Source organism: Vigna unguiculata, chromosome 1 (genome assembly GCF_037176805.1).
Source record: "Vigna unguiculata cultivar grain cowpea cultivar isolate G323 ecotype 2 chromosome 1, ASM3717680v1, whole genome shotgun sequence".
In the NCBI taxonomy this organism is placed as follows: Eukaryota; Viridiplantae; Streptophyta; class Magnoliopsida; order Fabales; family Fabaceae; genus Vigna; species Vigna unguiculata.
This window is the reverse complement of record NC_140792.1, coordinates 48443048-48512098: the sequence shown is the minus strand read 5'-3', so window position 1 is coordinate 48512098 and position 69051 is coordinate 48443048. Positions and strand designations below refer to the sequence as shown.

The 69051-nt window shown below is 29.9% G+C and overlaps 9 protein-coding genes and 1 non-coding gene across 22 annotated transcripts in view; 7 read left to right on the top strand and 3 right to left on the bottom strand.

Moving 5' to 3' along the window:
* Positions 1 to 9719: 9719 nt before the first annotated feature.
* LOC114183491 (serine/threonine protein phosphatase 2A 57 kDa regulatory subunit B' theta isoform-like) lies at positions 9720 to 14688 on the top strand. The gene is made up of 3 exons (XM_028070526.2): positions 9720 to 10105; positions 10212 to 11464; positions 14030 to 14688. The coding sequence occupies exons 2-3, from the start codon at positions 10259 to 10261 to the stop codon at positions 14384 to 14386; spliced, it is 1563 nt and encodes a 520-aa protein (XP_027926327.1). The 5' UTR covers positions 9720 to 10105; positions 10212 to 10258; the 3' UTR covers positions 14387 to 14688.
* Positions 14689 to 16296: 1608 nt separating this feature from the next.
* Positions 16297 to 18950, top strand: LOC114170348 (multidrug resistance protein). 2 transcript variants are annotated; one of them, XM_028055854.1, is made up of 6 exons: positions 16297 to 16620; positions 16708 to 16845; positions 17525 to 17611; positions 17752 to 17799; positions 18087 to 18229; positions 18469 to 18950. In XM_028055854.1, exons 1-6 carry the CDS (start codon positions 16339 to 16341, stop codon positions 18479 to 18481), a joined length of 711 nt encoding a protein of 236 aa, XP_027911655.1. In that variant the 5' UTR covers positions 16297 to 16338; the 3' UTR covers positions 18482 to 18950. The 2 variants fall into 2 exon arrangements, with proteins under 2 accessions (XP_027911655.1, XP_085531893.1); XM_085675767.1 differs by lacking the exon at positions 18469 to 18950 and having other exon boundaries at positions 18087 to 18233.
* Positions 16940 to 17011, bottom strand: TRNAP-AGG (transfer RNA proline (anticodon AGG)). Its single transcript has one exon. It is a non-coding gene; the product is annotated as a tRNA-Pro (tRNA).
* A 1147-nt stretch (positions 18951 to 20097) lies between the features above and the next one.
* LOC114178014 (small heat shock protein, chloroplastic-like) lies at positions 20098 to 22092 on the top strand. 2 transcript variants are annotated; one of them, XM_028063690.2, is made up of 2 exons: positions 20098 to 20661; positions 21460 to 22092. In XM_028063690.2, the coding sequence occupies exons 1-2, from the start codon at positions 20457 to 20459 to the stop codon at positions 21948 to 21950; spliced, it is 696 nt and encodes a 231-aa protein (XP_027919491.1). In that variant the 5' UTR covers positions 20098 to 20456; the 3' UTR covers positions 21951 to 22092. The 2 variants fall into 2 exon arrangements, with proteins under 2 accessions (XP_027919491.1, XP_027919481.1); XM_028063680.2 differs by having other exon boundaries at positions 20128 to 20661; positions 21457 to 22092.
* Positions 22093 to 27627: 5535 nt separating this feature from the next.
* Positions 27628 to 32082, top strand: LOC114174065 (TPX2 (targeting protein for Xklp2) protein family). 3 transcript variants are annotated; one of them, XM_085675749.1, is made up of 10 exons: positions 27628 to 27957; positions 28298 to 28351; positions 28493 to 29074; positions 29182 to 29826; positions 29941 to 29996; positions 30123 to 30200; positions 30405 to 30507; positions 30596 to 30664; positions 30986 to 31096; positions 31467 to 32082. In XM_085675749.1, the coding sequence occupies exons 1-10, from the start codon at positions 27895 to 27897 to the stop codon at positions 31680 to 31682; spliced, it is 1977 nt and encodes a 658-aa protein (XP_085531875.1). In that variant the 5' UTR covers positions 27628 to 27894; the 3' UTR covers positions 31683 to 32082. The 3 variants fall into 3 exon arrangements, with proteins under 3 accessions (XP_085531875.1, XP_027914620.2, XP_027914611.2); XM_028058819.2 differs by lacking the exon at positions 28298 to 28351 and having other exon boundaries at positions 27629 to 27957; XM_028058810.2 differs by lacking the exon at positions 27628 to 27957 and having other exon boundaries at positions 28241 to 28351.
* A 599-nt stretch (positions 32083 to 32681) lies between these two features.
* ARR11 (response regulator 11) lies at positions 32682 to 37036 on the bottom strand. 4 transcript variants are annotated; one of them, XM_028084137.2, is made up of 6 exons: positions 36424 to 37036; positions 34973 to 35125; positions 34474 to 34854; positions 34198 to 34274; positions 33422 to 33896; positions 32682 to 33265 (listed from the first exon to the last, which is right to left on the bottom strand). In XM_028084137.2, exons 1-6 carry the CDS (start codon positions 36548 to 36550, stop codon positions 32904 to 32906), a joined length of 1575 nt encoding a protein of 524 aa, XP_027939938.1. In that variant the 5' UTR covers positions 36551 to 37036; the 3' UTR covers positions 32682 to 32903. The 4 variants fall into 4 exon arrangements, with proteins under 4 accessions (XP_027939938.1, XP_027939931.1, XP_027939921.1 ...); XM_028084130.2 differs by having other exon boundaries at positions 32682 to 33896; positions 36424 to 36586; positions 36730 to 37035; XM_028084120.2 differs by having other exon boundaries at positions 32682 to 33896; positions 36424 to 36586; positions 36726 to 37034.
* A 5250-nt stretch (positions 37037 to 42286) lies between these two features.
* Positions 42287 to 45530, bottom strand: LOC114165072 (E3 ubiquitin-protein ligase AIRP2-like). Its single transcript, XM_028049729.2, has 5 exons — positions 44821 to 45530; positions 44097 to 44259; positions 43537 to 43603; positions 43216 to 43426; positions 42287 to 42854 (listed from the first exon to the last, which is right to left on the bottom strand). Exons 1-5 carry the CDS (start codon positions 44901 to 44903, stop codon positions 42644 to 42646), a joined length of 735 nt encoding a protein of 244 aa, XP_027905530.1. The 5' UTR covers positions 44904 to 45530; the 3' UTR covers positions 42287 to 42643.
* Positions 45531 to 48895: 3365 nt separating this feature from the next.
* Positions 48896 to 53948, top strand: LOC114193256 (Leucine-rich repeat protein kinase family protein). 2 transcript variants are annotated; one of them, XR_014996638.1, is made up of 13 exons: positions 48896 to 49191; positions 49545 to 50594; positions 50743 to 50872; positions 51185 to 51256; positions 51338 to 51406; positions 51522 to 51593; positions 51720 to 51788; positions 51949 to 52115; positions 52187 to 52440; positions 52635 to 52761; positions 52843 to 53075; positions 53188 to 53320; positions 53489 to 53862. XR_014996638.1 is itself a non-coding variant. In XM_028082988.2 (13 exons), exons 1-13 carry the CDS (start codon positions 49119 to 49121, stop codon positions 53810 to 53812), a joined length of 2793 nt encoding a protein of 930 aa, XP_027938789.1. In that variant the 5' UTR covers positions 48896 to 49118; the 3' UTR covers positions 53813 to 53948. The 2 variants fall into 2 exon arrangements, 1 of the variants encoding a protein (XP_027938789.1); XM_028082988.2 differs by having other exon boundaries at positions 52843 to 53095; positions 53489 to 53948.
* A 3623-nt stretch (positions 53949 to 57571) lies between these two features.
* On the top strand, positions 57572 to 59569 carry LOC114183469 (E3 ubiquitin-protein ligase AIRP2-like). Of its 3 annotated transcripts, none has more exons than XM_028070531.2 (5): positions 57572 to 57903; positions 58224 to 58386; positions 58542 to 58608; positions 58754 to 58994; positions 59113 to 59569. In XM_028070531.2, exons 1-5 carry the CDS (start codon positions 57815 to 57817, stop codon positions 59321 to 59323), a joined length of 771 nt encoding a protein of 256 aa, XP_027926332.1. In that variant the 5' UTR covers positions 57572 to 57814; the 3' UTR covers positions 59324 to 59569. The 3 variants fall into 3 exon arrangements, with proteins under 3 accessions (XP_027926332.1, XP_027926412.1, XP_085531865.1); XM_028070611.2 differs by having other exon boundaries at positions 57670 to 57903; positions 58340 to 58386; XM_085675739.1 differs by lacking the exon at positions 57572 to 57903 and having other exon boundaries at positions 57963 to 58386.
* A 3861-nt stretch (positions 59570 to 63430) lies between these two features.
* The window catches only part of TNO1 (TGN-related, localized SYP41 interacting protein), a 9014-nt gene continuing 3393 nt past the window's right edge, over positions 63431 to 69051 (top strand). The window contains exons 1-5 of one of the 3 annotated variants that reach the window (XM_028080896.2): positions 63431 to 63641; positions 63836 to 64018; positions 64111 to 64389; positions 64483 to 68595; positions 68925 to 69051. The exon at positions 68925 to 69051 is cut by the window's right edge and continues 696 nt beyond it. In XM_028080896.2, the coding sequence (XP_027936697.1) occupies positions 63899 to 64018; positions 64111 to 64389; positions 64483 to 68595; positions 68925 to 69051 (4639 nt within the window). In that variant the 5' untranslated portion in view covers positions 63431 to 63641; positions 63836 to 63898. Of the gene's footprint in view, positions 63642 to 63701; positions 64019 to 64107; positions 64390 to 64482; positions 68596 to 68924 lie in introns of those variants that run through there. The other 2 variants (XM_028080876.2, XM_085675735.1) reach the window with 2 other exon arrangements.

Below are 69051 nucleotides of genomic sequence, written 5' to 3'. Positions count from 1 at the left end.
AAGAATTAAAATTAAGCGAAATTATATAAGAGTTTCTATAAATAAGTGTATATAAATTAATTTTAACAATAAGTGTTTTTTATAAGGTATTTCAAAATAAACAAAAATTAAAAGTTAAATAGTGTGAAATTATTAAAATGAAAAGTGACATTGAAATTTATACGTAAGTTATAAAAAAGTCAATACAGAAAATGATTATAAAAACACTTTTTTTTTTCTTAATATATAATGTTATAATCATACCAAAAAAAATTATGGATCTTTAATATTCATTGCTGGTAATTTATTTTTCAAATAATAAAATTAGTTATATTAAAAAAAATAGAATTAATGATAAAATGTCTAAAGAATACGACTACAGATAAAGAGTATAAATTCATTGTTAATTTTTATAAACAAAATAGTCTAAAGTAAAATTAACATAACTTTTTATGACCTTGTTAATAAGGGTAATTCAATTTCTAACTGAATCAATCCCGATGTGTGTCAAATAAAAACTTGCACTGGTAGAATAATCAAATCTATGCGACTCTGACTTCTACTCTCTAATTCAAACGATGTGCAAAACAGAAGCCCTAATTGCCATTAGATTCAGCCGCCGGTACTCTCCAATCGCCGCCCAACTGGACCACCGTGAGCCAGATCGTTGTTGCAACTGCCTTCGGACACGTAGTGAGGGTTTTAAGGTTAATCGTATGGGCTGGGCCCAATACTGTTTCACGGGCCAGGTCAAGAAGAAGGCAGTTCCATAAATTTTTCCTGTACCTATATAAAACAAAAATCCATTTTTTTTTGTCTTGAAAGTCATTTTCAGAAACTAAAATTGACTTTTGAATTCAAAAGTCATCTTTTCTCCTAAATAAAACTTTTGAGTTGCATAATATAAAAATAGAAAATAGATTTCAGAAATTAAATAACTTTTAAATTATATATCCAAAATTTTCTTGTTTTTTTTTTAAATATACAGTTTAAAAATTATGAATTCTACTAAAATATATAATTCAAATAAAATAAAAAATAATTTTTTTTAGGTGGAATTCGGTGAAAATTATGGAAGTGCAGGAAGAAGTAGTTGGTAAGAAAATAGAGGTCTTAAAACTAAAGTTTCATTCATTTTTTGGTTGGTAATGTCTTTTAAAGTTGAAGACAAAAAATTACGATTATGAGACATTAGTCATAGTTAATTTTCAATAGTAACAAATTTGTTTACATGAAAATATAATCTAATGTTCCGCGTATTACAATAAATAGTTAATATAAATTTTATATTAAGAGGTTTAATTTAAATTAAACAAGAATTAAAAGTTTATAAATAAATTTATGACCAACTTGTATTTTTTATTTTAATTAAGGTTGAGCACTTTGGAATATTTTTTTTAACTTTTTTGGGCTTACAAATTTTCTATTTTGAAATATTTAAAGAAAACAACAAAAATTTGTAGTATTGAGACCTGTTTCTTATTATAAACTATTTTTCCATGTTTTTGAATTCTGATAGTATTGACGAGTTTAATAGTAAGTCACTGAATAAAGTAATTGTGTATATTTTAAATAACAATCTTATTAAAATGGTTTTTCACAATAAATGTGAACTTCCAGTACTCAAACTGTGATCGTGCGCAAAATATAATTGAAATTCATTTATTTATACCTTAAAATTTGGTATCGACATCAATTTTAGGAATATTTTATTTTAGGATTAAATATATTTATTGTTCTAAACTTTAACAAAGTAAAATCGATTTAGTCTTCTACATTTTAATTTTAAAATTTTAAAATTGGATGAGTGTAGTTTTTAACAAAATTTGTGCTAATGTTAGTTTTTTTAATTCAACCGTTGATTTTATTTTTATGAAAATTATATTTATTTATTTTTTAAATTTATAAATTAATTTATATTAAAATTAGAATATTGATAATTTTTAATTTTATATTAAAGTTTAAAAATAAAAACATATTTAAATCTTTTAATTTATTACAAAAATGAAGAATATATAGATGTTTAATATTTATGGATTGTGTATATAAGATCTATGTATTATACATCAATAAGAAATATAACACATGTAACCCCTTAAGCAATTACAATAAAAGGTAAGGGATTCATCAAACATGATAATTATAATTTATAATTTGAAAATCGTGTAAAATGTTTACATTAGGAGTACATTTAAATCAAATAAATATATATATATATATATATATATATATATATATATTATATGAAAGTATATCTTGTAAAAATTTTATATATAAATATTATTATGTGAATTTTAAGAGAGTAAAACCTTGGAATTGAAATTTTTAAAATTGGAAAGTTTTTATTGGTTATTCTGGCACACTTAAACCTAACCCTCGTGTCGTGTTTGAACGCGCTTTTGGTTGGTAAGAGTGTATTTTTAACTTCTAGTAATGTACTCTGAACTTCCCATGATTCTTCCCATTTTCTATTCAAACTTCAAAGCAATATCATTGTTTCTTAAGTTCAATAATTTTATATGTTTATAAATATTGTTAGGGGAAACAAGATAAAATTAATAAAATAAATATTTTAATTTAAAAAATATTATTTGATGAATAAAATTAAAAAACAAACGTGATTAAAAAAAATATACTTTATATATAGTTTATATATTGGTATAGATATAAATAATAATAATTGAATATCTGATATATGTATTGATATCCTATCCATTTAGAGGAGAAAGACTATTTTTATTTTTATTTTTAGTAAAAAAGTATCATAAATGTAATTATGTAACAAATTCAAAAATTCACCAAATCATCAAATTTTCCAATTTTATTCTATCCCAACATCATGTTTCATAATGTCATAATCATTATATTTGCATTGAAAGTCATAATTATATTATGGAATCAAACATGATTCCATTAACATCAATACATTACACACTTTAAGATTAAGATGCAATCTTATTCCAAATTCATTCAATTTATAATTAATTTAAAGATTAAATATGTTTTTTTCCCTTAATTTTTAGTGAATTTTAAAATTAATTTATTTTGAAATTTTGGACCAATTTAATCCTTCATCTTTCGAAATGTGTGGATTTAGTCATTTTAATCAAATTTTGTTAAATTTATTTGACATTTCAAACGCGTTTTATAATGGTATCTAACTTAACATTAAAGCAAAAATGTATCAAACAGTATAAACAACTCGGATACAACTCTGAAATGCGTACGAAACATCAAATAAACCTAACAAAATTTGATTAAAATGACTAAATCTACGTATTTCGAAAGATGAATGACTAAATTTGTCCAAAGTTTTGAAATTGACTAATTCCAAAATTCACTGAAAGTTAAGAGACCAAAAACATATTTAACCCTTAATTTAATTAAAATTTTTATTCTAAGAATTTTTACAACATTAAAATACAACTACTTCAAATACACACGACATTTGAAAATTTTCAAAACAAGTGATTAATTTAAACTTCATTTTCAAACACTTAACAATGGACTGTTGTCTCAATTAATATTGACATCCACTTTAACTCGATACTCAATACCTATATTAAAATATTACATTAACTTAAATAAAACAATTTATAAACATTTTTGTTATTTAATCGTTCATTATTTTTTAAGTTGTAGGCATCCTATAAAAAAAATGAAATTGCTATTAAAAACTCTTATCACCTGGAAATTTCAAAACATTAAAATCAAGGATATTCCAATGTGAACATTTGCAAAATCATATAAGAAAAACTAGAAAATAGTTTATATAGGATAATCAAACTTACTTTATAAAAAATAAATCATGATAGATTGAGTATAAATGATTCTTACTTTACCATTGTCGCATAAATATCCACATTAAGCTATTAAAAGCGGAATTAATGTTTTTCAAAAATTAAGAAAATACATAATTATCATTTCACTAAAAAATAAAAGGATTTTAAATTAGAGGAGTGTGGATATCACTTAATATAATATAAAACATATGAATATATTTTTTTCTTTTATTGTTTAAACATAAGAAAATGTGTACCACTAAAGGTAAACGTAAATATTTTTTTTTTCAGATTTATAAAATTAAAAATAGCAAAAAAGTTCTGCTAAATTTAGTGATAGGTTAAATCTGTTGAAATATTCAATATAATAATAGTAACTAGAATAATTAATGATTAGAATAATTTATGATCATTTATGAAGAAGACTTTAAGATAAGAGGAGATTGATGTGTTAAGAAAGCTAAAGAGTAAATAAAGTGTGTAAAAGGTCTAAGCTTTAGCTTTCTATCATAAAATTTAAACTCAAAAGTGGAAATCGTGAAAAGACAAGCGGAATTTCCCGTCAAATACTGTTACATGTTCCGATTTATTACGAACATTATACGTATAAGAAATGTTTGAATAATTTTATTCCTTAAAAACACTTTAAGATAAATAAATTATGAAATAATTCATACTTTGAATTTCGTCTTTACTTTTATACATATGTTTGTTTATTTTTAATTGAGCTCTTAATTTAATACATTAAATAAAAGTATTGTTAAGAAACTAAAATTGTAGTTTTAAGAAATTGAAAAAAAAATATATAGAGTAGTAGATATAATTTTTAAAAGATAACGTTACATCATTTTATTATTAAAAGGTTAAACTATAAATATTTTTCCAATAATCAATTTTTATTTTATAAAACAAAGTATATTTTTAAAAACTTTGTTTAGAACTTCCTTTACATTTTATTTAGATTTTTGACTTAATTATTCATTTGATTGACTATAAAGAACTACAAGTAGAGTCATAACAAATAAATCTTTATATTTATTCGATTAAAATTGAAAACTGGACAATTTACTTTTACTTTAATTTTATAGGCTTTTTAGTGTTTTAATGTGCAACTTATTGCGAGAATAATGTAGTTGTCTTAAATCAAGTCAAAGTGAATTTACGTTGAATTGTGATATTTGTAATGTGCTTAATTATTTGATATGATGTTTATGTATGTAATTAGAATATTCTATGTGTTATAAGATACATTAAAAGAAGCTAGTTTTTAATTTAATTATACTATTGAGTGATGGGTGTGATTTTATTGATAATGTTTTATGATGAAATTGTTATGTGAAATTTGGTTTGAGATAATGTTTTTATATATGTGAATTAGTAAGTTGATGTTTGATGTGTGAATCTAAGTTAATTGTGATATTTATGATTTTGTTATATGAAATGATTATGTATCTTTAAAATTGTTATGTGGGTATAACTTTATATGCTTTTAACTTAAAATGAATGAAAAATTCAGAAAGTTAACTATAGATGCAACCATTATAGAATTGATTTACAAAATCATGCAAACTCGTTAGACGAGCATATGATTATATCTGAACATAATGCAAGAGCTGCAAGTTAGAGAGTTTCACTTAATTCATTGAACGAGTTATTTCTTGTTGGAAGCACACAGTCGTTCAAATACATGTACATACAAACACATGCATACACATATCCACTAACGTAAGCTCGTATTAACTTAACTTGTAATTTTGGTTTTTGTTTTTTTATTTTTGATCTACAATTTTAATAATTTTCATTTTCATTTTTTTTAATGAAATTTCGTTATTATCATATTTTGTTTTTATTTTCTTTCCTTTTATTTCAATAAAATTTCAGTGATAAATAATTGTTGGGCTTTAGTTATATACCATGAACTTTTTCAAATTTTCAATTTTAGTCAACATATTTTTTTCATGCATTTTAATTTTTATGTTTAGGAAAATAAAAAGTCAATTTTAACTAAATCTTCATGTGAATACATGCACTTTTAATATTTTTATTTGGCGATAAAAAAAACATACATTCTAATTGATATATTTTTTCACGATACTTTAACAAGGTATATTCAATCTAGGGTTTAACTAGTTCAAAATAAAACGGACGCACGTGAAATTAATTACTAAGTATAACAAAATATTTTGTAAATATAAGAACTAAGTCTACCAAAAAATAAAATAAAACAAAACAGCCAAAATTACATATTAGAAATTCAATTATAAACTAAGGTTACAGCCAAAGTTTTCATCCTAATTGCAAATTTTTGTCCTAAACATTTTCTTTAATTCATTATTAATTTTCTATATTATTATTAACATAAAGGTTTATGAGAATATGGTGTGGGTTGATTTGACAAGTTCTTGGTTGAAGCAGACTTGAAATGAAAAATTAGTCCAAAATCAAACACACTTTCATCATTCATTCTACAAATTTGACTTTTTCAGTTCTGAAATTATAATGAATATGAAAGATTATTATTAGTATTATCATAATTAAATTAAAAGCAGAAAATTCGTAGGTCAACAAACAACCACCACCAAGACAGCAAAACCGTGTTTGCTTCGTGTAATGTCTTTTCACAACATTTCATATTATAATACCAAATAATATATAGTTAAAGGTTTTGCAGCCACTCAACTCATTCAAGATTTTTTCACTTTTAATTTATTAATTAATGCCTTTGAAACCCCACCTAACATTTCATTTTTTCTAATCACTATCTTTATACTATTAAGTTTTTTTTAATTATATATTTTTAATTAATTTTTTAAAGTATTTTATCTACTAAATACCCAATTTTTCACATTTATTTTTTTCATACTTGCTTTTTTGGTTAATTGATAATATGATTATATTGTTTCGTCATTTTATTTTATATTAAATACATATCTCACATTTTGAATATATGAAAACAGATAACCAAAATGAATAGTCAAATTATCCAATAAAAAAATCTAACTAAAATATATAAAAAATTAATAAAATTCAATATATATATATATATATATATATATATATATATATATATATATATATATAAACTTAAAACGTGATGAAACTTAAATATTTTTAATACCAAATATTTTCAACATTACTTATTATTGTCCTTTTTTAATTTGGTTTTTGGATAAAAGTTTTTAATGTTCCGAATTAATTACAAATAGTTTTAAATATGACTTTTAGAATAATGAAAAAGGTAAAAAGAAGTCAAATAGTTATTAATGAAGTTATTATTAATCTTTTAGGTAAAAAAGTATTACCTATTTGTATATAATTTCATATGCTATTTTTTTTATATGGACGATTCAACATAGTTTTTTTTTATAATTATAATTTGATTGCAAATTATTCTAAATATGATATTTAAAATAAGTGTTATATATTTTAAATATTAGATAATCTATTATTGTATTGCGATATAATATATCTTTATTTTATAAAGTCTTCCTAATAATATTTTGACTTTACTGACGTGTGCCCTCTCAAAATTTGACAATATCGCCCATTTTGTCCTCTCAGATTATTTTCTTTGCGAATTTTTCTCTTAATTTTTATAGGATAGCAATTTGTTGTGATAGTTGGAGTTTAATGCAGTGTTCTTTTGTGTAGATTGTATAAATTCTTGCGCGGATGAATTTATAAAATTTTTATGTTCGTTTCTGATGATTTAAAAGCATGTGCACCGATGGATTTGTGAGATTTCACAAAATTTTTATCCTTCCAAAATGCGAAGATTTGTAACGATAATAGACACTTTGACAATTTTAACCAGTTTCAAAACTTTTTCTTCTCACAATATTTTAAATATTTATAATTATAAAATATATTATTCTTAAATTATAATTTACATATATATTATTAATAATTATATATGATTATTTTTATTATACATATAAGATGTAACCGGTTATATATATATATATATATATATATATATATATATATATATATATATTTATTTGTGTAATAATTATTATAATTAATAATATAGATTTATAATAATTAATAATATAAGATATATAATAATAAATAATATATAGTGATTAACAATAATAATAAATAATTTATATTGAATGATAATAATCTTTTAAAAATAATTATAATAATATAATAATTGATTTTTTATTAATTTTTATTAAAGTTTATTAAGTGATAGTTTTAAAAATTTTATATTTTAACTAATTTAAAATTTATTTAATGTTTTTTATCAAGGGTATTTTAGTAATTACAAAATTTTATCTATTATAATTTTTTACTTTATCTATCACATCAATTAAATCTTTCACTAACTTTCATAAAAAATATATCCAAATCCATTCACTTTACTCTCTAAATCCACTCAAAAAAATACAAATATCAATCGATCTAAATCTACACAAATTCATCTTCACACTCTCTCCCATATCCATCTACACAAAGGAACACACCCTAAAAGAAAGTCACCCCCAATTTGTCTTCATTTTTTTTTCAATAGGTCAAAATTTATAACTTATTGCACAATGAGCATTTAATATTTTAAATAATTTTTCAATAATTATCTAAAAAATAAAAAAGTTATAAAGAACGTATTAAAAGTTAAAATGTATTGTCTGAACATGACACGATCTTCCATGAGAGAGTTACGTTAAGAATACTGGTATTTTGAAACTATAATTTTTTTTACTACCAACTATATTTCTTTTACTACCATTTGACATTATACTTCATTTTTATTCAATTTCTCTTTCCTTTAAAGATATAGAAATTAACTTTTGTTAGAACTATTTTATCTCCGTAAGAGTTTTCAAAAACCTTTTCCCTTACAACAAGTGTGATAGAATAATTATAATGAACCTTTTTTAGTATCTTTAAAATTGAAATTTAAAATTAAAATTAAAGTCAATGGTTAAATTACAATAAATTCCCGTTTGGTGCTAGGAATTAAAACATTTTAAAGCGATTACTATGAAATCAATATCAACAAATTTATTAAAATTTAAAATGTATGATCTGTACGTAAATGTTATAAATATTATCTATAATCATATATAAAAGAAATACATTTTTATATTCACATTTCAATATTTTTATTTTATTTGTAATTATTATTTTAAAATTAATTATTATTATTATTTTTTTAATCGTTATGTTCAAATTTTTTTTATACATATTTTATTTTTAAAATTTTATATATATATATTTTATTTATTTTAACTCAAATTTTTATAAAAATTAAGAAATGTGAACATATACATATATATTCGCTAATAATTATAAATTATAAATGTAATACATTTCCATGTTATAATTTAATTTGTGTTTTTGATGAATTATTTTTTCCTATAATTTGAGCTTTTTTTATTTATTTCTAACAATAAATACAACTCAAATTTGAGTACTTATCTTTTATTCTCAAACATCAGTATCGGTATTCTATTATTATTATTATTATTATTATTATTATTATTATTTGTTATTTGTTATTTTATTGTTACGATTAAATCATACCTCAACTGTTAACGAATTTGATTTATCTTTTGTTGACTAAAAATCTCATTTAGATTCAAAAATCACTTTTTAAATGATGAAACACCAATGTTTTGAGTTACTTATACAAAAAAGAAAAAGAAAAAGAAAAAAACTTTTTTATAAATACCCTCTTAACAAAAAAATTGTGTTTATTTCATTGATGATAATTTCACTGAAGTTGGTCCAACTAAATAAATTGTATAATTATTGTTTTCTTTGTTATTTTTCTCGTTATTATCAATTAATTCACAGTAGGTATATGCTTGCCCTGCATGTGCTTCATTCGACTTTTTCTTCATTTCAGAATTATTTTTAATTTTATATTATCTGCAGAGCACAAATGGTCAGAAGTTGAAATTCTCGTTTATTTATTTTTTAACTGAAAGCGAATAAATATATACATTCGCTCAAAAAACATGAAAATAAACGAAAAAGGGAAATCTGCGGAACATTCTTCGTCTCTTGCTCTCGCTTTTCAAGCCCAACAACGCCCAAGATTGTGTCTCCGATAATTTGAATTCTGAAGAATTCTCAAACACTCTGTTTCTGATCATCGACGCTGATCTCTGTTTCCCTTCATCACTGTTTCTGATCGCAAAGGTCGAAGGTTTTCCGCATCAAAATCTAACTTTGTTCGCTCCATCATCACTATGGGTAGAATCACGAAACTGGGTTTTCTTCTGTTACCCAGATAAGTCAAAGGCTTTATTCTTTCTCTTATCTTTCGCTGCTATCGCCAACGCATCATCGTATCAATTTTCGGACAAGTGCACAAACAACAACATTCGTATCTGGTCGCTTCTCGTTCCAATTGCGTGTTTCTTGTTCAGATTCTGAAGTTAACAAAGTTTAGGAATCTGTTTGTTTGTTTACAATTTTTATTTTATTTTGTCTTTTCAGGTTAGAAGAAAAAGGGTAAGGGTTGTTCCGTGTTTGTTTGATGAATTATGTTCAATAAGATATTCAGTAAACTCCCTCGGAAGTCATCGAGAGGTCCCGAACACGGTGGAAGTGGAAAAGGCCATCATGGGGTTACCACTTCTTCGAAGAACAGTGATTCTGTTAGTGTTTCCCCAGGTGGTTCCAGACAGGGGAATTCTTCCGTTGCGGGACAGAATCATGGTAACAGAGTTCCATTACCGAAGGTTGTGAATGAGAACAATATTCACAACGCCAATAACGGGAATTTGGGTTCCTATGAGGCATTGCCTGCATTCAGGGATGTTCCCTCTTCTGAGAAGACAACTTTGTTTGTCAAGAAGCTTAGAATGTGTTGTGTGGTGTTTGACTTCACTGACCCCGCCAAACACGTCAAGGAGAAGGAGGTTAAGAGACAGACCTTGGTGGAACTCTTGGATTATGTGACTTCTGCGAATGCTAAGTTCGCGGAGAATGTGATGCAGGAGGTTGTGAAAATGGTGTCTGCAAACATATTCAGGACACTCAGTCCTCAGCCACGCGAGAATAAGATCGTTGATGGTGTTGATGTGGAGGAGGAGGAGCCTTCGATGGATCCTGCTTGGCCTCATTTGCAGATTGTGTATGAGCTTTTTCTGCGGTTTGTGGCCTCACCTGAGCTGGATCCGAAGTTGGCCAAGAGATACATTGACCAGTCCTTCATTTTGAAGCTGCTGGATTTGTTTGACTCCGAGGATCCGAGGGAGCGGGAGTACTTGAAGATGACTCTGCACCGTATCTATGGCAAATTCATGGCGCATCGCCCTTTCATCAGGAAGGCCATCAACAATGTGTTTTTTAATTTTATTTTTGAGACTGAGAAGCATAATGGGATTGCTGAGTTCTTGGAAATTCTTGGGAGCATCATCAATGGTTTTGCATTGCCATTGAAGGAAGAGCATAAACTGTTTCTTGTTCGTATCCTAATTCCTCTGCACAAGCCAAAGTGCTTGGCAATGTATCATCAACAGTTGTCGTATTGCATTACTCAGTTTGTGGAAAAAGACTGCAAACTTGCCGATACAATTATCAGGGGGCTGTTGAAGTACTGGCCCATAACAAATAGTTCTAAGGAAGTTATGTTCCTGGGTGAGTTAGAAGAAGTCTTGGAAGCAACTCAACCCCCAGAATTCCAGCGTTGTATGGTGCCATTGTTTCGTCGGATTGCCCGTTGTTTGAATAGCCCTCATTTTCAGGTATGAACTTTCTTCCAGGGGTTTCCCCTTGCTCCTTCTTTTTGTTTCCCCATTCTTAATTTCACGAGGAAATTGCACATGACTTTCAAATTAATTCTCTCTTGCAACTTCCTTGACCGATTACTGAACTTTATTTTAGTTCATTTCTCTTGTTGAGAAGCTGTTATAACTGGCAAGAAAAGTAGAAACCTTGTTTCACCTTCCCATTGCTTAATGCATATTTTGTTTTGCAGTTTTGAACTTGAAACGTAACACAAGTATAAAAATAAGAAACTCAATTCCTTTGTTTCGTTATGTCTTCTTAAAAAACACGGAATCAACATTTCAAATTGCAATTGTGGTCAGTTTTTTGTCCCATCTATTATTGTGGGAAATTGCAGCCAATATGGCCACGATTGGGATTGTGGTCACTTAAAAAACCTTGGTGTTGCAGCCAAAAACCATGGTCATTGACCGTTTTCTTAAACATTGCACGGAGTGATGGAAATCATTCATATCTATGCCCTCTAGTGACTTGGGCTTTTGAAGTAAATAATCGTAGTCCCCCATTGCAAGTATGTGATTCTATTCTCCCAAGGTTCTTATCAATTGGCTTTAGAGCTTTCTACCATGTCTATTAGCACAAAATGTGCAAGGCCAGTGGTGACATTAGCGTTGTAGTGTTTAAACTTTCTCATATTCCCTCTTACGTAAAAGCTAAGCATGGAAGAAACGTATGGAAAACCTTATATTGAAAATAATTTTAATTAAGAGAATTGGGGGGGGAGAGGGTAGCAAGGAATTAAACTCTTAACTAGTTGATTGAACACAATGTTGAGTAGCTAAAATATCTTGAAAGGATGCGGTGTTGAATGTTGGATCAAAAATTGGTTTTTATATTTTTATGTCTAACTGGTTGAGTAAGGTTCATATTGTCTGTAGTAAATAAATATACAAGACTGGCCTTTCCCTCTGAAGAAGGGATTGATTTGTCTTATGTGTCAACCCCTTTCTTTTTCATTCTTTTAAACTTTTGCTCGCTGGCCATTCGTTATGGGCATATCTTGACTCGAATGAGGACAGATTTGTATTTTTTTATAATTTCACACTTAGAAAATCTATTTGTGACTATAAATAATTCGGTGGACTGCGTTGTACATGCATATTATCTACCACTTACTTTATATCTTAGTTTTGAATGTTCATGATTTTATATAATCTTCTTCAATCAATTTTCCAGTATCTCGTGATAGATGCAATTAGTAAGGTACTGATAGGCAACATCATGGTCAAAGATTATAACATGGTGCTTGTACATTGTTATTACTTCTCTACGGTACTCCACTTTGAAAATTTAAGTTGAAATCCAGTGTAATTGTTTCTATCCAATTTGACTTCCATTATGTTCAAATTTAGACTCTTATAACTTGCTGTGATTATTACGCATTGTGCTGTCAGCAAGATGAGATAATTCTTATTAGATGAGCATTACTGTGTGATTGTTGTACAGAGAGCTGGCCTCAGCTCAGCAGTCTCTTTTTATATAATTTTAAGTGGTTACAGAGATAGTTAAAGGTGTCATTCTGTTTAACAGTATGATAATGATAGCTGTCATCGAGTAAGTTGACAGTTTGGAGATTATATGTCATTCTTTGACTGGATTAACTAAGTCTTTGAGCAATTTCTCAGATAGCTTAGATACAATTTGACTTCCATTATGTTTAAGGGAAAGGGCATCCAAAGCCCTTTTTGTAGTCCTAAAGCTCCGCATAATAGGAATATCCTCTCTCTTTCAAATGACAAGAGAGAGTGTTTAAAATGTTTAGATGATGCTCATTTCATTGTATAAGTATTTGCATGAATAGGAAATGCTCTATAGCTTTCTCAGAATATTTTTATGAATGGATTTTTTGTTACATTAACCGAGTCATGTGACTAACCTGGAGAAATAAGGCTGTTGTTGATATTGCTGTTTGTTAGGACTGTATTTTTGAACTGCTGATACATTCTGTACTGGAATTTGCAAGAGTTAGTCTACGCTTTGCGCTGCATGATGCTTCAATTTCTCATGTGATGTTTATAAATGATCTGTTTACAAAACTGAACAATGATCTGTTTAGTTTTTCTTGTCATGTTGACAAAACTTGGATGTTTTATGGTGATGATCACAAATCATAGTTAAGAGTTTGATCCTGTTAAATTTAACACTGACCTTTTGTATGCATGCGAAAATCCAATTTTAATTGAAAAAATAAACAATACCACAATATACATAAATTAATGATCCTTAGTGTTGCCTTTTTGTCCTAGAGTTCAGATTTTTTACTGTTTTTTTGTGATGTTCTTTAATGAGTATTAAAAATACATTGACGATGATATTTTAATTTTTTTTTTAATATATTTTAAAACTTCAAAATCAGTATCTATAAGTATATTGTAAAAACACAGTAGAGGATCAACATTTAAAACTGAGCAAAGAATCCAAGTTCCTTTTTGTCTTGCCCTGAATTAGTAGGGTTGTAGTGACAATATTCTATTTTCCCTTGAAGATCCACAAACATGTATCTTGTCTTTTTTTTTCCTCAGGTGGCAGAAAGAGCTTTGTTCTTGTGGAACAATGATCATATCGTGAACTTAATCAAGCAAAACAGAAAAGTGATACTACCCATCATCTTCCCTGCATTGGAGAGAAATGCTAGAAGTCATTGGAACCAAGCTGTCCATAGTTTGACCTTAAATGTGCGGAAGATTTTTAATGATGTCGACGCTGATTTATCCAAAGAATGTTTACAAAAGTTTGAGGAAGACGAGTCAAAGGTAGATGAAGTCAAAGCAGGGCGTGAAGCCACGTGGAAACGCTTGGAAGAGCTTGCCATGAAGAAAGCTGCAAGTGGGGAAGCCGTGCTTATTGGTAAAGCACCAACTCGCCCCTCTGCAGGTTAGATAGAACTGGAATATGTGTATTCTGCTCCAATAGCTTCATTTTTTCAAAAAGAAAAGATTTTTATAGTATTTTTTTTTTTTTGCATGTGATGGGTTGGCCAAGAGGGGCAATTTCTTGAATACTTTCTTATTCACTTCTTATAGAAAGCTATGATTAGTAGCAAATATCTCATGCAAAGCAACATCCAAAGGTTAATTATTAGTATATATATATATATAGCTTATACTCTTGTGCCCAATGTTGCCACAAAGCACGTTTAGGGCACTTCCCTTTGCAATGAATTTTTCGTTTCAAGACTCTAGATTTCAGTTTGCAATAGTTAAGGAAAAACTCAGAAACAAGAGAGAGACAAAGCACTTTTCTAACGTAGACTTTGTCTTCATTTGACCTGTTTTGGTCCACAATCCAATGTATGGGTTGAATTTGAATTGCATGTTGGTCTTGTCCACTGGGCGATTGTGGTTCTGTGCTGTTCCCACGTCTTGGATAGCATTTTTCCAAAGGGAGAAACCCTTCAACAATTTTTAAATTTTTTTTCTTTTTTCATTTAAATTGTTATGAGGAATGAATGATGTGCTAACAACCAATCCAAGACATTAAAAGTCTTCTGCCTCAAATTTTTTAGATTGGAGTGATTATTATTATTTTTTTAAACTTAATAGTATGTAAATTCATCAGAAATATATTAAATACAATTTTAATCTAATTCATCAAAATACATGTCTGTACAATTTCAATTAATTAACAATCTATCAGAGAATGTAATTTTCTCAAAAATTAAGGGTGTGGTTAATTTAATGTGTAAAGTTTATATAATGTTTTGAACAGTTAAATTAAAGGACATTAACGTAGGGATAGAACAAATTAAACACGTATGTAGAGTTTTACAAAATTTGAGTAGAGTACATTACTGTTTCAAAGTAAATAAAAAATATAAATAATCGTTAATGATGAAGAAAATTTCAGTGAAAAGATGAATTATCCGTAATATAATAATTTCTCACAAGAGAGAAATGCAATTTATCTATGCGAAGCGATGAGAATGATTTACTAATTTTACAAAAAATATTTTATACACATTAGTAAAATTAAAATAAAACGTTTAAATTAAAATATACACTAGAATTTAACCAAATTAAAGCCCAATTACATTTTCTGGCGCGATAAAAAAATTGAAACCCAACAATAAAGGCCGCATCATAGGTTTATTCATTTCTGAACCTGTTTTCACAATTTAAGGTCGTAACATTATTTTAAGCCCAAAACATATAAAGCGAAGAGGTGTAAAGTTATTTGTTCTTTCCAGTAGTCTGAAGTAAACATTTTTAAAATTAATGAATAATAAATTCACTTTTTGTACTTTTACTTTCACATGTTCCTTTATTTTAACTTTTGAAGTGTTAAAAGATTTAATTCTGCATAAAGAAAAATTTTACAGATCAGTATAGACGTGTTGGTTTTTGTCTACGTTAAATCACTTTATCTTATGTTACTATAGTATCATTTTATATTAACAAAAAATTACTCCATTTCATACCATCACGAATGTAAGATAAATATTAAATAAAATATTAATCACACTATTCAAATGATAAACGAAATTAAATAATACAAATTTAATTAAAAAATCTAAAGTATTTAATAAAAACTTGATTGAAAATAACGTATTTAAAAAAAAAAACTCAAAACTTAATTACACTTTTTTTTTTATATAAAAAAGAAATTTTCTTTTTCAAAAATTAGATAACGGATGAGTTATATATATTTAACAAGAAATAAGAAGAATTTTAAGGAGGAGAATTTTTAACATTTTTGTTATATTATATGGTGTGTGCCTCTCCATCCGCCACGTGTATGGCTATTTTCCTCGCAATTATTAATTCAATTAAAAAAAATAAAAAAATGATAGAGATAAGAAAAACTCACTCACTCGTTCACTTTCTCTGTATCAATGGAAGTAGGAATGTCTCTGAACGCGCTCCTTCGTCTTCCTCCGACGAATTCACGCTTCCTCCACAACGACGACGTTTCGGTGAGGCACTCTCTGGTTTCGAACCGGAGGCAGCACCGGAGCTTGAAGGCACCGCAGCGTCACGGTCACGTGTTTGTGGTTGAAGCCAAGGGCAAAAAGGGAATGATGGCTCGTCAGTTTCAGCGTTCAGCTCCTCCTCCTTTACCCAAAATTGAAGACGATGGCAATCCCAAATTCGTCATCTTCATTCGCATGGCCAACGTAATCATTCCTTTAATCAGCTATTAGTGTTAATTAAATTCAATGTTTAAGTTTCTTATTCCATTTTTGCCCTTAATTGCATTGCAGGTATACCTTTGGTACCCTCTTAGCATTGTAACAGGTGGCACCACCGCTAAAATCATGGTTGCTGCTAAAGATAATTTTCTCGGCAAGTATATCTACAAAGACACCCTTGACAGAAATCTCGCTGCTGTTATCTACAAAGTAAGTTTTTTTTTTTTTTTTTTTCTTTCAGATTTCGTAAATTATTTTTGCTGATGAAAAAAGTGTTGTTGTGACAAAAAAATATATATTAAAAGGGGCATTCCGAGAATTGAACTCGGGACCTCTCGCACCCTAAGCGAGAATCATACCACTAGACCAAATGCCCTTTTTGAAAAGACTTAATTTTTATAGCAATCTGAATAATGCTGGTATTGGAATATGTTCTGTCTCAATAGAATAAACCGTTGTCATTTTAAAAATGAATAGTGCTTGGATTGTCTATGTGAGATGGAAAAAAATTGAGTGTGGTGAGATCAATGTAATGTGTTCTTAAACAACTGATGTTTATTGAGTTCTTTATAGCCACGTTTGGGTATCTATTCAACAAGGATTTATCATTCATAGGCTGATAAGCATGATCCTGAAGCTTGCTAGTGCTAAAATTAGCTAAACAGAGTTTATTTTGTTAAATTTCACTGTAAATCCCATTGAAATAAATTATAAAGTGTTCATAGTTTAGGTCATAAGCTACTTTCATATGTCCAAATAAGCTCTTTGTTAGTTCTCACGAACACAGTGGAGATCTTGGGTAACCGTTAATTACTATACTGGACTGTGCTTTTTTAATTTCTCGTTGTTCTGATTTTGCTGCTGATTGCTTTTCTTCAATTCTTCAAAGGATGAGAAGGAAGTACAGAAATCTGCATTCAAACAATACCGTGTATTGCGTTCAGCTACTGATTTCAGATACGGCTACAAACTTGTTGTAATGCTCTTACACTTTCTTTTATAAATAAATGTTTTAACCCCAATTTCACTCTTTCCAACATTAAAATTGATGCATTGCGGAAGTTAGAAGACCATTCCCACATTCTGTTTAAAGTTTTTTGTATGATGAATTTGCAGGAGAATACCAACATAAGAGCTGCCCTTTCTACCACCGATGTTATTGAGGTAACATTCTTGACATGTTGTGCTTTGTTGTCATCATAATGATTTTGAAGTTTCACACCGAACTTTAAACCCCACGGCATTAGATATGTGTGTTTTACAAATACATCAAGAAATTCTGATTTTGCAGGAAAATAGCAATTTTCTTAATCTTTGAACATTTTAAATTATTTTGAAGCTTTACAATAGTCCATATCATAAATTATATATTTATTTATCCGGGCATTACAAAAAAATATTTGTGATATTTTCCCACTAATATATTGTTGTTTTTCATATCCAAATTGAAGCTTCCTACACCAGATAAACTAAAAACCGTCCTGGATAAAGTGAAAGACTTTTTCGGAGACGCGAAGGAATCTTTTGGAAAGATAACATCATTGGGCACTACTACAGCGGAGGAGTCAGAGGAAGACACAAAAGAAAAAACCAAGTGAGTTTTACATCTTATTGCCTGAAGAAAAACTCTGAATTTTTTATTATTAGGGAATTTCATCATTTTTTCCTATTTTCTTCAACATCGACCTGCACTTCATGTTACCATATGGATATTCAATGGAGTTTATCTGATCCTATACATTTCTATGAATATTATTCAACTAACATGGACATGGTAGTGTTTTATTTTTTGCAAATTTGTGATGGTTTAGATTATTTTTTTGCCAATGCCAGGGTTAAAGGATGAAACTATAGCTGGAAATGATTTGCTTAAAGTGTTATGAGTAGCCCGTGACCTTTTGAGCTCAGAATGCTCAATTATGTTTATGGATTGGTTGGAGAGGAAACTTCTGTGCACAACAATGCTACTCCAGGTTTTGTTCTTAGATCTGTAACCATCAAAAAATTACTTCATGTTTTGCAGAGTGAATACAACCATTGCGATACTGATCACTCATGTATGCTATAATCCATGATGCTTTGGAATAGATAACATGTAGGATGAGTATGTGATGGTACCGTTATCAGTTCGAGAGATTCCTGGAACTGTTGTACAAATTAGGGTTTGTAATATCTTTGCATTTTGACGGAAATTCTTTAAATTTCTCTCAGACTACACTGTCAGCTTCTGATGAAAAAACAATATTGCATTGTCAATACTGGAATTGTAATTCTGGAAACTCGATGCAGATATAATGAACGTGCCTTTTTGTTTATGGCTATAGTATTACCCATCTGTGTATGCAAATTAAATTTGCATGTAAAAAAGGTTCAGGTTAAGTACTATAATATTCACGCGCGATTAACCTTAAATTTAAAAAACGAGTCATTTACATGAGATTATTTTGCCTTTTTCGTTGGTTAAAAGGATGGTGAAATCATGTATTTGATGCCTGCTGCTAAATAATGAGGTGAGATTTAAGGATATAAATCAAGTTAAAGAGGTAAGATTTAAATTAAGGAAAATTTTATGAAAATAAGTTAAAAGTTATTTAAAGCGAAACATACAATACATGTACATGTATAAGTTAAAAATGGTATATTAAGATTGCAGTTTTAAAAAATAATTTAAATTTAGAAAAGCAATTACTGATAAATTGCGTAAATTAGTAAAATAAAAAATTATAGAAGCATTTTGTTAAAGATTTATTTATCTATATTATTATATAAAGAGATAAATTTTTTAAATAAAAATAATTATTTTATCATTTTATTCTTTTAAATCGTTATTTCTTTAAATTTAGTGTTTTTTAAAATTAAATTAGTAGTCTACAATAAAAATATGACACAAATGAACGTCTGTTTTCACTAATAATTATAATATGGATTAATTTATTGTGAAATAAACCTTCTGAATCTTACAAAGGAATAATGTAAGAAATGAATCCTCGTAAATCTGATTCTGATGGCTATTGGAAATTTATACTACAAAAGAGAAAGGACTTTTATTCAGCCATTGCAGTTTGTGGTCTAAAATATGTGAATTCGATTAAGTCACTTGAAATTGAAGTACCTCATTTATGGATAAATCTTATGTGGCACTCCACGATTTAACTCTTTAAAGGGATGAATCAGATGAAGTTTAATCAGGACATTATGTTTTATATTTTTTCTCCATTTCGGTTATTTAAAAAAAGAAGTTTTAATATCTTGAAAATGATTCATTCAGAGAAATAAGAGAATCTCATGTTTCTGTATATTAATAATCAGAATTTCTTAATCTCATCTTTGAATAACCACCACTACATATTATACGAGTCTCACTAATTTTCTCACTGAATATTTCGATTCATAATTGTGAATTTCAGTTAAGACAGTGACTCTGAGGAGCTATCTCCATTCGAATGTAACCAGACACGTAAGAAATCCGCGATTAAGATTGGACTTGGAACATGAAGGGCTCTCATTTACCAGAAAACGTGGTCAAAAGCTTATCCAACAAGTTCGAATCTTGAAAGGTTCCATCCTCTGTAACATGTCTGGTTCTGGAAAATTCTGGAAAACGAAAGGATGTTCCGATTCAGTACTCATCTCTCACGACCCCACCCACCCATGATGATGTCGTGTTTTCCAGAATTCTCCAAACCTCCTTCTTCAAACTTATATTCTATATATTTCACAGAAACCCTACCTTCTCCACATTCACACGCTACACTCCCACCACTTCATCAAATTAACAACCTTAATTTTTCTCAATACACAGAACACAACACTCTTCACAAATGGCACACGCTTTGTCTTCTAATCTGACTCTTAACGTTCCCACATCGAGGTATCTTCTTCACTCCAGACCAACCCAGTTGAAGCCAGTGAAGTTCATGGTGATGGGGGACGCAAGAGAAAAGCTTGACCACATCCCAAAACCCAACAAGAACCACCACCACCATCCTCTTCCCAAAAAGAAAGTTTCCCCTACTGCACCCATAGGTATTCTTGCTCGATCCCTATTCTTATAAGTTACTTGAAGTTCGATCTGATTATTCTTATAAGTTACTTGAAGTTCGATAGTTCGATCTGAATTGAATTGAGTTAGATTAAAAATTTATTTATTACTTTGATACGAATCGTGAGTTTTAAACCTAATTTAACTTTGAAAAATCGATTGTATTGTTGATGTGAAACTTTTAACACATTTCCTTACGCATGTTGAGGTATATTTATTTTGTGCATGGGATTAAAAATTAGTGGATGGTCCGTTTCCGATAGCGAGTGGAACAAAATGTTTAAGAAAGTTCGTTAGAATAGGTTTTAACTTGGTTCTGATATCATGTTAGAAGTGGATTTTAAACTTAATTTAACTTCACAAAACCGACTTGTAAAATGAGGTTTGAATTTCACTTATATATTATGAAATTGACTTATCTATAGTTGATGTGGAACTTCCAACACATCCCCTTTACATACGCCGAGGTATATTTATTTCGTACGTGAAACTAAAAATTAGTGGGTGGTCTGATAACGGCCTGATAGCGAGTGAAATAGAATATCTAAAAAAGTTCGCTAGAATAACTCTAATTTGACTCTAATATCATGTTAAAAATGCGTTTTAAATTTAATTTAACTTTACAAGACTAGTTTGTAAGGTAAAAAATTGTCTTTTCTAATCGATGGATGTGAACTTCCACCATAATCAGAATTGTTGTTTTTCTTGTGTTTCTGTAGCTAGCACTGATTTTTGTGACCATGTACATGTTGAATGAACATGTGAAATTGCACAAAAAGCAGGGTTGTGGGACAGGTTTCCGACGGCGAGGACAATGCAAGAGATGATGGAGACGATGGAGAGGATGGTGGAGGACCCTTTTGCATTCAGCACACTTGAGTGGCCATCGTCACCGTTACCGAGTGAGGGTGTGGGAGGGTACAGAAGAAGAGGAAGGGCACCATGGGAAGTGAAAGAGGGAGAGAGTGAGTACAAGATGAGGTTGGACATGCCCGGGATGAAGAAAGAGGATGTGAAAGTGTGGGTGGAGGAAAAGATGCTTGTGGTTAAAGCAGAAAAGGAAGCGAAGAAGAAAGAGATGGTGGAAGAACAGGAAGAGGAAGAAGAAGAGGGATGGTCTGCAAAGAGTTATGGGAGGTATAGCAGTAGGATTGCTCTGCCGGAGAATGTGCAGTTTGAGAATATCAAGGCTGAGGTTAAGGATGGTGTTCTCTACATCGCCATTCCCAAAGCTACCACTTATTCCAACATCCTAGATATCCAAGTTCAATGATTCATGTTTTTGTTTTTGTTTTCTTTTGCACATTTCATACAGAGATTCTGGTTTCAACAACAGTTAATTGTGTAGATATATCTACGTTAGTTATTCTAATTTTGCCACTCTATCCTCTCAATACACCTTAACTTTTATTCTAGATCGTAATTAGTCTTTTTTTTTTTTTTCAACTTTAATCAAATTCGGTCTTCATAATTTGATTGACTAACCGCTATAAATTTATTTTTTATAATTAAATTTTATTAAATTTATTTTATGTTTAATATTTGAATTTAGTTATCATTTTTTATTTTAATATTAATATTAGTCGATAAATATTTTTAAAATCTAAAATAAACTTAAAAAATTAAATTTGATTTAAATATTTAAATTTATAAGGATTAATTTGGTTTATAATTTTGAAAACTATTAATTTAGGAACCAAAATTATATTTAATTTTTTTTTTCTTTCTTTTCTTACAATCTTTTCTGAGTCATAAATTTTTATAGTCGAAGACAAATTATTTATTTTTAATTTTATTTTATTTGTTATAATAACTGATAGTTATTTATTTTTTATTCTATTTTTTATGATAATCAATAGTTTTTAATATTTTATTAACTTATATTTAAATTTATCATTATATTTAATTGAATTAATTTATTAATTAACTCTAACCATATATTTTTTAAAAGGATAGTATTTAGAGGCATTTCTCCTTTAAATAATTTTTTATTGAATAGGAACACAATAATGTAAACTATGGAATAATTTTGATCATTAGTTTAGTTAATTTAGTTGCGCTGATAAATAAGTATGACAAAATTTGTAAAATTATTTATTTATTGTTATGATTGGTCAACCAAAATTAATTTAAGTCGACTTATTAAAGATAATATATTATATAATTTTTAAAATTGATGATCCAGGTTGATTCATTATAGACCGATTATTTAGCGAAAAATAACTCTTTTTTTTCTTTTGTTTCTAGAATATTAAATTTTAATTATGAGTAAAATATAAATAAACTTTAATATAATTCAAATACAATTTAAAATAATGTTCAACTCCAAATACAAACTAAAATCACAAAAATATTATGTTTTTATTTGTTAATCTAATATGTTGGTTAAAAAAGCAACAATCAAACACAATCCAAATACAAAAAATTTGTCTGACTTTTTTATTTGCGGGTGGGTTGATGAGCCAACCCAATTCACTACAGGTTCAACAAAGATGAGTCAGATTTTTAATGGGCCAAGACAAAAATTAATTTATATTGAACTTTGTAAAAAAAAAATCATCCAACTCAGCCCGAACTTGTAGTAGGCCGGGTTAAGTCATGAGTTATGATTCACTTTGACATATTTAATATAGTACGTTCCCGTGTGTAGTTTTTGTAGAGTGTTTTTTTTTTCTTTCTAATTTTCTTAAAAATTTTATCATTGACTTTAATATATTTATTAATTATATCTGATTTTATTTTTAATTCTCTTAATTTTTTTCTAGTTTTCACGTATAATTTTCAAGTGAAGTTTACAAATATTAGAACGATCATAAAATAATAAAAAATAGATATTTGTTTAAGAATTTTGATATTATTATTAATCTAGTCTGTGCTAAATTTATTTAATATTTTGAATACTTAAAAGTTTTATATTTATTAATTGAATACTTAAAATTGTTTCTTTCATATTATTTAAGTTATATAAAAACTCAATTAATAAATATAAAATCATAAATACTCAATATATCAAAAATATCTAATAAAAACTTAATCAATATACTCAAACTTTTTATATAATTAAAATTTAATTAAGCTAGTTTTATATTTCTAATTGTTATTAGACACAAAAAATAACTACAAACTTAATAATTGATCTATTTTTATTGGTTAATTAATTTTTTTTCTTTTATTATCTTTCTTTCTTATCGTTTTCTTGAATTTTCAAATTACTGAACTTTTAAAGTTTTCCTAAACTCCTAAATATAAAAAGAGTTGTATATTATCTTACACCTAGAGATGGCAAATAAACCCGTCCTCGTGGGTATTGCCCGAACCCGTCCCCGTTTTGACTGGGTATAGGTATGGGTATGGGAAATCCCCGACTTTTTCAGTTGGGTATGGGGATGGGTATGGGGATGTACATATACCCGCCATAATACCCGTCCCCGCCATATCTTCATTCTCGTTTAAATTATTAAAATATTCACAATTAATCAACTAACCCCTATATATATATATTTTTTTTTTCTTTTAATTATTTCATTTGTCATTATACTCATTCTCATCTCCAATATATTTTTTATCTTATCATAACCTTTATGTAATTATGTTAAAATGATGTATGTTAATAAAAAAAAATTATGCCTCACATTTGAATATTTATATTATTTTTTAATATTTTTATTTATTATAAATTTTCCTTTCACATGAGAATGTTTATACTCTCAATTTAAGGTAATATAAAAAAAATTCTTTACTTATTATTATTATTAATTTTTGTTTAATTTGAAGAACTCTTTTGTTTCATTAAAATAATTTTCGTTATTTTTCAACCATTAAGTATATATGTTGATATTTGAAAAGTTTTCTTAGTTCTCTAAGATATTTTTTGTCTTATCATACCTTAGTTATACATTTGATTTCCTTTGTGTGATTTTTTTCGATAGTCTCTCAAATTATTTCTAAAACACACATTTGTTAGTTTTTTAATATTTTTATTTATTATTTTTATTTTCATCATGTGGAATAATATTTCGATATATTCTATATTATTTTTTATTTTATAACTCATTATTAATCATAATGTAATTTTTTCACTTTAAATTCTGTTTGAAGTGGTTACAATTATATATATATATATATATATATATATATATATATATATATAATGATATTTAGGAATAGTATATGATAATTCACTACAAGAAAAACATGAAATGGTAACTGATTTAGTCAGTAATCCATATCAGTCACTATTTTTCATCATTGGTGGTAGTAGTTGATTTATTGTCTAAATTAGTGACTAATTCAATGATCGAATCGGTACTTGATTTAGTGACCAATTTAATTACTAATTTATTTGTAATTTAATGACAAATTTTTTGGTCACTAATGATATTTCTATTTATTTTTAACCACTTCAAACATAATTTAATAATTAGTTCTCTAAGTTATTTTTTTTCATTTTATCATACCTTAATTATACATTTGATTTCCTTTGTGCGATTTCTTTCGATAGTCTCTCAAATTATTTCTAAAACACACATTTGTTAGTCTTTTAATATTTTTATTTATTGTTTATTTTCATCATGTAGAATAATATTTCGATATATTCTATCTAATTATTTGTTATTTTATAACTCACTATTAATCATACTGTAATTTTTTTCACTTTAATTGTATAAATAACTTTTATTTACTACAATATAAAAATTTAATGTAATTTCTATGAATATTTTTTTGTCACTATCCAACATATATTGAAGTTCAAAAGATACAAAATCTATGTCAAAATTTTATTATTATGTTTATTATTTATTCTTTGTGTCATTTTGATCAAGTGATCTATTATAACTTTTTATTAGTGTATAAAAAAGAGATTCATTATAATTTAAAAAATTGAAGTAAACAAATATTTAAAATATATTTTAATTTGAATATTTTTTTCCTTTTATTATTTGTTCTTTGTGTCATTTTGATCAAGTGATATATTATAACTTTTATTAGTGTATAAAAAAGAGATTCATTAGAATTTAAAAAATTGAAGTAAACAAACATTTAAAATATATTTTAATTTGAATATTTGTTTTCCTTTTATATTTTTTTGAAATATTTTTTAATTTTATCAACTAAGTTCATCAATGTTGTAGTTTACAAATTTAATAAATGTTTTGGTTCACATGAAATTTTAAATTTTATTTGGTATTCTAATATAAAATGTAAACAATTATAATTTATTTTAAGGTATTTGGCATCGAAGAAAATTCTCCTAATGTTGAATATTTCATAATATTATGTTTTCTTTATCATAATTTTTTTTCTTTTATAAAAGTTAATATTGAAGTAGTTAGAACACGGGTACGGGTATGGGTACGAGATTATACCCGTTACCCGGTGGGGATGGGGATGAGAAAAAAGTTTGATACCCGTTGGGTTTGGGTATGGGGATGGGGATGAATTTTTTATGCGGGAATGGGTATGGGATAGCGAAACCCGTCCCCGCCCCGCCCCGTTGCCATCCAAAGTTACACCCTAATTTTTTTAATAATACATCCATCATTAATGGAAAAAAATAAATATACACATTAATAGAATATAATTATATTCACTTTGTTTAAATGCATACATTAATATAATGTAAATATACACAGTGCTGTATTTATCATAACCTTTGAAATTTATTTTTGTAGTTATTTTTTCTTAAACCGTAACAATAAAAGTAACTAAAAAAACATTAAATATTACATAATAATTATGATTTTCACTTATTCATTATGGGGTCTCAATATGAAAGGATTGAAAATGTCCATAATTTGAATTTCTTCTCAAAAAGTATTTGAAAAAAAAAAATTAAAGTGCCATAAAAGAAAAGAAAATGTACATAATAAAACCTTATTGTGTTAACAAATTAAAAATGGACCACTTCATATATTTTCTGACATTTAGGGAAAGAAATTAATATCAGTTAATATATAATGTGCTAAATATAAATAATAATAAGTACTTGTGATGAAAAATGGTCATGGATTATTATTGTAAAACAACTTTATTAGTAATTTCTTAGAAGATAATATTTTTAATATAATAATGACATTATAGTTAGAATCTATGACTTTATCTATAGCATCAAAACCTCTATCACTATGTGATGTTAGTGATCTTAAAAGAAAAGAAACCAATAGTCTTTTTTTTTTTTTTTATTTAAAACAATAAAATCATACTTATAAGTAACGACATTAAATATTTTGTAGATAAAAGACATTAAATATTACAATGAGAAATATAATTAATTAGTTACCATTGTCTTCAAAACTTTAGAACACGTTGTTGGGTCGGTATGGATGGAACAATCATAATTACATAAAATAAATGTCCGTTAGATTTGTCCCCACTTCTATATTTTTTTTCCAAATTCAAATTATAATTAAAATTTTACTAATTTTAACAAAAACAAACATCCTTTTACAAGCTATTATGGATTATTTTTTAGGGTCCTGATTATTTTTGGACCAACAATATAGTTAATTCTTTGTTTTTTTTAGAAAAAAAATTACTTATCATATCTAAGTTTTTATAATTAAAAAATAATAATACATGAAAAACATATAACATATTATAAGTATTAGCTGTCTATTATAACTCAGTTGAAAAATAAATTATACTTTGTTTTCAATATGTGAAAAAACTGGGAGAGAAATAATTGTTGGATTCATCTAAAACACACACTTAATTAATTATTCAATTTGGAAAAAAATGGAATGTTAATAAAAGAGGAAAAAGAAGATCTAACGGGCAAAACTGAAGAATAAAACAAAAATTAAGAAAAGTAGACGTTAGGGGAAAGAAGATTAGCAAAATAATGCAACGCAAAAATTGTGGGGCAAATAAACAGTGGGACCCACTCTGAAATAAAATTGAAATAAAAGGTTCCTAAGTTAAACAATAATATATTAGGGCAGAAGAATCCAGTAGTATCAACGTCGTGTCCAAACCTCAACGTTACTCGAAGAAAAAGGAGGTTCCATTTCTTTCTCACCACATGCAATTCAGAAATTATATTTATTGGACCGTTTAATCTCTGATTCACATTAATTTGTGAAGCAACACACTTTGGATTTTTTCACTCTCTGAATGTAGTTATAGAGATAGAAAAAGAAAGAGAAGAGGCATAGTTTTATTTTATTTGTTGTTGTTGCTGTTGTTGTTGTTGTTGAGTGAGGGCTTTGTTTTTCGTTATGGGTGAACCATCGGCATGTCTCGTTCGATCCTTCTCCAGTCCCGCCGACACTCGTTACGAGGTGAGTTTTTGTTTCGTAAAATAAACTTTCGCATGTTTCTGTTTTTTTTTTTTTTTTTTTTTTTTTTTTGTTGTGGCTGTTGTTGTTGATAATGGTGGTGTGAGTATGTTTGGTTTTGGTTTTCGTTGTTGAGAGGTTGGAGTGTCTGCAACTCCTTTTTCGTTTCGAATTTGGATTTTAGCATTACGTTTTATGGTGCAATTTAACTGTGCTGTTAAAGCGTTTGTATAATTGCACCGTAGACTGAACTCGGGAACTTATCGCATTCTCAAAAAAATTTCATTCCAATAATCCGTTTATGGCTTCCTTTGCTGAAGTTCTAAAAATTTCTTTTATTCAGTCTCACGTTGTTTTTCTCGAGGAAACGGACCACCCATGGTTTTCGACGTCAATGGTAAATTCACCATTGCTATTGTTCTGTTGTGGATACAATTTGTATCAATATTACGATTTTGCAGTTTCCTGTGATGTGTTGTTGAGTTTGGTGACCTGTGAAATGTATATTGGTGTTTATTGTTTTGTTTTTTGATTTTAGGGTAACCCTATCCCTGCGCTTGGAGAATCTATCTCTTTTGGGAGGTTTATGACAGAAAACTTGGATTGGGAGAAATGGTCAACATTCACTCAAAATCGCTATGTTGAAGAAGCTGAGAGATATTCCAAGCCGGGTTCTGTGGCCGCGAAGAAAGCCTACTTTGAGGCTCATTACAAGAGAAAGGCTGCGGAGAGAGCAGCTGCATTGATCCAAGAAGCAAATGCAAATCTTCAGGCTAATGGAACTTTTGAGTTGGAAGCTCAGCAAAGAAACCATGCCGATTCATCTTCTGAAACGAGTTCAAGTGTGCAACACGTTGTTGCCGCCAATGAACAGCCGGATGAAGAAACTGTGAATTGCCAAGTTGTTGAATGTGCCGATGGAGACCAACGAAAATGTGATGCCGGACAAAGTGATTTAGACATTTCCAATGTAGAAGGAGTAGTAGTGGACGTGGCACATCCTCTCGTTAATGCAAATATTAATTTGGGAAGTTTCACAACCATGGATAATTCTAACCAGTTTGATCATGTTGAAGACAATACAAATACTGGCCCTGTGGAAGAGAAGATGCTTGAACATGTAATTTATGCTTTCCTTCTTTGTTTAGATTTGATTCCTTTTTGTGTCTTCTGATGAGTAAATTTCTAACTGTGATGTCCGGCACATTTATCATTCTGATGCCGCAGGGTGCTGCTGGTCCCGAAGGAAAAAGAGAAGCAAATTCTTCTCCAGAATTATCTACCAAAACCGTGTCTTCCAAATGTTTTCCTCTTGATGAAAGGAAGGTTGCTGCTGCTTCTGTATCATCCAGAAGTGGAATAAACAGTGGTCCGAAAGGCAAGAAGTCTGTTGGAGACTTTGTTGAGAAGAATAAACTCACTGTGCACTCAGTCCACTCGTCAATCAATCTTTCATCTGGTACTGGTGAAACACGCAAAAGAGCTGCTGCAGCTATACAGTCCAGAAATGGTCTAAGCACTTTTTCAACAAATAAGAAGTCTGTTGGAGGCATGGTTGAGAAGAAACGAATAGGTTCACCATTACTTAAAATGTCAATCAATCTCCCATCGGGTGCTGTTATGCCAAACAACACAGCTACTGCAGCTACTAAACCCAGAAATGGAACAAACTTTATTGCGAAAGTTATAAAATCTGTCGGAAACTCAGTGGGAAAGATTCCAACCTCGAGGTCACTCCATATGTCAATCAATCTGCCTTCTGGTGCAGCTGAAACAAGTAAAACAGCTTCAGTGTTTGACCAGAACATAATTAAAAAAGTTCATTCTAATTTGCCCAAAAACAATCCATTGGCAATGCGGGCATCCACTGAGGTATTAACTTATCCACCTTTTTCTTGTACCTACATAGCATCAGTGGTTTTCTGAGTAAATACACAACATTTGAAATGGTACTCTGGTTGCTAAAGATTTTTCCCCCTTCTTTAGGCATCTCGTGGTTTGCAAGATCAAGGTTCTGCCAATCTCCTTTCTCAGAGTGGAAGGTATTTTGTCTTTTATGTCTTCCATTTTTAGGTTATGAATGTTCAAATATCTTCCTTGTGAGCTATGGTTTCAGTTGTGTGCATCTTAGAAATTTTCATTGACATGATCATATTTTTCTATGTCAGGACCGAAAGACTACTTAACAAGTCTGTATCTGGAGGTGTTACAGTGAATGCAAAACCTTCCTCCTCCATTTCTTTTGGGTAAGAACATTTTAAATAGTTGTTATTGCTTTGTTAATCTACATAAAATAAACATCTGTTTGCTGCTCCGAATAGGAGCTACAACTTTTCTGAGAAGCACTCTTTCAGTATTTGAAATTGAAAATCAGAAGTTTAAACATGCATAAAATAATGTGCTCTCATTAACGCCGCTTTCTTTGTGTTATTGCATAAATGCGCGAACAGCTTCCTGAAATCTTCAAGCACCAACAAAAGCAATCTCCAATCAGCTACCGTATCTTTGCCTTTTAAATTCAGAAGTGAAGAAAGAGCAGTTAAACGCAGAGAGGCAAGTTATTTTCCTCGTCTCTCAAATTAATTGTGAAATTTATGGATGAGCTATAGGTCTTACTGGCTTTCGCATTTTCTTATTTCAGTTCTTGCAGAGGATGGATGAAACTAAATCCAAGGAAGAAGAGAAAGTGAAGTTGCAAAGGACTCTCAAGGTGAATAATTTTATAATAATGGTTCTATCTTTGCACATGATTTACCTTGTTTATAAGCAAAAAACTATCAATGGCCCGTAGAGGCAATAACTGTAGGAAAAATGTCGTATAGCTGGAATCACGGAATTGGATCTGATATATAGGCAATAAATGCATAAATGTATGTTCCTTTTTCTTTTTTGTGCTGATTGCCCTGAGTGGCACTTCGATTTAGGAATAAAGGATTCAATAGTCAAGACGTGGCTTCGTAATTCGTTTTCAACTGCTCTTTATTACTCAGTAAAAAGGTTATTCAACATCTTTAATTTGACGTTGATGCAGGGTAAAACAGTGCTTGATCACAAGAAGCTGGGGCAGAGCAGTGCTTCTCTTTCCAAACAAAATGAGGACAAGATTGGTGGATCGCGTTCCCCAAGTAACCGGATTAGAAAGGTATATTTGCTTATTACTTCTGATGTTGAAAATAACCATTGTCTAAATGCTAGATGACAGCAGCCATAAATGCCCTTTTGTCGATCCATCTGGATGCTTTTTTTAGTGGCTTAGCCACAAGTCCTTGTTTGTGGCTTTTTGATTTATATTCTAGAGGATGTTGCTTGTCAATCAGTTCTGTTCACCTTGCAAATTCTTTATGACCATCCCACAAAATCTATCAACCATCAATATCTGTCGGTTCATTTTTCCCTACCTGGAGATGCTTTCAACTTGTGATTTATAATATCGTACTTGCAATTTTTTTATTCTGGGTGATGCGTTCAACTTGTAATATATAATAATGTTATTTACTTGTTATTCCTTTCAGACCTCACCTACACTGCCCCGGTCACCAAAACTTGTGAGGAAAGCAAGTTCTAGTTCTAGCACAGTCCAGGACAAAAGCTTAGGAAATGCATCGAAGCCCCCTATCAGCACAAACAATTCCAAACCTACTACTGAAAAAATTAACCGAACTACAAGACCAGTAAATTCATTATCTAGTACCACAAGAGAAAATGCTTCACCAAACATTCAGCATTAGCAAGAAAAGAAGTACCTGGCCGAGCCTGTGACTTCAAGAAAAATCTGTGAAAGAAACTGAAACAAGCCGCTTATATTCTTTCAGCCTCATGTTCATATCGTTAAACAGTGATTGTAGTTTACTTGTAATAGGATAATTAGGAGAGATCATGTCCCGATGTGTTTTCACATTTCGATGGAAAATTTTGTAGTTTTTTTTTTTTTTTCTGTTGTAGTTATATCTAGTCTACATTAAATTTTGATATTGGAGATAACCAAGTTTGTGAAATAGGTTTAGGCTATACATCAAGGTAAATTGTAGGACATGTATTACCTTTAGTTTCACATAACTGTGATTCGTCACTTTGTTACAAACCATTCAAATATTAATTTTGAGGACATGGAAATATTTTTTCTGTGAACTTGCGTTTGAGGAATTTTAATCCCCGTACATGAAAAAGAGTGTGGTTGGTGAATGTGCGGCGTTGCCCTTTTTCATCTTTTGACCCCATAAACCAAAAGGTAGTACTTCCAACTAAGAAGGAAAGACTTATTCAATTTTTCCAAAACAATGTTCAGAAATCACTTTAAGCTTGCTTGGTTCTAAAACCATTCTTCTAACCAATCACTTTAAAGTTAGTTCCAGTGATCGATGCGCGCGGCTCCAAATTTTCAGCCAGCACTAGCATATGATTAACATATAAAAAAGTACATGGCGAAAGTTCACAAGAGGCGAGACTTTCCATGCGAGGTAATCTGTTATTTACATTTTACACTACAATATGCGGTTGAACTACTCCTGTTTCACACATTTTTTTTTAAAAACATGTTGACATCTTCTATACACATTCTTTTGACTATGTTATTGTTGTTAAATTTTATTTGAGACTTACTAAATAATTTGAGTCCATTTTATTTTAGTAAAACTCAAATTCATTCATTCAGTAATAATGTTTTCAGAGACATTTGTCAAATAATGCAGGTTGACATTTATCTATTTTTACCTTAAGGAAGGCTAAAATTAGGTGGAAGCAAGCTTATTAAGTAACCTCAATACTTGTCAGCATTCGTTTTTATACATACTGCAATATATCCAAATCCTCTATGATCGGAAAAAGAATACCCCAACCGTTGAGATTGAAATTCTTCAACAAAGACGTAGTTAGCTACAAGAAACATAAATTGTCCTTTCATGATTGCATTTTGATTTTTGTTGAAGATGCAGGAGGAAAGGCAAAGCAGTTCATGCTATGAACAGACCTTGATCTATAACCGAGTAATCGCCTGAATCATATAAGTGAATTGGAGCTTCTGGTATAAGTCCTGGATCATAATATTCTGGCATTCCTATATTCTGCAGACCAAAGTTCATATTATAACATTCACCTTGTAGCCACTGGAAATGCAAGTCCTCATCCAAAGGTGCAGAAGCTGCCTCGCCTCCCAAAAGAAGGTTTCTTTGGTAAATTTCCAGATCAGAAATGCAACTGAGGTTATTATATCCATGTGTTTTCAATCCTGAATTTGTAGTTGAAATGGGTTCTAAAGATTGAGCATTCATAACAAGACTTCCTGGTTGAATTGGAAAGGTGTCAACTGCATTCCCTATTGAATTCACAGAACTGGATTGATCATTCTTGAAATCTGAAAACAAAGGTTTTGCTTCTATACAAGCAGGAACCTCTTCCTCCGTTATAGAGGGAGCTGAACTAATTGAAGCAACTGACTGTGATTGATCAACTTGGATGTGATGCTGCTTACCGTGTAATGGCATCTGATTGAAGCTATCTTTCAAATGAACAAGTGACTTGTGTTCTTCTTTGAGTTGCATGGGTGGAACTTCAGTCCAAGAGTACTGTGTTGGCATGGAGCAATCAAACACTGCATGGTTTCCTTCTGACTGGGCAAAAGTTTGATTGAGGCCAACTCTTGAACTCTCTCTCATATTTGAATCGGAAACGTTACCAGTCAAAGGCCTTCCTTTTTTTGCTATGGTGAACTGTGAAACAGATCCCTTATCACCTTCATGACTTTTATTTTCCACGGTCGGAAGCTGTAATGATCCATCCGAATAATTGTAGCTGTCAGTTGAAACATCATTCTGTTGCTTGTTTACTGGGTTTTGAAATCCAAAACTTCCCAGATCTTTTGAAGGAAAATCTGAATGCTTCATACCACTCGAGGAAGATCTTCGATCGTTTTCTTTCTGAATCCTAATCAAATAAAGCCGGTATTTCTGCACAAGAAAATTTCTTATCAGGAACCTGAGTTTCAAACTTCAAACTCATGGAACATTACACAAACATACACATTTTCTTGAATTTACGAGAGAATCTGCATCCAAGTTGTAATGTTTCTGAGAAACATTTGTACAGGACCTATGTTTGGAGGTAATTTACTCACACTCTATAGTATCAAAGTGAAGTTTTGTTATGATTCTAAGTCTACCAAAAAGAATACATGAGTGAAAGACTCTATACATGTTTCTTTCTCAATAATCTAGGGGTAACAATGAAGGAGTGAAATTACAGCATCACCTGCAAATGGCTGGCAACATTCTCTCTAGTCAGCCATGGAACATTCATCAGATCCAGTATTTTCTTCGGCCCAACTTCTGCCAAACAGAAATTATTTGTTACAAATAGTTTTTGGATGGAAGATATAAGATGACTACATTCACAAAAGATTATAACTGGCAGTCACACTTCAATTCATCAAGGATATGCTAGGTTATGCATATCAACAAGATTTATAGAAGCCACAGTGACGATTCCAAACAACACTTTTATACAGAACCTTGAGAAGAAACTTACTATCAAATCCAATCTGATTCACAGCTTTAACAAACTTCTGATGAAGATCTACAGACCATACTACTCTAGCTTTCTTGGTAGATGATGGATCCATACATTCTTTGTCATCGTGTTTGTTATCTGCATCTTTTCTTTTCTTTGTTGAGGTCACATCTTCTACAGCAAACAAGTTCCCCTCATCTGATAGCTCTGATCCATTTCTCATCATGCTCTCAAAACTCTCAAAGCTTTCAAACTCTTTTGCCTCGTGTATCCTTTTTCTAAAGACATGCTGCCATATATTTCGCAGTTCTTTCATCCTTATAGGCTTAAGGAGATAATCACATGCTCCATGTTGAACACCTTTCATGACCCTGCTTGTTTCCCCATCCACAGACATCACTGAACAGTATTGCAAAGTGTGACTTGTCAGAGCGTGGAGTTTCAATCAATGTGATCAAAGGATTACAATGATATCATATAACGAAAAACTTGAATATATTATTGATAGAGAACTGACTAATCACAGGAAGATCCATCTCAAGCCCAACATGCTCAAGAAGTTTAAAACCATCCATGTCAGGCATGTTTACATCGCTGATCACTATATCATATCCATCCTTCCTTTCACGAAGCAAGTTTAGAGCATGCCTTGCTAAACAGCATGTAGTCACTGAATCAAAAGAAGAAAGAGAATCAGAATAATGTGTGTTTGCTTTTCAAAATTTGCTACTTCTATAAAATCTCACTGATATGAACAGAAAGGCAGAAGAAAAAGACAGAGAAACATAGATAGGGGAATTATAAACAGTATAAATGGTGACATAACAAAAAAGCTTTGAAAGTCTGTTGTTATACAAATATTTCTCGAATTACCCAACTTAATGATCAGTGTTGCATGATGTGAAGACCACAACCTGTTAGACACAACCTCTTACTACTACCTATGACATTCACACTATCATTCAGAGATGTCTCTTCATATGTTATCTGTTCTTATTGCAATCATAGTCTCAATAATTCGGGTTTTTGCTTTAGTTGGTGTTTTTATTTGCCTCATGAAACTATATAAGCACTAAACTCTCTACCTTCCATTTATGACAACAATTTCTTAAAACCTACCAGGGACAAAAGCTCAATCCAAGAGAGTTGTAGCCATAAACTAAGATCTCATATAAAAAACCTCACAGAACATGTACGGTTTAATTTATTCAGATTTAATTCAGTTATCAGATATATTTTTAAATAAACTAATCCAACATGCTACTGCTAATGCACCAACCATCTTCTCATTAATATTTTAACTAGTGCATGTTATCAATGGATGAGAAAGTGTGGGATTACCAACATGGCATATTATAGCTCCAAAGATACCAAAAATAAACAATGCCAGACGACAGTAAATTTAGATTATGAAGAATCAAATTCGACAAGAGAACTTCTTTATGCCCCTCTCTAAATGTTTTAATATTAACAGACATGGCAACACAGTAGATAGAACCCGAGCTAATCTACAACATGCCCCCTCTAATAATAACTTCACAATCTGAACTTTTCTGCAATTCAAGTTTTTGCTTCTTGGAAAATGAAAAGGACCATCCTTTAAAGAATTGAAAGATCAGTTTACCAAGTAAAATCCAAAATCAACCCAAAATTTAAAAAAATATGCATGCAAAATTATGAGTAATTACCACTAACTATTTGAGTGCCATCATCAGTTCACAACCTTAACAAAAGAAATTTTGTTTCATTTTTTTTTTTGCAATAAAAAAAGCGAGCACATTCCTCAGAAACTGATCCACCACACACTAAAGCTTAAAAAGAATTAAATCAAAACCTGGAAACTTTACATCAATTATAGATCTTAAGTACATGAAATTAACCAATAGTGGTAACTTGGCACACAACAAAAGTGGCAGTGTGCAAAAAAGAAAAAAGGAAGCACTCATGTGATGACCAAACAAAACCAACCTTCATAATTGCACTTCTTGAGCATCTTCTCAAGGATCTTGAGCCACGTAGGATCATCATCCACAACAAGAACTCGCAGACCAGCAGGGAAATCACGTCGAGGGGAAGAGAAACACCCATTATCCATTTTTGAGAGAGACAAAGAGTAGGATCAGTGGCTGTGCTGTGAGTTCAAAAAAGGTTGGGTTTGTGTTGTTGGGTTATAACAAGTTAAGAAGAGTTAAAAAAATATCAAAGGAAAGAAAGAAAAAAAAGACACAGAAAAAGAGAGAGAGAGAGAGAGAGAGAGAGAGAGAGAGCACCAACGAATATTGGCGCCGCACAGCTAACGGTCCCTGTGGCGTACGTTAGTATATATCCCTTTGGGTTTGTTTGGTTGGTCCTACCTAGCTACCTGCAACTTCAGTGCTACTTGTTAAACAATGCATAGTAAGTGTTATTATGAGAAGGAACTGGGAACAGTGGAACCAGTTTTTTAAGATTAATGCCGAAAGATAAGGGACACGTTGGGTGGCTTTAACAAATTTAGATATTGAAAATTGAAAAAAAAAAATGTTTGTGACACTGAAAAAGTGAACTGGGTTGGGTTGGGTTGTGTTGGGGCATCCTAGGGAAAGTGAGTGAGTGAGGGTTGTGGTTGTGAAAATGGAAAAAGGTGTGTACTATTATACCACTGATAGAACATAACCTAGGGAAAACAAACAGTGTTTCTACTTTATACTTTATACTATACTTCTCCAACCTATGTTCTCTGTTTTGTTCTGTTCTCTTCTTCTGTTGTCCTGCACCTGCACCACCTGTGTTTCTAAAAGCTATTAAGTACTCTCATTATTACTATTATTTCTTTTAACTCAATTTTTTTTTTTCTTTTATCAGATGTTGTTTGTCTTGTTTGGAGCATCACCTACTTTGTTTCTCAAATGATTATCTTTGATTTCAGTTGCCAGCAGTGATCAAGATTAAAACAAAAAATACCAGTCATTCTTAATTTATGTTTTTCTCATGCACAATATTTCTGTATGGCATTATTTTTTTTAAGAGAATTTATTTCATATTAAATATAGAGATAAAAAATTGAAATAATATATAATAAAAAACTGTCTACAAACATATTATTTTTAAGTTTTAGATTAGAATTGATATCAAGATGTCTTAGGTTTATGTTTTATTGTACCGTGTCTTATTTGATCAATTCATTATTCATTATATTAATTAGGACAATGATATTTTAATTCATTTTTTTTTATTCATTTTTAACTCAATACTTTAATCATTATTAAATTATAATATCACATTACTAAAAAGAATTAAAATAAATGATCTAACAATGATTACAATACTGAATTAAAAATAGATTAAAAAAGATTAAAATATCATTTTTTTATTAAAAATTATGAATTGAAAACAGTGTCAATTTATGGTATAGTTTAAGCTTTTATCTCAATTTATGGTATAGTTTAAGCTTTTATCTCAGTATGATATGTTTTTTTTTTTAAATTTACAACAACAAAAAAATGAGATAAAGATGATGTTAATATCTTATATATTTTAAATATATGTTCTATTGGTGTTGTGTTTTTTTAATAAATCTCTCGCAATAAACTAATTAATAATATTAAAATCAGTTCATCATACTCATACAAATACGATATAGTAATTATAGCAAAAGTCTTATTATAGGAGATTTAGACGAACATGTCTTGTTAGACAAAACAAAGAATCTCTATTGATTAAGAATTTTTATTAAAATCTCGTATAAATTAAAGTTTAAGATTGTATCTTACTAGTGTTATGTCTGTTCGAAAAATAACTAAAATCTGAATTAATACCTGGGATTGATTTAAGATTTTTTTATGATTAATGTGAATAAGAATGGAGTTTGGAGAATGAAAACCAGGTTCTGTTTTGGAAAAACAGGGGAGGAATTTATGAAGAGAAAAAGGTTAGGGGACAAGAAATATAAAAAAGAAAAAATGAAAACCAGCTAAGAATTCACTGAAGATAGCATCTTAATTTATTTATGGAAATGAAAAAAATAAAAAGGAAGATGGACATTGTGAAAAATTCATGTGATGAGTGACATAGTTTTGGTGGAAAGGCACGTGGAATGCATTTCACAGACATGATGGGAAAGTTGTTGGAAGAAAGAGCAATTCTTAGACATTCCCAATTTCATTTTCTCCAAATTCCAATCAATCATCAACCCTATTACCATTCTAATTCTATTAATAATTAACATTAACATTCGTATTAATAATTAATTAATATTGAGTGCTGAAGTTCAGAGAATCAGACATACATAACAACACCAACTTATTGGAATGGACTAGTACCAAATTGTATGCTCATGAAAATGATAGAAAATAGGGTTAATATACAACTCTTTTTATCTTGTCAACTTAGTTTCATTTTTTCTTAAAAATAACCACTTTTAATAATTTCATTTCTAGGTTTTTTTAACTTCATTGAATTTTAATGTTTTAAACAAAGTTAATTTAGTTATTCAGTCATACTTACCGTTAATAATATTTTAAATGTGTCATTTGTCAAGGGTTTTGTCATTTTCAATCTTTCAAAATTTTTGAATCTGACATATGATACATTCCAAATATATATATATATATATATATATATATATATATATATATATATATATATATATAAATTTAATGTGACATTAATTTATCAAAAAGGTCAAAATTAATTTTGTTTAACAAATATTTTAAAAAAATATAAAACTAGAATAAATACTAAACTTAAATATAAAAACAACATTACTAACTGAATTAAATCATTAGTAATAACATTATATTATAACTAACGTAGTAAACACATATACTTTATGTCTATGTATTTACCTTCTTAATATATATACTTTTTAAATATGCATGATATTATATTAGTAGATAGTGATATTATAATGTTATTAACAATAATATATAAAATAAAATTATATTTCTTAAAAACAAAATGAAATAAATGAAGAAAAAATAAATAAAAAAATAACTGTCAATAAATAAAAAAAAAAAGAGAAGATGAACAATTTTATAAAAATTATTTTTAACTTTTAGCTTTTAAAAATTTAACAAATAATTATATTATAACCATAAAATTAAAATTATAAAATATAAACAGATTGAATTATATATATATATATATATATAGATAAAGATATATGATAAATTAATAAATTATTAACTTACAATAAAAAATAAATAGGATATAAAATTATAGAAATAATTTTAAGAAAATAAAACAAAATATAAAAGGTTAAGTATGTTTTTTGTCTCTCAAGTTTTAATAAATTTTGAAATTAGTCTCTCTTTAAAATTTTATATCAATTTAGTCATTTATTTTTAGAAATACATAAATTTAGTCATTTTTATCAAATTTTGTTAATTTACATTTTAAACACATTTTATGATAATATTTGAGTTAACATTGAAGAAAAAATATATCAAACGATGTAAACAATTCAAATATTATCATGAGATGCGTTTGAAACGTCAGATAAATTTAATCAAATTTAATTAAAAAAATTAAATTTACACATTTTTAAAATAAAGAATTAAATTAGTCAAAATTTTTAAAAAGACTAATTTTAAATTCTACTTGAACTTTGAATTTTAGTTAAACACGGGAAATAAAAAGATATTTAATACAAATATAAAAGATAAGGAGAGTAGTTTTTGTTTTCTTAAAGAGAATTATATATGCAAATTATAACCCATGGCTGGAACGATGTTGGTTTCCAACGTGTGAATAATAAAATATGAATGGAGCCAAAAAAAAGTAACTGAATTGAAAAAAGACAAAGCACAAAGGCAGAGGGACAAAACATCAGTGTCAAGTCAAAAAAATTAAAATAAAAACAAAGGTTCTGTCTCCGTACCATTGGTGCGTGTCTTCCACGCTTCCTTAATAAATAATAACCCTTTCAAAAGGTAACCAAAAGGGGTTATTGTACCAAATTTTAATTTCACACTCATTAAGTGCACATTAAAGTTGCAAACTTTTGTTTGTGTTAATCTTCGCTTTGCCATCTCAATTTATAAAAGTAATTCAAGTCTCTTTTTTTTTTACAAAAATCATTTTTTTTAATAAAAATTTTGTCATGAAACACTTACAGGTAGTTAATTCACCATGTTTTAAAATTAAATGTATTTTTTAAACTGAGTTTAGAACATTTCAATGAAAAAACTAAAAAAGTTAACTAGTTTAATGCATTTCACCAACAATTTAATTGAAGTATAGACAAAAAAATCCAACTCTAAAGGCATAGAGTTTTATATTCTATCTCTAACTTTAACCTTTCCTTAGCTAAAAAAGAAAAAACATGAGGCCAAACTCCACATGCATTCACTTTACCCACAAGAAGATAAACAAGAAATAATCATTTTTAGTGTTGGTTTGAGAAAGAAATAAATAAATGATGAAAAATATTTCTATGGGACTCATAAAAAAAATAAACTTCTTTCTTAAATTAACATAAAATGAGGAAGATGAATTTTCCTTTTCTTTTGTTTTTGTTTTGGTTTCTTGAACAATTTTAAATACTAAACAATTCAATATTACGAAAAACAATGAAGTAAATTGTTAACTTCTAATTATATACAAACATTCATGCAATTTATTCATTTTATTGTCTTTGTTCACCTATGCAAACAAATAGGGTGGAATATATTCACTTCTCCCCTCTCTTCGGTTAACACAAATGAGACTTTTTTTCATTCTATTTTTCTTTTATCTTTTTTTTTCACTTTCACTCCAATCCAACACAAATTTTGTATATATATATATATATATATATATATATATATATGTGTATGTTCTTTAATTAAATATTTTTCTAATAATAATTAAGTACCTATTTTATTTAGAGAATATTTTATATTTTTAGTAGTTTTAATGCAATGAGAGAGTTGTGTTGTGTGTGGAGAATATGCTTATGCCTAATCATTGGGCCACTTGCCAGAACCACACCCTTTGGTTGTGTAAATTGGGCTTATTGAACCAATTTTGTTATTTCCAAATCATGTTGTAGAAGCAGTGATACAGCCACTTGGGCTCCGTTAATAAACCTTTATTCTCTTTAATAAAAAGCAACTGGGCCAATTAAACACAGAACAAAAGTGCAAAAAATCTAACACTCTATCAAGGTTTTTTTAATAGGATGATGTTGTTTTATTATGTTTGGCGTGTTTATTCATGTATGAATGTTACTTCCCATCCATTTTGGAATCAATTCTTTGGAATATATTTTTTATACTCTACAAAATCTATTGCCAAATGAAAAGAAATAGTGCAAGAAACTTGTAAAGTAATAGAGGCACTTTGCACTTTTTTTTTTTTTGATAAAAATTATAGATACTAAATTATAAATGGTAAATAATTTGTATAAGTACTATTAGGGAATATAAGTGATTTAGATAGCATAAATTTTGGACAAGTAAAACAAGAAGAGATAAAATAAAAGATAATAGTTACAAGAGGTTAAGAAATATAAATATGAATCTAAGTCTTATATTACTGACTAAAGATGAAAAAATTAAATACAGGAAAAATATTTATTAACACACTGTCTTACGATTTTAAATTAGAAAGGATGTCGATTTTTCGATGGGTCAGAAATGATGTTATAAGAAGGAAGTGTCACTGTGAAGAATTCCCATGATAATACTGAGAAATCAAGAGAGTCTAAATTTATAGAATGCAAAAGATTAATCAAGTTTAAGTATAAATGCTTAATTTGGTAGCATTTATCTGTTGTGTGCATTGATGTTATGTTAATCTTTTAGTGTGATTGTGTTTGTGAAAGAGGCATTAGATATTTGAAAACAAAGAAGAACAACACAGCATGACATCATTTCATGTCTCATATATTTGTTTACTTTATCTCATATTGTGAAAATAGCCACTGTTTAGGATGACTCAGTGCACCATGATTTAGCCGTTGATTATTAGTGTATTAAAAGCCAGAACGTGTCCATTTCCAAGCCATTCAACCACAACTTTAGGCTCTCACAGGTAAAAGAAATCAAAATATCTATGATTGATGCCTTTCATAGTTTATGCTCTGTTCCCTTTCTCAATATTATAAGCATGAGTGAGATTGAGGTGTTCACAAATTACAACACAGGAAAAGCATATTTGATTTGTCTGATTCAACTATTTCAACTGCATAATAGTTATAACTAAAACCCTTTTTTTCTTACTGAAGTCATAGCATGTAATTGAATGTGTATAGTAGATGTGGTTCTGGTATGATTAGAGGCAGAGTTTGAATGAATAGGTATAAACGTCTCAAATTGTCTTTTGCAATGGTGAAGCTGTCAACAACATCATTGTTGCCAATCACTATCCATAAATCTGCAGAACTGATCCTTCTCATGCTTCCACGGCAAAAGGGGCATGACTCTGATCTCATATACCTGAATTTTTCATCTGTTACATTTTGCAGCCGCAACACTTAACACATATTTTTATATCCTACCATAACATCATTTCATTGAACATTGAACGGTTAAAATGTGAATTTTAAGTCTGACTCAATCTTATAAACAGGTTTATAACCAAATTGAACTCATTTGGTCTTTTTTCAATACAAGATTAATAATATACCGTTATCTAGGCATATCATGACATTAAGGGTTTATTTGGAGAAATTTTTTCATGAATAGTTATCTTAGTTTAGTAAGAAAAATATTTATTTCTGTTATATTTTCTCATTTATGAAAAAAAGAAGTTATCAGAATAGGCAAAGGAATTTAACTTAGTGCTAAATGACAGTACCAATCATGGAAGCAACTTATGCAGAAGGAATGTCCACAATTAGGCAGAACCATCTTCATGTTATTTTCCATGCATATGCCACATTCTTCATCTCCCTCTAAATCTTTATTCAGAACCTTTTCAAGCCTCTTTCTGTTCACTTCTGCATAACTGTGTCTTCGATCATTGTTAAACTCGCCTTGAAGCAACCTTAATGAAGGGTATATAACAGCTGCAAAAGCATGCCATCATCCTCAAAGTTGATTCAGAATTCAAGAGAAAAAAGGCACCAAGAAAACCAGATACATATATGTACATATGTAACGTAACATTAAAACATACCATAAAATTCTTTTATAGTTGCTTTCCTTTCATTTGAGGAAATAGATGGTATTCCATCAGCATATACCTGGACTAAGACAAAAAAACATAGCTAATTCATTTGCATTTCCACCACAAAAGGGGTGGAGAAAGTACGCAGAAAAGTGAATATTTAGAAAATTGAACAAGCGGAGAAACAAGTTTTCAAAAGAAGTCGTGTGGGGTTTCCACGACTTTACTTTTGAATTTGTTATGAATCTTCATGACTTAGTTCACAATCAGTAATATTTTTCTGATTTGTCTATATTCGTAATATGCAGAGAAGTTATCTAGAATGATAGCTAATTCATTTGCATTTCCACCACAAAAGGGGTGGAGAAAGTACGCAGAAAAGTGAATATTTAGAAAATTGAACGAGCGGAGAAACAAGTTTTCAAAATAAGTCGTGTGGGGTTTCCACGACTTTACTTTTGAATTTGTTATGAATCTTCATGACTTAGTTCACAATCAGTAATATTTTTCTGATTTGTCTATATTCGTAATATGCAGAGAAGTTATCTAGAATGATAGCAGTGACTAACATTGAAAATAAGTATGTGGAGTAATCCCAAATACAGAGGCAAAGTATCTGTGCAACTAAGATCCAACCATTGAATCAAGTGCAAGAAAAGAGGTGCAAAGGGGCTGTAAGATAATTTCATCTGAAAATAGTTCCCATCACAATCTCCAGGAAGTGACAATGCCCTGCATTAATTTTAAAGTTCATGAACATATGTTAGCTTAGCTCAACTGTCATAAACATAGCCTAGCCAAACCCACTATATCAGAGTTTTTTTTCTATGCAATTTTGGCATTGATGAAAAGACTTGCATGATAATTACTGTAGACATAGATAAACCAATGCATTTGTAATTACATGACAATGAAAAATCTTAGTAACTATTGTAAGTTTCAATAAACTTGCTAAATATGATTATGTAACTGGATTAGCAGTAAAAAAATCTTCCTAACATATTGGTATGACAGAGGACAAACATGCATTTCTCAGTTGCATGTAACACACAAATGGGTTCCTTTCAAGGGGATTCTGCATGTAGTCATAACATTAAATCAAACATATACTCACTACTTTTAACCTAAGACCTTTGAAAAATAGGTTTTTACACGGTGCTCATATCCTACATTTGAATTTCTAATCATACCAAACACATTTCAATGATATTGTAGCCCTTTGTCATCCAAAAAATGAAAAGGGAAAGAACAAGAGCCAAATGGCTATAAAATGAAATGAAAGAAGGAGCTTACAAGGAATTAGCATGTTGTATATCATCTTCAAGAGTCTTGACAGAATCAGTGTAAGAAGAATGATTGGGCTGATTTTGCCACATTTATAAGTCTCCACAAGAAAAATGTAGCAAAAAGGAAGAAACTTTGAAGAGAAAAAAAGGGTTTGAGCCTTTGTGAATGAGATTCAAAGAGAATATTTGAAGCATGGAATTAGAATGATGAAGAAGAAGAAGAAGAAGAAGGGATATGTCTTAAAAAGGAAGGTGAGAGAGTAGGTTGCTTAATTTTCAAACTTTGCAAACTGTAAGGAAAGAAAAGAGTGGCTTCAGTCACATATTATCTTTCTTTCTTTCTTCATTAATTGCTTCTTCAACTGCACAACACTGTTCCATGCTTTTACCATTGACATTTTCATTTAGAAGACAAAGTCTTGCACAACACAATTGAAGTCTATAATCCTAGAGCTTGTGCCGTTGTTCCTTAGAACCCTTTATTAAATGTTTTGCCTACTTTTCTTTACTTGTTCATTTCTCATTTTTCTGCTACAGGGAACATTAATGGTGCTGCTGCTGCCACCATTTTGCTATTGCAACCGTGACTTCGTTTTCTTTTCATGAAAGGGACCAAAAGCTAAAGCCACACGCCACCATACACACCCTTCTGCATCTTCTTCAAACCATTTTCAGAGTCAAAACAGTTCAGAAAATTTGCAAGTGGAGAGAGGTCACGAGAAAGACAAAATCTATTTTCACCAAACGCATCGTCTGAATATATTTGAAAGCGAGAGAACAACTGTTTTTAGAATTAAAAGTGCCAGGGTTGTTTATTATTGTAGTTTTAAATATGTTTTTATCCTTTTAAAATTTAAGTTTGAGTGAATATTAGAAATAGTTAATTTTTAAAATTTTAAATTAATTTATTTTTTTATTTTTTAAAATATATAGATTTAGTTCTTTTAATTAAATTTTGTTTGGTTTATTTGATATTTTGTATGTATTTTATAATTGTATTTGAATATTTTATATTATTTGACACATTTTACTTTGATGTTAAATCAAATATTATTATGAAACGCGTTTGAAATGTCAAATAAGTTTAATTAAATTTGATTAAAAGAACTAAATTCATTTATTTTAAAAAATGAAAGATTAAATTGAATCAAAATTTTAAAATAAACTAATTTCAAAATTCACTAAAATTTAAAGACAAAAACATATTTAACTCGAGATATATTTTAAGTATTTTATATAGACTTTCTTTTTAATTTCTTAACTAGTATTCTTATAAGAATGCTTAAAAATCGAACTGAATTGATTATATAATAACATAATAATAAGTTAAATATGCCAAGTATTGTAATCTAAGTCAGAATTTTACTTAGTGAGTTGAAAATTATAACTACGTTAAGTAAAGAAAAAAAAGAAATTACGTTTTTTACTTTAAATTAAATTTTAAAAGAGATTAGTAATGATATTATTTTTTGAAAAAATAAATTCAGAAAATAGAAAATCACGAAACTTAAAAATTTACTTTATTGTACTAATTCTATATAAATACAAGCTTTTATGGATATTCTAGGTAATATATTTAATTTAATAGATTTTCCTTGAAATATAAGGTTCCAAAAATATACATCACATCAATCCCATTATGGGCCAAGTCGTTGACATTTTGCAATGGCCCGTTATGTTTGTACATCCTAAATTTTATTTGCGATTTCCACGTCTAATTTTTTTTTCAAAATTATCAATTTCGATAATTTAAACAAAAATACATGGTAAGTTACTTGAAAAGACAACTTCATAAAGAAACAAAATTTGCTTTCAAATACAATTTCTTTAACTTTTATGCTAAAGTGGTACTTTGAAGTACACTTTTTTTTAATTATTGTATAATTTCTGTTTAGAAATAAAATTTAAACTTTTTTTAGAAATAGATTGAAGTCATGTTTATTGATACTAGTCATGTTTACAAACAAAACGCTGAAATTTTATAGAAAAATTAGAATAAAGGTATAATTTTAATTTAATTTTTTCTTTGTGGAATCATTATTTGAAGTGTAGTTTTTCTATTAACCTAACTATTTTAAATTATCATGATTGATGGTTAAAAAATATTAGCTTTGGTCCAAAAAGAAGAAAGATAAAGAAATGTGTAAAGTGATTAAAAATTTTGAATGTAACAAAAGTAATCAATGGTTGAACTAGAAATATATCTCATATCTTGAAAATCTTATTTCGAAAATCCTTTTCAAGATCGGTGCAGTTATAATTATGAGGGTACATGAAGCAAAAAATGAAAAGAAATTGTTAATCAATTTAGAGATCCGGCCCATTCTATGAGTCCAAATCCCAGAATTAGAGAAAAAAAATCATTTCCTAACTCACCATCTTTTTCATATTTGGATAAACTTTCTCATACATATTTCCAAAAAATAAAAACAAAATAAAATTCATGTTGATATTATTTTTCATCGTATAATTAGAAGATGAAAAAAAAGTACAAGTTTAATGAAAATCTCTATTTTTTTCTTGTTAATCTATGTTTGGAGAATCGACATTAACTTTATCCTAAAGATACAATAGGTTAATGGTGATGAATATTTTACTCAAACTATTTTATCACGGGCTTTTCTTTTTCTTCTTTCCATTTCTCTTTCTGTGTTACAAATTCCATGTGGAAAAAGTATATAAATACAACAGTGTTAGTGTTCTGTACTTGTCTCTAGTTAGCAGCAGGGAGAGTCTGAGTAAAAAAGGAAGAAAAAAAAATCAGTGGAAACTTTTTCTAAATGTTTTAGATGAGTTCACATGGAATAAGAGAAAAGTTAGTTCATATAGTAAACTTTATGAAAGGATCATTATTCTGATTTTATTCATCCCAGCGAAGATTGAAAAAAACTGATTCTAATTTGTCCACTTGCACAAATAGCATAAGCATCTGTTTCAATTGTGGACTTTATTTTTCCATAATGTGGTGTGAGCCTATGCAGAATTTGATACTACTTTCACCAGGGAAAACATGAAAAAGGATGGTTTCATTTGAAGGACAGAACAGAATAATAAATCTGTGCATGGACCACTGAATTTATTGCGAATTTGGATTCTCTGCCGCATTTCTCTTAATTGTTTCTTATGTATTTTTAAAATATAGAAAAAAATACTGATTTTGATGTTTTAAAATATAGTAAAGAAATTTTAAAATAATAATATCAATATATTTTTAATACTTCGTAGATAACAATACCAAAAATTCAATTGAGAATTTGGACTCGACTACGACAGCACGAAAATTCAGTTGAGAATCTGGACTTGAGGATATCAAAAAATGTTTGTGTATTTTTTTAAGCTTCAAAAGTCAGAAAGACAAGAACAACATGGTCTAAAGTTGCACCATTCATAAGATTATGTTATGTAGTCTGACAAACCACAAATTAAGGAACACAAACCCATAAATTAATCACCCTTCATTCTAATCATGCACTATTTTCCACCTTTTGGCTTTTGGCCCTTGCTTTTGGCACGGTTAAGGCTGTGTCCAACACAGTTTTTAAATTAGAAAGGGTTTATATCATGGTAGGAATTCAATGTGAGTCTAAGTCTCACATCGATCAGAAATAAGAAAATAGAGCACTATATAAAAATAAAGACCCATAAACCTATTGTCTTAAGGTTTTGGATTGAGAGTGGTGTCAGTGCCTTATATGGTTTGGTTCAAGTCTCTTATAACCTAACAAGTGGTATCAAAACTGATTCTATAAACCAACTTGTGTCAATATATTAGAAGGGAAGTTTCAATTTCAGTCCAAAAAATTTCTGAAACTTAATAACAAAGAAAAGACGTGGATCTTACCGTAACGTGGTGGTTCATGCAGAATTGTTGATGCATTCTGTTTAGCAACCCCTCATTGTTTTTGTTCATGTTGTCTTATAGCCACAAGACAAATTTTTTTCTATACAATTAGTCCTGTTTAGTGTGTTTTTTCTTCCTCAGTGAAAACAAATCAGTGGGCTAAGATATTAATTTTCCACATTTCTTCTTGGATTCACTGATTGAGCCTGTGTCTTGTGTGTCACTCTTTTTTCGAGGGAAAGAGAAAAAGATAAGGGAACATGAAGTCATTTTCTTAAAGAAAAAGAAGATTCCTATATCAGATAAAGATACAACAAACGTGAATGAACAATCAATAGTAAAAAAAAAGCTAAAGTTTAGTGGGAGAAAGCTGGTTGTGATGCTGAGTTCAAACAACAAGCGGTTCATTTTGTCCATCACCAAATTTTCTTGATGCAATTCGTTAGCTTCTCTTCCTAAATACAATGTGTTTATGCTCTCTTTTTGTGATTACGCTTCTTCTTCTGTTAAGATCACATGTGCTGTGCCAACTTGAAGGTATGTTTTATTTAGCAGACAAGTCAAGGAGTTAGCTCTGAATTCTATTTCACTTCAAGTAACCATGTATTACAAAAACTATAACTCATTTTCATGAACACGGAATTCCTAAATAGAGCATGTTTATTCTGCAAAATATCATGTCATTTTGAAAAGAGGAACAATATTTAGATGCAATCCCTTAAGTGCTTTCAGTTCTGTTTTCCTAATCAGAACTGAAGTTCTATCTTTGTAATATGCGCATTAAATGTTTGTATTAAAGTGATACTCGGATTCTGACTGAAGAACAACACCAAAAGTTAGAACAATTTTGTTGGGCTCTAAATTTGTGAGATTATTGATTTGGGGTGCAGAGTTTATCAGTATTGACTGTGGAGGGACAAGTAACTACACTGATAAAAGAACGGGGCTTTCATGGATATCAGATTCTGGGATGATGAAACATGGGAAATCAGTGTTGGTACAAAATCGTAGTGAAAACAAGGTTCAGTATCAGAGGCGCAGAGACTTTCCGATAGACAGCAGAAAATACTGTTACACACTTGGCTCTGAGCAGAGAAGAAGGTATCTTGTGCGAGCAACGTTTCAGTATGGTATATTGGATGATGGTGACACATACCCTCAGTTTCAGCTCTACTTGGATGCAACAAAATGGGCTACTGTGTCAATATATGATGCCACAAGAACTTATGTGAAGGAAATGATCTTCAGGGCACCCTCAAACTCTGTTGATGTTTGCGTGTGCTGTGCTACCACCGGTTCTCCCTTCATATCTACCCTTGAACTAAGGCCCTTGAATCTTTCTATGTATGCCACAGATTTTGAGAGCAGTTTCTTCTTGAAAGTGGCTGCAAGAATTAACTTTGGTGCTCCAAGTGAGGATGTAGTCAGGTACCCAGATGATCCATATGATAGAATTTGGGAGTCTGATCTTGTTAAAAGACAAAACTATCTGGTTGGGGTGGCCCCAGGAACTGAAAGAATTAATACAACAAAGAAAATAGAAATAGAGACAAGAGAATACCCACCTGTTAAAGTGATGCAAACTGCAGTTGTTGGCACAAAAGGAGCACTTAGCTATAGACTAAACCTGGAAGACTTCCCTGGAAATGCTAGAGCATATGCATATTTTGCAGAGATTGAAGATCTGGCTAATAATGAGACTAGAAAATTCAAATTGGAGCAACCTTACATAGCTGACTACAGCAATGCAGTGGTGAACATAGCTGAGAATGCCAATGGGACCTACACTCTTTATGAACCAAGTTATATGAACGTGAGTCTTGAGTTTGTGCTTTCATTCTCCTTTGTTAAGACCCGGGATTCTACTCAAGGACCTATTCTGAATGCAATGGAAATAAGCAAATACGTGCAAATTGCTTCGAAGACTGACAGACAAGATTGTAAGTTCTTAATATCATTTTATAATGTGTAAAATTTATATATTCTTGCTCGTCCAAGATGTTACATAAAATAATTAGAGTTTGATAAAAAAAAGATTGCATTGCTGCATTGACTGAACAGATTGCTAACCATATTCTTATTTTGCAGCAAATTTTGTAAATGCGTTTCATTTCTTATCACCTGGAAGTGTGCTGATGAATGAAGGTGATCCCTGCGTTCCAACAACCTGGGACTGGGTAAATTGTAGTACAACTACACCTCCAAGAATTACAAAGATGTAACACCTCCATACCTTTTTTGTTGATTTTTTTTTTTTTATGGTAGCTCCTAATCTGGTGAATTGTCATTTCTGTGAATGAAGTCATCTCTGACAGCAGAGTTTATGCACACAACAGTTTTGAATTGCAAAAGTTGGTATCATAGAATGGAAGATACTAGGATAATTATATATGCAGAACCAAATAAGCAGAAGCATGATTGAAAATTATCATGAAATGTTTCAATAGTTTGCATGCCATTTTGCCATGGAAAATATTTACTAGAATTTCAAGTAGTACAAATATTTACTAATTGTTATAAGTTGTATTAGAAACCTGTCAAGAAGGAATCTGAAGGGTGAAATCCCACAGGATCTCAACAACATGGAATCATTGACAGAACTGTAAGTAAATCAATCACCTTCAGAATAGAAGTTTTTTTCTTTTAGATATTGTTTCTTTTGTAATTCATTATGTTTTCTTAGGTGGTTAGACGGGAACTTGCTTACAGGACAACTTCCTGACATGAGCAATCTTGTGAATCTAAAGATTGTGTAAGTTCTTTAGTTTCACTTATAAAATCTTTTATGGAAAGGTTGTGGTGGAATCAAAATAGCATTATATGTTTCTTTTTTTCTTGTTCTCAATTTTTCAACTAATGACATGCAGGCATCTGGAGAACAATAGATTGACTGGTCCATTACCATCTTACTTGGGTAGTTTACCAAGTTTACAAGCACTGTATGCACCACTTGATCATCCATGTTTATCATCTATACTTTGGGAATTTGAAGCATTTTCCTTGTAACATAATTGTTACCCTTCAAACACTTGTTATAATCATTCTCATCTCTGTATCTGTGGCAGGTTCATACAGAATAACTCTTTTAGTGGGGTAATACCATCAGGGTTACTGTCAGGCAAAATAATTTTCAAGTGAGTATCCACATCAAAAACATTTTTTTTGTAGTTTTAGGTCAACTTAAGTGAAGATGATAGACACCCAATTGAATTTGAATCAATATGGTAGGACGAGGATCCTTTTTATGGCTTTAATATCTAGATTGAAGTAACCGATATTTATTTTTTCTGCAAGCTTTGATGATAACCCCGAACTGCATAAAGGGAGCAAGAAGCATTTTCAGTTGATGCTAGGAATTTCCATTGGAGTACTAGGGATTCTATTGATATTATTCTTAGCAAGTTTGATTCTATTGCTTAATCTGCGGAGAAAAACTTCTCGACAGAAACGAGATGAAAAGGGTTAGTGCACTTGATACTTGTAAATTGAAAAATATGAAGTTGTACCATAAAAACATTCTTGTGCCTTGCAGGTATTTCTGGGCGCAGCAGTACTAAACCTTTAACAGGATACTCATTTGGTCGGGGTGGAAATTTAATGGATGAAGGTACTGCTTGCTATATTACACTCTCTGAGTTGAAAGAAGCTACTAATAATTTCTCAAAGAAAATTGGCAAAGGAAGCTTTGGATCTGTCTACTATGGGAAAATGAGTGATGGAAAAGAGGTGGCAGTTAAGACCATGACCGATCCATCAAGCTATGGAAACCAGCAATTTGTAAATGAGGTAGAATTTCCATAATTGAATTCTGAATGAGATTTGGTTCTGTATGATCTATCATTTAGTGTTCTACTTTAGATTTTTGGCTGCATTCATTCAAAAGGATTGTGGTCCTTGAATTTCATAAGCACAGCATTCTCAATGTTAAAGATACAACGATGTCAATTTTCATCCCATTGATTGTAGAGTCACAAATGCAGGTAGCCCTCTTATCAAGAATTCATCACAGAAACTTGGTTCCTCTGATTGGATACTGTGAAGAAGAATATCAGCATATTCTGGTTTACGAGTATATGCACAATGGCACTTTAAGGGAGTACATTCACGGTCTAATTCCACACCCTGGTGCTCATTTACTTACCTACTTGTAAAAACTGTGATCTGACATAAATTCTAATGCTCTGACAGAATGTTCGAACCAGAAGCAATTAGATTGGTTAGCTCGCCTTCGAATTGCAGAAGATGCAGCTAGAGGTCTTGAATACTTACACACAGGATGCAATCCAAGTATCATTCACCGTGATGTGAAGACAACCAATATTCTCTTAGACATCAATATGAGAGCAAAAGTGTCAGATTTTGGACTCTCAAGACTTGCTGAAGAAGATTTAACACACATATCAAGTGTTGCAAGGGGAACTGTAGGTTACCTGGATCCTGAGTAAGCCATGGTTCTCATGTGTCTATGTTCAACAAAACATCATTTCTCCTTAAAACACAGAGCTTAGGTTTTTTACTTTTACCCCTCAACAGGTACTACGCAAATCAGCAATTGACTGAAAAGAGTGACGTGTATAGTTTTGGAGTTGTTTTGCTGGAACTGATATCAGGAAAAAAACCTGTATCTTCAGAAGACTATGGTCCTGAAATGAATATCGTTCACTGGGTATGTATGTTATAATGTTACCCTTTTCTCAACAATTAGAAAATAGCATTAACAAAGTTTGTCATACCAGAAGCTGAAACATGAACATGTGCAACAACAAAATGTGATTAAGAATCAACCAGTAGCTCCTAGAAATGTTGTTGCATAATTTGATGCCGTGTTTTGCAGGTAAGATCCTTGATTCGTAAAGGAGATGTGATAAGCATCATGGATCCTTCCCTTGTGGGGAATGCCAAAACTGAGTCAGTTTGGAGGGTTGCTGAAATTGCTATGCAATGTGTAGAACAACACGGTGCCCACAGGCCCAAAATGCAAGAGGTCATTTTGGCCATACAAGATGCTTCTAGCATTGAAAAAGGCACAGAAAATCAACTAAAGTTATCATCTTCAGGAGCTTCAAAGCCACAGTCTTCGCGTAAGACTTTGCTTGCAAGTTTTCTAGAAATTGAGAGCCCTGACTTGTCAAATACTTGCCTACCCTCAGCTAGATAACAACTTCTCTATTTTTTCTTCACATTATGGTCAGTTTTGTACATTGTTTATCACTGTTTCCTTTTGCCTTTTTGTCCATTGTCATAGTACTAATATATGTTAATACCATCAACGCCACCACTCGTTTGACCAGTGATGATATGACCTTCAAATCTTATAACCAACCAAAGAAAATGTATTATTCTTTCTTACTGTGTGTGTTGAGAATAGTCCGGATACGAGACAAAAGTCCCATTTTAAATAAAATAAATAAAGTTAAGTATTATATAAGATAAAACACTTAAAATCACATTATTTTATGATTTTTGAAATAAAAGTAGTGTGAAATCTTGTATGCATAAGATTACTATTATATATATATAACCCAAACCATTTGCTGGAATTAACGAAGAGATTGGTTTGACCTATGTAAACTTTATATTCACTGATAAAATTATTTGGGAGGTTTGAAGCAAAATAAGAATGACAAATTTTTACTAATAAAACAATTTATTGTAAAAAATAAGTCATTCATAATAAATTTTATTTAGTATACAATATAATAATTTAATATAAATGTATGATTTTTTTTATCATTATCAAACATATATTAAAATTCAAAAAAATATAAAATCTATGTTAAATTTTAATTATATTAAATTATTTACTTTTTGTGTGATTTTGATCAAGTGAGTATTATAATTTTTATTAGTTTAATAAATAAGATTTCATTATAATTTTAAAAAATTGAAGTAGATATATATTTAAAATAATTTTTAATTTAAATATTTTTTCCCTTTTATGTATATTTTTTTAAAATGTTTTTTTAACAATTAGGTAACATTAACTTGTAAATTTAATAAATATTTTAATTTAAAATATATATAATTATAATTTATTTTTAAATATTTGAGATCGAATATTCTTATTTGAATATTAAATATTTAATAATATTATTTTATTTTTATCATAACTTTTTATTATTTTATAAAGAATAATTAATTCATATTAAAACATCATTAAAAAAATTTGAATACATGTATAAGTATATATTTGTTAATCGATGAAATGAGATAAAAATTTAATATTAATATCCATTGTGAGGACCATCACATGCCCATGATTCCATCCAGTTTTAAAAGTGGAGAAAAAATGACTTTAAGATGATTCATGAGTTTAAACTCACTTCGGAAAAGGGCAAACACAAATTTGTTTCGTGCAGTTTTTTTGAGTTAAAATAAACAAAAGTCAACATGTTGACAGTATTGAGTTTCTCCATTTCTAGACCGAAATTTTACATGATTTGAATGTTTGCTTAATTTGATTAATTGAGCATATTATATAACACAACATAGGTACATAATATCCAATTATGAGCCTTCATTTGAAGAAGCTTCAAATATTGTAACGTATTATCCTAATCTTGATTAGAATAAAATAAACTATGCGTGGATTTGACTTTATTTTGATGGATTATACAGCACATAAACCTAATCCTGGAATCTAAATAAAATAATGATAATAACAATAATAATGTAATATAAAATGCTATTTAGAATATTCATTGCTAACGTAATGTTTTCTATTCACTGAGCAGCCAAACCATGCGTGTTATACAAAAAGATTAGGATAGAACACATAAACATATAAAAAAAAAAGGGATAATTTGAAGATTTATTTAGCTTCAACTTGTTTCTAAAACCTCCTCCTTTATTTGGGAAATACTTAATGCATTTTTTTAAGATTTGAATTTGGGTTGTTTTTTATAAAAGAAATTTTCAATTTTACAATTTTTAAAATTTGAAAATTTTATTTTTAATTTCTAACATGTGTTTGAAAGTAATAAATAATATTTATTGTAAATCTTAATTTTTTTCGTGTGGATCAAGTATTGCTGTGAGAATACTCAATGCAAATGTGCATTATCCGATGTTGTGTGGATGTTACATGAACTTCTTATAAACAAAAAAATAGTTTATCGATATCATTTGACAATAAAAAAATAAAATATTAATTTTCAATTTTAGTATAATAAAAAATATAAAAACTAAATATTTCTCCGTTCTTAATTTAAAATACCCACATGACTTATTTTGTATTATTATTATTATTATTATTATTATTATTATTATTATTATCTAAACAAATTTATTTATTATTATGCTGTAAAGTATAAATACAAATTAAATAATCTTTTACTATATTCCGTGTATCAATCCAACATTCTCAAATTGCTATATTTGTCCTTTTTTAGTTATACATTGCAGAAACCTTCACTCCAAACTCCTAAAAGTCTCTTTAAATATACTCAATTTTTTGTACATAAGAAGTAAATAATTGATTTATATATCAAATGCTGAGGTTAACCTAGTTAATTTTTATTAGTGAAATCACAAATTAAAAATTTATCTGTAAATATCCATAAATAAACTATTTAAGTGGTATTTATATTTTCTGATAGATTTAATTAGTTAGATGGTACCTACTTTTGTTCATATGTATCAGTTTAGTATCTGCTTTTAAAAATATGTTAATCTAGTTTTAACTTTTGTAAAAATGTCTTAATCAGGTCCCTTACAGAAATTTTTTTATTAAAGTCGTTAACTTAATTCATGACTTTTACCACTAAATTTTGATATGAATATTAATACTTAATTTTATAAGTCATTTCAAAAACTAATATCATTAATGGTGTTAATAATTTTTTGCTAAAAATAATCTAATTGAGGTATATTTTTAAAAGTTGAGACTCAATTAATAATTTTTTAAAAATAGATACCAAACTAACACGTCTAAATAAAAGTGAATATCATTCAACTAATTAAACATTGGTGATACTACCCATATATATAAATTAAAATTAAGAAAACAGTAGAATATGACAAGAGAAAAACAAGAACATAAATGCTTTACATACAATGGACGAATCCTTGCCGTGCCGAGATTCCTACCACAAATAGGCACACAATTTTTTTTTTCGGATAAATCAGTTAATTTTAATTTTCATCACGTTTTTAATTTGTTAATTTTAAAAGTTATAACTTTGCTTTAATTTTCAATTAAATTTTAAATCTAAACATATTTATTTAAAGTATCGTTAAGAAATTAATAAATTAATTGAAATGTAAAATAAAAACAAATACACGTGGATTTAGAGTTGAAGCAAAATTAAGAACTTTTTAAACATAAAATCTAAAATTTTAAAATTAACTTTTAGTAGAGTTGATCGTAACTTTGTATTGATTTAAATTACTCGGTCGTTCAACTATTTAGATTTTTTTAACCTGTCATTAAACTCACAACATTTAATTAGTTCTTATCATATAATTTTTGACCGAATCTTTAAAGATTTTAAAGTTGTCATAAATTATTAGTTCCTTACGATTTTAAAATACAAAAATTAATGTGGCAACTCTTTTAATTTTTCAGAAAGATTCAATCAGTATTTCTAATTTAGGAAATTATTTATTTTCGAAAAAATAGTCCATGATCATCTTAATGGTTAACCTTTTTTAGTATTTTTTTTATCGATTAAATTAAATGTCTTGTCAATATTCTTTTACATACAAACCCAAGTTGTCTGTTTTCTTATGTGTTGTTGTTTGCGTCGTATATCGTATGATTCTCGTTGTCTCGTAGTGATAATCGTAGGTATGGTGATAATCTCGTCATGGGAAAAAACGCAATACGCAACGCAACGCATCGTTTCTGTTACGGCATTCCTTACCTCACCCACCGCAACACCCAAACACCAAAACCCAACCACACTCTCTTCAACTCCTATATCCTCTCAAAAGCTTCAAACTTTCGCACACAAAACATCAAAAAGCTTAGCCCTACTTTTTTTCTTCTCTCAATTCATCACTTCTCTTTCTTGGTTTTCCCTTTTTTTAGGTGGGGATTAGGATAAGGGTCTTCATCTCAATTTTGATCACTTCTCTCTCTTTCTGTGACCCTCTTCAGTTTTTTTTCTCTCTCTCTCTCTCTCTTCTGTGCTTCAGCTTTCCACAAAGTAAAGGAGAAATGGCAATGATTCCGTACCAACTTTCCCGTTTACCTTACCACGATTCCCTCAAAGTACTTGAGGCTGATATACAGCACGCCAATGCTTTGTGAGTCTAATATTTCCCCCTCCCCTTTAAATTTTTTTCATCAATTTATCAACTTTCCTTTTGTATATGTATGTTTTGGGTACTGGGAAAGAAGTGGGTGTGTGGAGGCTCTTCTGGGTACTGTTGATTATCCCCTTCAATTGCTTTCAAGTTGGTTAATTTTATAAAAGGAACACGATCAAGTATAAATAGGGTCATTGAAATTTGTTGCTCATGATAGGAATTTGCTTGTCACTGGTGAATTTGATTGTGTATTTTTTTTTTTTTTTACTTTGCCCCCCTTCTGAATTTGAATTGTGTGTTATGCTGCCCTTTTCTAGGGCTGCTGCAATTCCCAGAGCCAAGGGTGGGACTGTTCTTCAAATGAAATTGGTTTACAATCAGTTGGCTCCTCTCTTCCTGTTATTTCTACAATGGATGGATTGTTCTTGTGCAGGCTTTCTCCATAGGTATCTCAACCTCTTCCACATAATTATATACAAGGTATCTATCTATCTATCTATCTCTTTATGTTGATCCTTTTATGTTTTACTGTTTTGGACACTTTGGTATATGATACCCATGTTTCATCTTTCATGTTTCATGTTTAATGTTTAATGTTTTTCTCTTGATGTTGTTGCTCTCATAATTTACCAAAGGTACACAATGATGGTAGATCAAACATGTCTACACATGGAAGGAAGGCTACAATTGGGGACTTTTATGGTGCGTGAATGTTTGACTTTAAAAAAGAAAAACCATTTATAATTTTTAATCTTTTTCTTTAATCAAAAGTATAATCCGTTTGTGGCTGTCATCCATTGGTGACTATTCCTCACATTATTTATGTTATCACAAATTGAACTTTCAGCCGTAATACTGCCATCTCTCCAAAGGCTTCATGGTAGTTTGGAGAAGTTGGAGGCTGTGGAAGAAGGAGAATCAAGCATAGAAGGTTCAAGTTATGGCAATAAGGTGATTGAAGCAACTGGGAGATTAACCAATATTGATTTGCAAAGAGAAGATGAATGTGGAATTTGCTTAGAGCCTTGCACCAAAATGGTTTTACCTGGTTGCTGTCATGCCATGTGTATCAAATGCTACCGCAAGTGGTAATCAAAATATTTGTTCATATCCATCATATCCCATATGATCAAGTTTCAATTTTTTATGCCATTTCCAATGGTTTATCATTTTTTTGAGGCTTGTGCTGGACTTGTTCAATTGCAGGAACAGAAAATCAGAGTCTTGTCCTTTTTGTCGTGGCAGCTTGAGGAGAGTTAATTCAGAGGATCTATGGGTGCTAACTTGTGACGATGATGTTGTTGATGCTGAAACAGTTTCTAAAGAGGATTTGTTGCGTTTTTATCTCTATATCAGCAAGCTGCCAAAAGATCACCCAGATGCACTTTTTCTAATGTATTATGAATACCTCATTTAATTTTCCATTGAATAAGAACAGAAAGAAAAAAATGTACAGATAGGAAATTCCGGAATACAAATGTGAATAGAGTCTGGTTGATAAAGAAAATACTCTGGTAATCTAATCACAGTTGTTCTGGTAAGAGATGTTTCTGGTTTTTTGGCCCAGAAAAACCATTCTTCTTACTACTGTGATATATCTCCATTGTAGACATTGTTCTTGCAATTAACATGTAATCCCTTGTATGAAGGATCCATAAAGTTAGACATTCTTGTATGTTACTTGTTGCCACAGACTGATTCTGTTCTGTGTGACTGTAATGTATGTTGGAAATGTCAACATTTGGAAAATCATCAAGATGAAAATATAAATGAGGGCAAAGTTTGTGTTAAGTTTCTCGAGAATTTGGAAGATTAGATTTTAGTTTTTATAATTTTTTATATATTTTTAGTTTCTCTGATTTCAAAATGGATTTCTCTAGTCGATTATTGTAGATGAAGAAAAGTTGTTAGAAGAGATAAAAATATATTAAAAATGGATAGAGGGAATCCCAAAGATATAAACTAAAATTTGATGATTATAGAAGAATACAGAAGTATTTTATTTATTAATTGAACGGTGTGAATCAGCCGAATGGATTTCTTTTATATAATTTTAAAAAAATTTAATTAAGTTTCAACTCTATTATAAATTTAGATATTTTTAACATAATGTCTATTAAATGTTTTTTTATTAGGTACTTAGAATTTTTATATTTTTTATTAGTATTTTTTGTTTAATTTAATTTTGTTATTTTAGTAATATAATTATTATTTTGTTTGGTCATCATGTCTTACTTATCCTACTTATTATTCAATATGAAGTTTTATCATTACTATAAAATAATATTATGACTCATAAATTTTATTCTTTTCATCGAAAAAACTTTGAATAACGAGGATAATTCTATCAAGGATCCGATTGAAAAAATATTATATATGATAACCTTGTTATTTTAATTAAAATTATTCTACACATTTCAATTAAAATAACAATTTTTTTCATGATTTTATATTAACTACATAATTTAATATTTATAACACTCACATCATTTAATTGACATAATTTCAGTATAAAAGTAAAAAGAAAAAAATTAATACATAATGGACAATTTTTTTCTTTTTATAACTCATTTAGAAGACCTAAATATGCTAAAGAGAAAGACTACTAACTAAATTCATTAAGCCTTCAAAATATAATATCGCAACTAAGTGCAAGTTTCAATTTCAACTTGGAGCCTACAACACACATTTATTTAGAAACTAATATTTTTTCTTTCATTATTTTGTATATTGAAATTTAGAAGCATGTACTAGAAATTAGGAAAATACATTATCCACCTTTATTAAGATAACCTAAACTGCCAGCATAGGTTGAGTTGTGGCATAATGACAAAGTACTATAACCGATAATATCTTTGATATTATGTCTGATTCATGAATTAATCATCTTTAAAAGCTTAAGCATTTAGGTGGGATAAAGTATGTGAATGCTTTTACATTTACATGTAGTGACGTGTGGTCTTTGAAATTTTCGTACACAAGTTTCAAATGTTGTGCATTGATACATATTTTTTTTTTTATAATTTTACCATATTTAATTTTAGTCGGTGGAAAGTGAAAAATACTATAATTTTTTGGTTAAATATGTTTTTAGTTCCTCAAATTTTAGTAAAATTTAAAATTAGTCTATCTTTAAAACTTTTGATCAATTTAATCTTTCATTTTTGAAAATGCATGAATTTAGTCATTTTAACCAAATTTTGTTAAATTTATCTGACATTTCAAACGCATTTCATTATAGTATTTGAATTGTTTACACCGTTTGATACATTTTCGCTTCGATGTTAACTCATATAATATAATAAAATGCGTTTAAAATGTCAAATAAACTTTAAAAAATTTAGTAAAAATGACTAAATCCACGTATTCTAAATATGAATGACTAAATTGGTATAGAATTTCGAAGAGAAATTAATTTCAAAATCATTAAAATTTGAGAGATCAAAAACATATTTAACCCACAACTTTTTATATAGACTTTTTATGCGAATTAGTTCCTTGATTTTCAAGGTTTCAAATTAATCTATATTTTAAAATGGTTGTAATAGAATTTATATGAATATGATAGGGAGGTTTACATCATAACTGAGTTTAAGTATAAACAAATTAGCCATCAAGTTTGATATATTTGACATGAGAGCTAACCCTATTATCATTATTATAATTAAAGGTGACTTAATATCTTATTATTGTATGATAGGATTGAATTATATTGTATGTTAATTGGTATTATTATATGCTAATTAATTTTCAAGAAGTATTGCATACCAGTCAATCCAATCCATTGAAAGCAGAGACAAGACCAGTTTCAAACAAAAAAAAAAAAACAGCAAAAAAAAAATATTAAAATGGGAAAAAGTCAAAAGAAAATGTATAACAATAAATGTCAGGGGAACAAACACAGGCTTGGCCAACTGAACGATTGTTTAGTTTACATTTAAAATTAATGAACGTTATAGGTAGGGATGTATTGAATTTGGATTTTAAAAGAATTTGTTTTTATGAATATTATCAGTACCATTAGATAACTTTAAGAAAGAACTTGGAATTTTTTCTGGATTTGTTTATTTAGTTTTTTATTACAAATTTTGTTTAATTTAATTAACTTTATGTTATTGGTTAATTTAAGTATTTTTCATTAATTTTTTATTTCAAAAAAATATTTCTTAATTTAGTTATTATGAATTGATTTTGTTGTGAAATTGGGTAATGTTACTCGTATTGAAAAAGAAATTGGATATTTTTGATTAAATTTTTAAAACAATTTCGTTTCATTTAGTGTTTAAGCTTTTTATATCTTGTTAATTGAATAACCATTGTTAATAATGGGGTGAGATAAGTGTTTAATTTTTTAACTTTAAGCAAAACATTACGAATTTGTATATTTATAAAAAAGTAATATATATATATATATCTATATATATATATATATATATATATATTAAATTAATACTTTAGCAAAATTTAGTTTAATCATGTGGAGATATGGAATAATAAAATTTGGTAAAATAAATTAAAATTTCAGTACTTTATTTATTTTTATTGTTTTAGATTGTAATATTTTATTTAAGGCTTTAAAATGAAACTCAGTTAAAAATTATGATATTTTTGGACAATTGATTAGTTTATTTAATAAAAATTAATTAATAATATTTAAACTTGAAACTTAATCAAACCGTCTTTTTATTTTCATATAAAAATCCATAAATAATAGTCAAACAATTAATATTTAATTTAAAAAAATAAAAATTAAACATTCAATAAAGTACATATATTTTAATAAAAACGGCTAAAAGCCAAATTTATAATTGTTTTAATTATTTTTATTTATTATTTAATCTCTTATCTTTCTATTAAAGTAAACAGATTTAGCAACTTTTTATTAAATAAATAATTAATTAGGATTAATTATTTAATCCCAACTAATTATTTATTTAATAAAAAAATAAAAATATTTAATTACTTTACTTAAATTATTAGTTCTTATAATTTTAATATTTTTTCCAAAAGATTCTTTTAAAACTTACAAATATACAATTTTCTTACAAATATCTTGTTACGTAAGTTCGTTGAAATGTAATTATTAAATCTTAGTTATAAAAAATATAGGTATAATTATTTATATTGTATTTAGTTTGGAGTTATGTATCAAATAATTAATTAATTTTAAAAAAGTGTCAATTACATCTAAATTTTTAAAAAAATATTTTAATTAGACGGAATTAACTAACGTCATTAATGACATGTCACGTGTTAATATATGATTCTTTTATTTTTTTTTATTTCTTTTAATTAAAAAAATGCTACCTATCAAATTTATGTGTATGACACGTGGTCATTGTTAGTGCACTTAAGAAAATGATATATTTTTTAAATGAAAAATTTTATGTATCTTAAAACAATCTTTAAAATCCCACCAACACGGGTAAATTATATTTTTGAAAAAAAAAATCATTAAAAACGGAAAAAAAATTATAGTTATTAGAAAATTACAAAGTGACGTATCAGGTCTTCCGAATCCAAATGATGTCGTTTCTGAGTACCAACGAAACAGGAGAGAAATGTCAACGACGAGTCTCACAACGTTGCCATTTACCACATACCAGTTTCAGGATCTGCAGTAGTACCAATTATAATCCAAAACTATAATAGTAACCAAATAAAAATTAATAAAATAAAATCTGCTTCTAAATTTTATTATTTTTCTTAGAATCCGAAATTCGTCGTCTTAACAGGTATGCATTTACAGTTTGATTGGCTTTCACTCTGCTATTTCAGGTTTTCCAAGTCAATTTCATTTTAGGGTTTCATATATCAAAATAAATGTTCAAGCTCATTTGCTGTTTGATTTAATCGTTTGAATTTGTATTTAATTGGTTTTATTTTTGTTTGAGTTATCGTTTGTGTATTTTTTTTTTTTTGTGTGAAGGGAATAGAAATTGCAGATCCGAATCTCGTTTGGGAGTGAGGAATTAGGAATTTGAATGTTGAGATGTCTGAGAATCACGTAGCGGAGCTGGTTTCGGAAGCGGATTCGGATTCAGGGGGTGGTGTGGGGCGCGACCAATCAAATGTGGATAGCGAACCAAACACTGGTACAAATCGAGACCAGGTACTTATTGGTTACCAATTGTTTATTACCCGAGTTACGAAAATTGGGCAATGCTGAATACTGATGGTTTTCGATTCATGTGAGTGAAGCAGGGAGAGCGTGTTGATATTGGGGAACCTGATGATGAAAAGTCCGCAGAGGATACTGCCAGGGATGACATGTTTGTTGATTGTCCCGATGAGTTAATCGGGCACAAGGATGACGAGGTTTCAACTGAGAAGAATGAAGATGACGGAACGGAGGAAAATGAAGTTATGCATCACCAGCAGAGACATTCTGTTGAAATGGGCAATGGAGTGGGGGAGCCTCACTCCCCAGACCAGCCGGAGAAAGCTGATGCTGAGAAAGAACGGACTTTGCAGGAATACCAGGTTTGTCGTTTGTATTAATTTGAGAGTGGTTTTAGCTAACACAGAATGAATTTTGATGTGAAGTACTCATTATTTCTTTTTTGAGTTGAGCAGGAAGAAAGACAAACTGTTACACAGGGAGTGCTTGATCTTCATTATCAGCTAAAGACTCTCACTGGCAAAGAGAATGGAACTGAAGTTGGAGATAGGGAAGTGAGTGAGTTTCCGTTGAGGGAGATGATAAAAGAATGTTTGGAATTTGTGAACACTGCTTCAGAAGACCGGTCAAACAGTGAAACCACTATAAGTAATCTTCGGGAACATCTGTCTACCAGGGACCGTGAGATAGAGGATCTTAATGCAAAGCTTGCTCAGTTAATGGTATCTAATGATAATTTTCAGGTTTCAGCTCAAGCTCAACTTGAAAAGGATCGTTTTGTTGAGAATTTAATGGATAAGATGATATCCTCTCTTGCAACAGTTGTCACTCAAGAACAAGTATTGGATGATTCTATTAGTGGGAAAATAGTTTATATTGAAGAAGGCACTATGCATTTAATTGGAAAGTATAATCAGATTCTTTCTGAAATTTATCAACTTGGGCAATCTTTCTCCGAGGTAGGCTTGGATTCTAAAGAGCAGCAATATGGGAACATACTTGCTGGTGCTCATGGTGGGTTACTGGAGCTCAAAAGAAAGGAAACAGAATTGGTTGAAAAACTGGCTCAGTTAGAAGATGAAAACCGGAAATTGGTTGATGAGCTTGATAAGGAAAAGGTGATGATAGGTACATTGAATACTGAGCTAGGAAATTTGAAAATAGAACTTGAGCAGGAAAAGGTTAAATGTGCTAATACGAAAGAAAAGCTTAGTATGGCTGTTACCAAAGGAAAGGCATTGGTACAACAGCGAGATTCATTAAAGAAGTCTCTGGCTGATAAATCCAGCGAGCTTGAGAAATGTTTGCTTGAATTGGAAGAGAAGTCAGTCGCTCTCCAAGCTGCTGAGGTTGCTAAGGAAGAGTTGACCCATAGTGAAAATATGGTCGCGTCCCTACAGAACTCATTATTAGAAAAGAATGCAATTCTGGATCAAGTGGAAGAAATCTTGTCTTCTGAATCTGATGATCCTGGGATGTTTGATGTGCCAGAGAAACTCAGATGGCTTGCGGATGAGAGAAGTACACTGAAGGAAGCCTTCATAGAGTTATGCAAATTGAAGGAATCTCTATCTCTAGTGGATATACCAGAGCCTGTTTCATCATATGATTTGGAATCACAAATGAATTGGATTGTGGATTCTTGTCTTAGGGCCCGGGAGATCATGGAAACTCTACAGGAAGAAAATTCTACAATCATGGAAACATCCCGTTACAATATTGATCAGTTGAGTATTACTCTTCTGCTGGAATTGCAGGAAAAATATTACCTTCTGTCAGAATTAACTGATTTGAAGTTCAAATATGATGAGCTTTTTGGCAAGAACTGTCAGATTACTTTGGAGAAGGATCAGATAGTCAATATGTTAGTTGATCTTTGTGGCCTGAACAAGGATGATGAAGGGATTGACTATTCCAACACTTCTGTGATCATCGACTTATGCTTTCAAATTCTAAAAGGGCAGAGTGGTCCCTTCTCTAGAGCATCTAAGATTGATGCTGAGTTGTTTGAAAGCATGCAAAGTCTCTTGTACGTTAGAGACCAAGGTTTAATACTCTATGAAGATATACTGGAAGAGGAGATGCTAATTAGATCAAGTACAAATAAGCTTTCTGAAGAACTAAAAGTGGCATCTAAGGAAATTATAATTCTGAAAGAAGAAAGGAGTTCTCTGCTGCAAGATCTTGATCGATCAGAGGAGAAGACTGCCATGATTAGGGATAAGTTGTCCATGGCAGTTAAGAAGGGAAAGGGGCTGGTTCAGGATAGGGACAATCTAAAAGGTCTTCTAAATGAAAGGAACGCAGAGATTGAGCAGTTGAAGGCTGATTTGCAGAAGCAAGAATCTGCTGTTTCTGAATACAGGGATGAGATCAACCGATTGTCCAGTGATTTGGAAGGCATCCCAAAGCTGCAGGCTGATCTTCTGGAAATGGAAAGGGAGAGGAATCAGTTAGAACAATTCTTAACGGAGAGCAATAACATGTTACAGAAAGTGATGGAGTGTATTGACGGTATCATTCTTCCGGTTGAGGCTGTTTTTGATGAACCAATAGAAAAGGTGAAGTGGCTTGCTGGTTATGTCAGTGAATGCCAAGATGCCAAGGTACACATAGAGCAAGAGTTGCGGTTAGTGAAGGAGAATGCCAGTATACTTGAAATTAAAGTAGCTGAATCCCAAGCCACTGTAAAATCCCTTGAACGGGAATTATCATCTTCGAATGACAGTGTTTCTCAACTGGCTGAAGAGAAAACAGAATTAGAACATCAGAATGGAAAAATGGAAGAAGAGTTACAGAAAGTTAAAGATAAAGTTGCTGAGGTTTTCAGTACCAATAAGTCACTCGAAGATGCCTTATCAGAAGCAGAAAAAGATATTTCTATTCTTTCCACAGAGAAAGAGCAAGCTCAAGCTAGCAGAGTTGCTGTTGAAAGAGAGTTAGAGAGTTTTAAAGATGAAGCTGCCAGTCAAGCAAGCAAACTGGAAGAGGCCAGCGGGATCATAAAGGATCTGGAAGATAAACTACATCAGGTTGAGGGTACTAAGAAGTCACTTGAAGATGCGTTATCAGAAGCAGAAAAAGATATTTCTATTCTTTCCACAGAGAAAGAGCAAGCTCAAGCTAGCAGAGTTGCTGTTGAAAGAGAGTTAGAGAGTTTTAAAGATGAAGCTGCCAGTCAAGCAAGCAAACTGGCAGAGGCCAGCAGGATCATAAAGGATCTGGAAGATAAACTACATCAGGTTGAGGGTACTAAGAAGTCACTTGAAGATGCGTTATCACAAGCAGAAAAAGATATTTCTATTCTTTCCGAAGAAAAAGAGCAGGCTCAAGTTAGCAGAGTAGCTGCAGAGAGAGTGTTAGAAAGTTTTAATGATGAAGCAGCCAGTCAAACTAGCAAACTGACAGAGGCCAGCAGGACCATAAAGGATCTAGAAGATAAACTATATCAGGTTCAGGATACTAATAAGTCACTTGAAGAGGCGTTATCAAAAGCAGCAAAGGATATTTCTATTCTTTCCGAAGAAAAAGAGCAGGCTCAAGTTAGCAGAGTAGCTGCAGAGAGAGTGTTAGAAAGTTTTAATGATGAAGCAGCCAGTCAAACTAGCAAACTGACAGAGGCCAGCAGGACCATAAAGGATCTAGAAGATAAACTATATCAGGTTCAGGATACTAATAAGTCACTTGAAGAGGCGTTATCAAAAGCAGCAAAGGATATTTCTATTCTTTCCGAAGAAAAAGAGCAGGCTCAAGTTAGCAGAGTAGCTGCAGAGAGAGTGTTAGAAAGTTTTAATGATGAAGCAGCCAGTCAAACTAGCAAACTGACAGAGGCCAGCAGGACCATAAAGGATCTAGAAGATAAACTATATCAGATTCAGGATACTAATAAGTCACTTGAAGAGGCGTTATCACAAGCAGCAAAAGATATTTCTATTCTTTCTGAAGAAAAAGAGCAGGCTCAAGTTAGCAGAGTAGCTGCAGAGAGAGTGTTAGAGAGTTTTAAAGATGAAGCAGCCAGTCAAACTACCAAACTGGCACAGGCTAGCAGGACAATAAAGGATCTAGAAGATAGACTATCTGAGGTTGAGGGTAATGTCAATTTATTGACTGAAAAGTATAATGCTGATCAAGTTGTCAAGACTGAGACAGAAAATGAATTGAAGAAGCTGCAAGATGAAGCTGCAAATCATGCCAACAATTTGGTAGGTGCCTCTGAAACTATAAAATCACTGGAGGATGCATTATCAAAGGCACAAGATAATGTTTCCGCCTTAGAAAATTCAAATAAAATTGCAAAGCAAGAGATATCTTCACTCAGTTTGAAGTTAAATTCATGCATGGACGAGTTAGCTGGAAAGAATGGCAACTTAGAAAACAGGTCCTTAAAGCTCATTGGACTCCTTAATGATCTTCAGGTGCTCATGAAAGATACTACACTATTTCCCAGAATAAAACAATTCTTTGAGAGGAAATATGAGACCCTGAAGAATATGAATCTCGTTGTCAACAAAATTAGAGATAATGTTGCCTTGACTGCAAAGGACACAAAAGGACAGCTAGTGATGGAGGTAGTATTGTTACCACCCTCTTTTGGTTGTTATTGTTTTCTCCTATTCCGTTCGTTGAATGCTTAATTAACCTGTTAATGCGCGCCATCCAAGCCTTCTCATCAGTAACATATATGTGTCCACATATAATTGAAAAAAAATTAATGGTGATCAATGCATGATATGAGTATTGATTAGAAAATTACACAGGGCTTTTGATGTCAACTGTGCTGTTTCGAATCTTTTCTTTCTGTCAAATCATTCTGTGTGTGTGTGTGTGTCTATTGTTGTTTTTGTTCTGTTAGTATGTTTTTGTCTATATTTCTTTCTAAATGTGTTGTTTGCTCCAGGAAAATACACTTTTGAGAAAAACATTCTTGGATGGTCCTCAAAATTTTGAAGTTGAACTGGACAACACAGAGATTGATGGTGCTGATATTGACACCATAATCTTATCATTTGGAAAGATTGTGAAAG

Excerpts from the sequence above, each read along its gene's own strand:
- LOC114183491 (XM_028070526.2), top strand. The coding sequence starts at position 10,259 with ATGTTCAATAAGATATTCAGTAAACTCCCTCGGAAGTCATCGAGAGGT. Across the intron at positions 11,465-14,029 it reads TGAATAGCCCTCATTTTCAG|GTGGCAGAAAGAGCTTTGTT; the intron begins GTATGAACTTTC and ends TTTTTTCCTCAG.
- LOC114170348 (XM_028055854.1), top strand. The coding sequence starts at position 16,339 with ATGGAAGTAGGAATGTCTCTGAACGCGCTCCTTCGTCTTCCTCCGACG. Across the intron at positions 16,621-16,707 it reads TCTTCATTCGCATGGCCAAC|GTATACCTTTGGTACCCTCT; the intron begins GTAATCATTCCT and ends ATTGCATTGCAG. Across the intron at positions 17,612-17,751 it reads GATACGGCTACAAACTTGTT|GAGAATACCAACATAAGAGC; the intron begins GTAATGCTCTTA and ends ATGAATTTGCAG.
- LOC114178014 (XM_028063680.2), top strand. The coding sequence starts at position 20,457 with ATGGCACACGCTTTGTCTTCTAATCTGACTCTTAACGTTCCCACATCG. Across the intron at positions 20,662-21,456 it reads TTCCCCTACTGCACCCATAG|CAGGGTTGTGGGACAGGTTT; the intron begins GTATTCTTGCTC and ends TTGCACAAAAAG.
- LOC114174065 (XM_085675749.1), top strand. The coding sequence starts at position 27,895 with ATGGGTGAACCATCGGCATGTCTCGTTCGATCCTTCTCCAGTCCCGCC. Across the intron at positions 27,958-28,297 it reads CCGCCGACACTCGTTACGAG|TCTCACGTTGTTTTTCTCGA; the intron begins GTGAGTTTTTGT and ends TCTTTTATTCAG. Across the intron at positions 29,075-29,181 it reads AAGAGAAGATGCTTGAACAT|GGTGCTGCTGGTCCCGAAGG; the intron begins GTAATTTATGCT and ends CTGATGCCGCAG.
- ARR11 (XM_028084130.2), bottom strand. The coding sequence starts at position 36,550 with ATGGATAATGGGTGTTTCTCTTCCCCTCGACGTGATTTCCCTGCTGGT. Across the intron at positions 34,855-34,972 it reads GATGGATCTTCCTGTGATTA|TGATGTCTGTGGATGGGGAA; the intron begins GTCAGTTCTCTA and ends AATACTGTTCAG. Across the intron at positions 33,897-34,197 it reads ATGTTGCCAGCCATTTGCAG|AAATACCGGCTTTATTTGAT; the intron begins GTGATGCTGTAA and ends TTTCTTGTGCAG.
- LOC114165072 (XM_028049729.2), bottom strand. The coding sequence starts at position 44,903 with ATGTGGCAAAATCAGCCCAATCATTCTTCTTACACTGATTCTGTCAAG. Across the intron at positions 43,427-43,536 it reads AACTATAAAAGAATTTTATG|CTGTTATATACCCTTCATTA; the intron begins GTATGTTTTAAT and ends ATGCTTTTGCAG. Across the intron at positions 42,855-43,215 it reads ATAAGTTGCTTCCATGATTG|GTATATGAGATCAGAGTCAT; the intron begins GTACTGTCATTT and ends TGAAAAATTCAG.
- LOC114193256 (XM_028082988.2), top strand. The coding sequence starts at position 49,119 with ATGTGTTTATGCTCTCTTTTTGTGATTACGCTTCTTCTTCTGTTAAGA. Across the intron at positions 50,595-50,742 it reads GAAGACTGACAGACAAGATT|CAAATTTTGTAAATGCGTTT; the intron begins GTAAGTTCTTAA and ends CTTATTTTGCAG. Across the intron at positions 53,321-53,488 it reads AAATGAATATCGTTCACTGG|GTAAGATCCTTGATTCGTAA; the intron begins GTATGTATGTTA and ends CGTGTTTTGCAG.
- LOC114183469 (XM_085675739.1), top strand. The coding sequence starts at position 58,117 with ATGATAGGAATTTGCTTGTCACTGGTGAATTTGATTGTGTATTTTTTT. Across the intron at positions 58,387-58,541 it reads TCCACATAATTATATACAAG|GTACACAATGATGGTAGATC; the intron begins GTATCTATCTAT and ends AATTTACCAAAG. Across the intron at positions 58,609-58,753 it reads TACAATTGGGGACTTTTATG|CCGTAATACTGCCATCTCTC; the intron begins GTGCGTGAATGT and ends TTGAACTTTCAG.